Source organism: Ambystoma mexicanum, chromosome 6q (assembly GCF_040938575.1).
Source record: "Ambystoma mexicanum isolate Mex_15411 chromosome 6q, UKY_AmexF1_1, whole genome shotgun sequence".
Taxonomy (NCBI): domain Eukaryota; kingdom Metazoa; phylum Chordata; class Amphibia; order Caudata; family Ambystomatidae; genus Ambystoma; species Ambystoma mexicanum.
In genome coordinates, this window is record NC_090937.1 from 1,093,890,252 (window position 1) to 1,093,962,340 (window position 72,089).

At 47.4% G+C, this 72,089-nt stretch overlaps 1 long non-coding RNA gene across 1 annotated transcript; it reads left to right on the forward strand.

The window, feature by feature from the left end:
* Positions 1 to 26,350: 26,350 nt before the first annotated feature.
* Positions 26,351 to 58,523, forward strand: LOC138515589 (uncharacterized). The gene is made up of 3 exons (XR_011282090.1): positions 26,351 to 26,419; positions 26,756 to 26,805; positions 57,931 to 58,523. It is a non-coding gene; the product is annotated as an uncharacterized lncRNA (long non-coding RNA).
* The last annotated feature ends 13,566 nt before the right edge of the window (positions 58,524 to 72,089 follow it).

A 72,089-nucleotide genomic window follows, 5' to 3' on the forward strand; every position in this document is an offset into this window, starting at 1 on the left:
AATTATATATATCTATGAAGGACAGTACTTATCATTTTCAGGTGGGCATCTATAACAAAACTCCTGTGCCTGACAGCATTCTTGAATTGAAATTTGGCTGTGGAGCGCTTCTATGTGAGAGACGTTCTCCTTTAAATGGTTCGTTCAGTATGGAACTGGCGCCGGAGGAGGCGATGTTGTTAATGAGGAGCCGACCAGGCCTCAGCCGGCACGTCACCATAGGTGTGACGCCGGATGTTTCTTCACAGAAGGCGGACATGCGGAGCAGCAGCTGTCAGTGCAGGAGTGCTGGAGCACATTGTGAGAGGAAAAGATGGCAGAACTGTGCCGGAATGGAGTCGGCAGCTTTCACGTTTAACTTCGATTGTTCCGCCGGAGGAAGATAAGAGAAATGAATCGTAGAACATAGAAATAATGCCTTTTATGTTTTAATTTGGGACGGAGCAGCAAGGTTAGGCGGCCATTTTGTTTGGCGCTAAACCGCACACCCCATCTACTCCACTTTAATGCAGTGAATGTTAGTACATTAAAGGATCCAAACAAATGCTCTGCAGTAGAAGGCTACCAGGGCAGCAGGTTGTTAATCATATCATTTTCCACATTACATCACAGCCCCCAGCTTTGCTGAGCGGTCCCTCCATGAAGCTGGGGGCTAGTCAGGGCTGAAGAAGGCGTGTGGCGTACTGCTATCCATGGCACTCCTCACAACTGCGTCCCGAACAATACCAAAATGATATTGTATATGGGCGCCACTTCTTTGCTTTTGCAAAAGTGGAGGAGTACCAGGAGAATGGGCATCTAAAATCAATTATTCCGAAAGTGGTGGTTGCTAGGTTGGTTTTCCACCCTTCCTAGCAATTGGCACACATATTTCAAAAGTAGTACATTCATTCTGACTTTGGAACAATGCACCACCTTCAGAATAGGTGTTAAGTACCGAAAATGTCGATAACGCTTTCTGCGACATTTTCAGTACTTAACATCTTCTTCAGAATCAGGCCCTAAAATGACTATGATTCTGCCAAACGAGCCCTTACGGATCACTTCATGCCCTAATTAAAGCCAGATTATGAGGTGTTTATATTTTGCACAACAATTCAAGAATAGTCTGAGACAATGGATGCATCTCGCACGCGTCTGTGCAAGCTGGCATTATCATGTGAATTTGAAGATGATGAGAAGGAGATTAGATGTCAAGTCATCAATGGGATGTATTCTGGAAAATGGAGGTGAATCGTACTCACTGAGAAGGAAATACCCCTACACCGCATACTAGAATATGGGCACCAACGTGAACCTGCCCACGTGAGAGATGCGCACATGGAGAACACCCTACAGAAACTAAAGATTGACCCATCTACAACAGTAGAGGAAGAGTCTCTGATGACAGACCACATAGATGCCAAGATAGACCTCCAAAGAGCCATCAGACGTGGCGATAATATACACCAGACCCCAAGGAATGTGGATGTTGTGCTGGCCCACGACACTGCAGAAAAGACTGCCCGGCATAAGGTACGACATGGAGCGCATGTGGACAACCAGATCACTAAGCAAAAGTGTGTTGGTCCTCAACACCAATGGCACCAAGACGCTGCAGACTGCCGAGAGTTGGACAGAAAAAGAAAAAGGCAAAAACCCAACAAGTAGATGTGGACAACGACTCCACTATGGACCAATCAGGGGAAGAAGATGAACCAACGGCAGCAAACATACAGCCCAGAGCAATCACAACAAGAAGGAGTAAAATACACATGATCTCAGCTTTGAATGAAGAGGGGGGGGGTGAGAGAAGAACAGAAATGACCCAGATGCACAATGGAGATTACAGGAACAGCAACAGTTGTTACAGTCAACACAGGAGCATCAGTAAACATCATGCCACAATCGAGATATGCAAATATGAGGCCTAAACCGGTGCTGAAGAAAACATAGACCGTACTGTATCCATACAGGTGTGAAAACCCCTACCAGTGCTAGGACGCTTCAGGACAGAACTGAAAAGAGGTGACACTGTCATACAATCAAAAATATAGGTTGTACACACCGCTTTAGAGTGTATACTATGTGGGGAACTAGCTGAAGACATGGGACCTGTGCAATTTATATGCAACATCACCAACAAATGAAATACAAGAACCTCTCTCCAAATACCCTAACCAACTAAGAGGACTAGGGTGCCTAATATGAAGCTCAATAAAGCTCCTCATCGACACCAAAGTGCACCCGAAAGCGGTGAGAAACTGAACAACACTGTTTCACATGCGTAAACTTGTGAATGAGCTCAATGACCTTAAAAAAGCAAAATAATTGAAAAAGCAACAGATTCCACCCCATGGGTTTCACCAATGGTGGTAACGCACAAACCAAAACAACCAGGGAAGGTAAGAATCTTCACTGACATGCGCCTCCCCAATGCAGCACTTATACAAGAGAGGCATTTTATCCCCACAATAGACAAGATCATCACAGACCTCACAGGGTCAAGAATATTCTCAAAACTAGACCTTAACGCAGGGTACCACCAATTGAAATGACATTAAGAATTGAGATATATCACCACCTTCTCGTCACATCTAAGAATGAGGAGGTAGAAACACCTCAACTTCAGCATCTCCCCAGCAGCCAAAGTGTTTCAACATGCAATACAAACAGTGCTGCAGGAACTCTCCGGAGTATTGAATCATCAGTGATTGACATCCTGATCTATGCGAAAACCTAGGCCGAACGCATGCCACAACTAGCAGCTATGCTCCAGAGGCTAGATACGGCCGGCCTCACACTACACAAAGATAAGTATGAATTCCAACAAGGAAGAGCTCACATTTTCTTTACTTCATATTTAATAGCACGGGTGTAGCGGGGGACCCCATTCAAGTTGCAGATATCAAGAAAGCGTCATCCCCCATGACACCCACGGAAGCCAGGAGTTTCCTGGGCATGGCAACCCATTGCAGTCGATTTATTCACAACCTGGAAACACTCTCCAAACCCCTCCAGGAACTCACGAAAAACATCGCAAAGTGGGTATGGGACGACCGATGCCAAGAGGCTTTTCAGAACATTAAAGACTCACTATCGGTTGAGACAACGATTGCATATTATGACATGCCCATGCATACTGAACTATATGTGGACACCAGGCCAGTAAGCCTAGGGGCCATCCTGATACAAAATCCTTTGGCAGGTGAAGTGAGGCCCATTGCCTATGCATCCATGGCACATATGCAAACTGAACAGAGGTACTCCCAAATAGAAACAGAAGCAATTGCAGTGCTGTGGGGGTGCTGGCATGTCCACATGTATCTAGACTGAAGGAAGCTCACAGTTTTCACGGATCACAAATGGTTCATACCCATACTGACAGGGTAGGCACCTCATCCACCAGTGAGAATTGTGAAATGGCTGTTATACGTATACAAATATGAATTTAACCTAAAATATCAAGTCAGAGCAGCCATTCCAGCAGAGTTCCTCTAAGGCAACCCCGCCCAGCAACTACGGCAGAAGTAAAAGAGGCCAAAAGCACAGAGGAACACAAGAATGCAATACTGTCCTGTAACTGGAATCGGTTTCTGAGGAACCTACAGAACCGCACGAAAGCAGCCCAAGACTTTTTGACAGGCGCCTTCACTGTTCAACACCTCATTGCGACTTTGGAGGCAGCCATGCCCTTTATAAAGGCATGGCTGCCTCCAAAACCGTGTCTGGGTCCGGCTTCCCTGAATGGAGAAATACCGGGCCATTCCGAGTATGGAGGGCCCAGTATTTCCTCCTTCAGGGAACCCGGGCCCGGTCCTTCCCCATTCCCATTCGAGCCCCCATAGGACTCAATGAGAATGGGTGCGGGAGCTAACAACGGGCCGATTACGACCGGCCCGTTGTTAGCTCCCTGGTCCCCTCGCGGGACCCGCTATGGACATCTGGTAAAGTGAGGGAACCTCATAATATTGCGGAATGGGTTTAACGGCGCCGGCACCATTAGCAGCGCCGTTAAACCCATTCCGCAATAGTTGTAATGAGGCCCAAACTATCTATCTCAGAATAAGGCCTGCTCCTCTGAGGTGACAGGAAAGTTATTACAGAAAAATTGCAAGACAGAGTAGTCGCCCTCGCACGCGACGGCCACCAGGGAAACATCCGCACCAAGTCTCAGATAAGGAGCAGAGTGTGGTTCCCTCACATTGACCGGAAGGTCGAAAAACTGATTGTAACATGTCTCCCATGTCAAGTAGCAGGAACACGCACACATCCAGAGCCGATATACTCTGCCCCAAGAGGGAAATCCCAGTGGAAAGCCATTAGGCTAGACTCTTACACAGTACAGTAAGGAGTCTTTTTGTTAGTTGCATTTGACAATCATTCTAGATATCAGAGGTGGCAGTAGTATCATCCACTGCCACGAGACAGTCATACCAGCTCTCGAAAAGATGTTCAAAACCCACGGACTCCCACTATCAGTCAAGAGTGACAATGGCTCACCATTCTATGGGAGAGAGTTTCATCAATACTTGGAAGAGTTTCAAGTCCATCACCGCCGTTTCCCAACTCGGTGGCACAAAGCCAATGGAGATGATGAGCGTTTCATGCATACAATAAATAATGTTCTCAGGATCGTGAAACCACAAGCTCTCCTGCGGAAAGTAGAACTTTATAGGTTGCTACGAAACTACTGAGTGACTCCACATGCATTGACAGGCGTATCTCAACCAAGAAGATCAAAGACTAGGAGGTCCCGGCATGACGGTCCGAACCCTGATAACAGCACAAAGAGGAGCTGAAATGATAGCAAGGAACACGTCTTGGGTCACACCACTACCAAAGAAGTGTGGACAGAAAGCCAAAGGAGTCACAAGCATGTCCCTGATAGATCACCAGACTTTTACATGTCGCAATGCAGGGAGGGAGACGTGGAAGAAAGCCTCTCAGAAGAAAGAGCGGCGATGGTCACAGAATTGGAAGAAGTGCCACACCTTGAAGACCACGGGCCAGTAAAAACGACCACCAGAAGCCATGAAAAATACTCACTGAGGGAAGACCCAGCACCAACGGGGAGACTAAAAGACTGTGGGCTTCATTATATGGTAGGCGGTAACCATGGCAATATTAGTGCCATGGTTGCCTCCGGTATTTTACTGTGTCCGCCTTGGTGGATGGCGGAATTACCACCCTACTCCAAGGTGAGCAGGGGCGGTAATTCCCCATTCACCAAGGCCCTTCCCCATTCCCATTTTTGCCCCCATAGGGCATAATGGGAATGGGGAAGGCGCTAATTACAGTACCGCAATTTGCGGTACCGTAATTAGCACCAAGGTCCCTTTGCGGCACCCTACTTTAACGGCTGGTAAAACCAGCTGTTAAGGTCGGGTCCCGCAAAGGGAACTCGTAGTAAGGCAGTAAGGGTTTACCGGTACCGATGCCCTTACCGGTATCAGTAAACCCTTACTGCCTACCGTGTAATGAGGCCCTGTGTGTGCTAATATAGACAATTGTGTATAGTTGGACTTTGATTTGTTTGGAAAAAAAGAGGGATGCTGTGTCATCGCACCCAGCACACATCACCACACACAGGTAGTGCTGTGGAAATAAAATAAATACAGCATCACCTGGGGGTTCTGGGTCACTGGCCATGCGTCACAGGCCTCTAACACTGAAGCTGTCTCTGTCGCTCCCCTTGTCCCGTGCTGCGCTCATAACCCGCACGCTATATGTGCCAAGCCCTCTGAGTCCCAGAAAGCAATGGGACATGGCCTCGGAACATAATAGTGGCCTGGCCTCATCTTATTGCATTTATGAAGAGGATGGGCCTCCTCCGCCTGCATGGCTGACATCTCCACCCACCCCACACACATCGAGGCATACTCTGGCACTGGGGTTTCTGCGCTCCACTGGGGGATGCAGGAGAGGTTGGCATGGGATGGACATGCAGCTCTCCAGTTGCCGCCCTCCAGTATGACATTGGCACCACTGTACATCTGAGGATGCGAACCCAATAGGTCAACGTTAGAACAGGGGTCTACCATTAGCAAGGTGCTGGGCCAAGCCACCTATTGGGCATACATCATTCTTTGCATGAATGTGTGCTGACAGTGTGAGGAGAGAGGGGACATGGCATAGAGTTTCTGAGCCCTCAGCGAGGACTTCCCTTCTATAACTTGTAACTCGTTCTGCTCTCCGGGTAAGTCAGCTGGTGCATTCCCTCCTGAGATATGAGTTGATCTCATGGTTGCAACCTTAAGACTCCATCAATACCATCCCTTCAGCGGTTGGTGCCTGGGGCTGTTTGTGATAAAAGTTCCATACGACTCGAGGGGTAGAAGATGATAGATAGGGGACTTCTCCTCCAGTGTACTGCACTCTCCTAAAGTGAATATTACATGGCGTTCTAAAGCTTTAGGAATACGTATTGGCCCGAATGTTTAATATAATATAATTATGATCAATATGCTCTTTCGGGTAAACGACACTCTTGCTAGTCACTATGGCTCTGGGTCAAGTGTTTCATGTAACCTGTGGGATGGGTAGCCCGCAACGTATGCTTATGGTATCGCTGCTAATGTGGTTCTTCAATTGTTTTTAGTGGCTGTATTAGCAGGATCGAGCAGTTAGCCCTCTATGCTTTGGGTGAATTGAAGGCATCACGAGGTAAAACACAGACATCAGATTCACTTTTGTAAATTAAATTGGTTTATTTCTTAAATATCAGGATGGAGTAAGGCCTCACTTGCCCTATGCTGAGGTGGGATTTCCCTACCTAAAGAAACTAAGGATAGTCTGTGTCATCAAGTTCAACTCAAAAGTCTGTCTGTGTCCAAAACCTACACTTGCGCTCACAACTAAAGATATGCACTCTGTAGGGATGTCAGCAACCAAAGCAACAGTGTTCAAAATAAAGTTTGGAACTTCTGCCAGCTCCTCCCTTGCTTTTCAGATTCCTTTTCCCCAAGTTCAAAACAGTTCCACAAAAGGACCCCAAGCTCCCTTCCCCAAGTTCAACAAAGTTCCAAAAGGCCTCAAGGTTCCCTTCCCCCAAGTTCAACACAGTTCACAAAATCTCAGGTTTCCTTTCCCCAAGAAGGCAGCTATCCAACAGTGCTTATCATTTGCTTTTCACTTGCTTCACAAGCTCTAATTACTGACTTGTACATTGTCCATAAATGCTTTCTACTTGTTTTCACTTAGTTCATGAATGAACATCACTTTCTTTTCACTCGTGCAGTATTTTCATATATTTTGCATATATTTTCCTTAGTTCGGTATTCAATAACTCAGTAAGTACTTTGTAGCTTGATCTGTAATTAAATTATTTAATTTGGTCTCCAGACCCATACATTATATGTTTTCACTCGATCGGCATCTTCCTTTGCCCACACCAAGTCCCCGGAGTGCCCCGTCCTGAGTGTTCCCTCTCCATTATTAACCAGTGTATGGCTGCTCTTCCAGGTGCTTTTGCTTTCCTCTCTGGCTTTCGCTCGCTCCCCTCTCTCTCGTCGGAAGCTCTGGAGAGCAGCGCTCACCTCTTCTGAACCATCTAGCTGCTCTCCTGCAGTGCTCAGCATCTGTTTCACCGGTCCCTCTAAAGCCTGCTCGACGTCGGCTTGCTGCGTCCTTCCGCCCAGGTAGGCTTCGCTCCCCAGGCGGGTCTTGCTCCGACGGAGGGTCTCTCCTTTCCCGCCTCAGATTTCTCCTTATATGCACCTGTAGCCTCTTAATTGGCTGCAGGTGCAAGTCCTTTGCCTGACCATGATTACGTTTGTCAATGGGACATGCCTGATCATTATAGTGGTGTTTCACAGTCCTCTTCCTCGTCCCAGTGCCAAAGTGGTGCGCAGAGATGGAACTGTGCATTACCCCTAGTGGCCTCTTCCTCATCCCCGTCTTAAAGGATTATGAATGTGGGACAGTTAGTGTGTGTGAGACTGTGTGGAAGACTGTTATTAACCTGCAAAGGTAGGGGGAGGGTAAGATGTGTTTGACAAGGGAAAGTGGGATACCATGCCTCAATTTAAGGCATCTTTCCTCCACTCCCAGAGGTTCCTCCACCCAGGTGATCCTCCCTCACATATCCATCCCAGGGTCGGGATCCAAAAGCGATGGCCCTTCCCAGGCCTTTTGTGAGGAAGACCCAAGGGGAGTAGATGTGAGGATGCCCTCAGTTTCCTCACAGTATGAACAAAAAAAGGGAATGTTTATTCAACTGCAATATGTTTTTCTATGAACTCATGATTAATATCTGAAGTAATAAAATAGTTGATTTATCAAAAATTATGCACAATACAGTTGCTTACTTTATCATTTTATTCAGATTGGGCAATTGTGTACAGTTAGAAGGACATGTTAGTAGCCACGTTGCTGCATAGGTGCTGGTACTTAATAACACAACACTAAGATTTGGTTTTCGAAATATTTAGCTCGGACAGGATTCCTGGTCCACTTTTTTCTACCTGTATGCAATTGATATTTTAGAAATACCTTTAATTTTGCTTAATAGCAAGCAATTAAAATAGTCCATTGCATAGATTGTACCTGATTGTGACAAATGTTCTTTGTACTTTGATAATATAATATGTAAATGCAGTCATAAAAAATGATAATATGAATAGATAGAAATAGAAACATGTTGAATCCCGATTTTTAGGAAAATGGCAAATTTACAGAATTACATTTTGTATTGTGCTTATTATACAAATATTATATACACATATTTCTAAATGAGAAGTGTTAACAAAACACATGTAAAACGAAGTAAAGGCACTTATGTATTGTGATATTATTGTAAGCATTCTAAGCATTTCCTAACAATTCTGCTGTTGTCTGGGCATCACTCCTAGTCCTCGATGGAGGAGTTAGAGGTGTTGTCATTCACCTCCCTCTGACTAGTTCATGGGGTGTGAGGTGATGGTCAGAGCCTGGTTGATTGCTCATAGAATGCAAGGGGTAGGCAATGCAGGAATCCTTTTTTCAACGTTAGTTTCAACTTAGCTATCCTCTCTTTGAGCAGACCGTTGAGTCTCTCACATCTCTCACAAAGTCGTTGTGCTTGCGGGTGATAAGCAGAAGAAAACGTATGTTTTATATTGACCAATAAACTAATTTGCTCGAATATCTCATTCACAAAATGGGGGACATTATCTGATCTCAACACCTCACATATTCCCTATCTAGGAAATACTTCTCGGACTAAAAACTTTGCAGTGAAGAGTGGTGTCTGGGTGTGTGCATGGACCGGCCTCAATACACCTAGAAAAGGGGCACACGACCACTATCATATACCTATATCCACTACAAACCTGCAGCATATCAACATAGTCCATATGTAAATGCTGAAATGGATCATTTGGTCGTGGAATAACTTCTCTCACTGTTCGCAGCATGTGCCCAGCAGTAAACTGTTGACATACGATGCAATTTACTACATAAAAAGCGACGTGTTCTAACAGGTTTTGTATGAACCAATCTTCTGCAATAGGTGTTGCGAGGCTTTCCCTAGTGAAGTGTGCACGGGAGTGTAGCTGTTCTAACACCACGCTTAATAAGGCTACAGGCATCACCGGTTTACCAGTGCTGTCTTGTCGCCACAATGCCTCGGTTGGGGGTAAAGAACACCCCCTCCGTTTCCACAGGTCCTTCTAATCCTGTGGGGCTTTACCTTGAATTTACATCAATTGCGTCATTTGATAAATTATTAAATCATTCATTTACAAACATCATTACCACCGTTCTTTCATTCACATCAGGCGTATCAAAACTCATGATGTCAGTTCAATAGGCAACTCTTGTTGCCTCCTTGTCTGCGGCTTGGTTTCCACGTGAAATAAAATCTGTTCTCTTAGTGTGGGCTGCGCACTTCACTATTGCGATAGCTACTGGGAGTTGTAGTGCTTTAATAAGCCTGTCCAATAAGGCAGCATGCTGCACTAGAGTGTCACCCGCTCGGAGATAGCCCCTCCTTTTCCAATGTGCTAGCCCTGCGTGTACTGTCGACGTCACATAGGCGAAGACACTATACACTGTTACTTCCTGGTCTGCGTGTTTCTCGAGCGTGACAATCAGCGCCACTAATTCTTGAGCCTGTGCTTAAAAGTGAGACGGTAGTCTTGCACTTATCATTACTTTGAATTCCCCGTTTGCTCTGTGCCTTATCACAGCGGCCCCTGAATGTCTTTGCCCATCAGTTTGATCGATCCTTGAAGAACCATCAATAAGGAGAATCTCCCCAGCTACTAAAGCGTTCTTTTTCACCCTCGCAATTTCATCATAAAATTCTTCATAATTCGAGCAATCATGAGCTTGCTCACCCTATGCCAGTCGCTCAGCTATAAACATGGCAGGGTTCACTGTCTTACATCTGACTAATTTAATCACTGAATTTGATATTACCACCTCCTAGGCAGAGGCTCTTTGAGATTTCTGTGTGCCTTAAGTTTCTCCAAAACAGCGAAAAATTAATGTTCAGCACATAATGTCATGGAACACCCCCATCACTATGCTGGCAGACTTCTCGATAGCGAACACGGCGGCTGCCAACGATTGTTTGCAAGGGAAGTGACCCCTCATTACTGTATCTAAAATTCCACTGCAATATGCTAAAGGCTTGTGCCCTAACGTAGTTCTCTGCATAAGCATTGCTGTCATAACCGTTCCATTTGTGTGTGAAAATGAAAAGAATTCCTCAGAATAATTGAGAATCCACAAAACTGGAGCTGTGCAAATTGTCCTTTTTAACTCATCAAACCCTTCCTCCATTTCCTCATTCCATACAATCTTTTCCTGATTTACCTCTGCTTTTTCAGTGGCTGTAACAAGGGTCTCGTATATAAACTATAATCAAATACCCATGCTCTTACATTATTGCACAGTCCCAGAAACTGTTGTTTGTGCTTTATCATGTGTGGTTTTGAGGTTTTAAAAATTGCCTCAGCTCTTTCAGGCGTAACTTCCTTTCCTTCAGGAAAAATTAACTGTCCTATGTATAACACTTTTGTCTGACAATATAGTAGTTTCTCTTTACCCACTTTGTATCCTTTCTCTGCTAGGATAATCATTAACTGAACTGAGTCCCGTCTACACTCTTCCTCTGAGGCACTACAGACCAAAATATCATCCACCTATTGCAATACAACACTCGGCAAATCAATATTGCTTAAGTCCATCTGCAGGATTCTATTGAAAATCAACTGAGACTCCCAATACCCTTGGGGCAACCTTATAATTTTCAATTTAGTCTGTCTACAGGTAAATGACATCAGATCCTGAGAATCTTTATGCAACGGTATTGAGAAAAATGCATTTTTCAAGTCAATCACTGTGAAACATTGTGCATCTGGGGGAATACTACACATAACCTTCACCGGGTTAGGAACTAGAGGAAACCCGGCCTCTACTATCTGGTTAATGGGACGCATATCCTGAATCAAATGCCACAACCCCCCCTTATATTTTTTAATAGGATACACAGCGGTATTGCATGGTGACTCTGACGTCTCTAGAATGCCCTGCTCCATCATGGCGGTTATTGTCTTAAAAATACCCTTGTCTGCCTCTCGAGACATGGGAGACTGTCTTGCTCGAGGTAAGATTGCTCCTGGCTTCAACTTAATCTTAACTTCTCCAACCCTCTTTAACAGTCCTACTTCATAGGGGCCCGTAGTCCATAAAGAAACTGCCACTTTTGCCATGTCTTCGTCAAAAAATGTGGGACGATGCCGCCCTATCATCATTCTCTATGGAACCTCACGTTTTACTGCCCTAATCGAACAGGCAATGCTCATCTCAAATATTACCTGGTCATCTCTAAATATGTCCTCATCTGTGACGTCAGTCAATCTATAACCTTCCCCAATAGCGGTCACTGTGCTCCATGATCTGCCATTATCATCAAATCCTACAAGAATGGCCAACTCACCTCGTACTACAGCTGCTTGCAATTCTAAGGGAAAAACCTGTCCCCCCTCGTCGGCCATGGGATTCTCTGGCCTAAAGAGAAATTCATCAGGTATTCTCATAGTCTTAACCACTAAACCAGACAACCATGTTAAGAAAATGTATACCCCATAATGAAATACTTCTGGTTCTAACGGCACCCCTCGTATAGCTATTTGCCCTGTAAATGCCTTAATGAATTCATTTACATTCAAATAATGTATTCCTGGTGTAGAACACACTATACCTTCATCAGTGAAAGAGATTGTCATATTTAGTTTTGCCATTAAATCTCGACCAAGTATATTAACTGGTGTCTGCCGTGAATACAACAATGGGACAGACATATCACATTCTCCTATGGAGATTGGCAATTAATCAATAAAAGGAACTCAACTTGTAGCTCCTGAGAATCCTTGAGCATCCATGGCATTACCCAACATTAAAAAGCTTCCCTCTCGCATACATGAGCGAGTCGCTCCAGTGTCTACTAAAAAATAAAAGGACTTGCCACCTATCGTAACACCAACCCTTGATTCCTCTTGAGAATTAGGCATCACAGACAGTACTGAACACATCAAATCACCCAGTGAGCTGTCCTTTTGCGGGTACATGCTTATCCCTGTGCCCGTGAAAGGATTCCCACCTTCCAAGGTGACACCCTCTATTCTAGGAGTTAATAGCTGTCCTGTTTTTGTGCTCTGTTGTATCTGCATGGGTGCATGTTGTGACTACCCTTGTGGCGGATTTAATGGTGCTTGATGTGCTTGCAAAGCCTGTTGTGTTCGTGGTGCTTGTGCTTGATACGTTGTCTGATCATGGGCAAACCCGTCCCTACTTTGTGAGCCATAAGTAGGTGGATAAGCAGTCCCCCTTTTGAGAACTGGCCATTCTGTACATACCCTTGGCTTCCAAATGTTCGTGCAATGTGACCTGTCATTCCACATGTCCAACATGCATGAGGGCGTCTTCTAATTTGTCCTCCATGCATGCCCTGATTATCATTCTGCATAGTTTGAAACCCACCTTGGTTATTCAGGAGATTTCCCTGATTATTCTGGAAGCCTCCTCTTCCGCAGAAGTTTCCCCTACCTCGTGGTATAAATCCATTCCCTCCTTGATCGAACTGCCGTTGGTTATTCACCTGTGGCATACCTGTTACAGGTTGTATTCCTGGCCCTTCTCCACTAGTTAACATCGCCCCTTCTATAGCATACTTCGATAGCTTCTTCTGTACTAACTTAGCTTCCTCAATTTTCCTAGCATTGTCCCTCTTTTGATTCTTCTCCTGCAACAATCGGCAATGGTCAGCTGTATTTCTGGCAATGGTTTTGCCTCCATACCCACCAGCCTCTTGAGCTGTCTCTGTACTTTTTCTGTTAACCCCAGACATAATATATGATAGAATACAGGTATAGATTTGTAGAGGAGGTCCCAGACATGGCCTGCACCCCATCCCCTCATTCCAAGGTACCAGGAGTGTACTCGCAGAGGTATGTGACGTATGAGGAGCAAATGAACCAACAAAGAGCTGCACTGGGACTCTGCCCAGTATACATCAGAAGATCCATACCTGTTGAAGCGCCCATAACCAGACAACCCTGGGCAGCATGGTACTCTATCAGACAGCCGTACCAGCCGCTGAGACGAAATGAAGAGTACCTACAGATGGTCCATGAAGAGACCCAAAGAGCCTTAATGGAAGGCCAGTGGAAATGACAGAAGAGCCTGAATAGACTCGCGAATGAACAAAAATGGCTATCGAAGATAGCACACCAGTGCGAGCAGTTGTGAAAATATATGTAATGGACGCAGGAAAGAGACGATGTTAAAATGTGAGGAAACGTTGCTACGAGACAAAATGAAAGCTACCAACCAGTTAAATGTGTGTAAATAGGCTTGGAACGCAAGAAGCTAAAGATATCGATACTGCTTGCAATGCTTAGTAGACGATTAAAGCGGCAAGCGCCAACCATATATCTACCAAAATAAGGCACATTATGCAAGTGCGACTCCATTTTGTAAAAGCAGAAATGTACCTTGGTTGCCAGGGGCCTGACAGGCCGAGTTTCTGAACCCAGCCAGAGTCAAGAGAAGGAGCGGAATCGAAACTCAACGAAGAGCGGCTCATGCCGGGGAAATCGAGGTCAACCAGGGAAAGGGAGGAGAGCGTCAGCTAACAAGACTCAAACTTCAGAGAATACCAGCCTGCCCCATGAAGGTCAAGATAAGGGGGGCCCATGCAGGTGGCGAGGCCGAAACAGAATTAAATACACTAAAAGCTGGAAACTGAAGCAGATTCATGGTGAACAGAAATGTGACCAGCCAGGCGCGAAGAGGTACCACCACCTGATGTCATCCAGGACCCGAGGAGGCCATAACCTTTCCTGATAAGAGGCTATAGTTTCGAGGCCAAACCCAGCCAACTAATTGACACATAGCCCTAAGATACTGATTGATGGAAGGGAGGCAGGGTGAAACTTGGGACACCGGCACATGGGTGTCCATGCTGCATGCTGCTAATTAAAATGGGGATTTATGCCTAGGGTGGTAACCTGCCCAATCACAATGAACCAAGCTATCTGGAGTCCTATAGATAGTAGAACCAATAGGATATTGTACTTGTAGTGACGTCAATCACGTGTGATGTAGTGGAAAGGGCGTAGATACCCACCCGATAAGAATTATCCAATCTGCATGCTCTATTATCATATACAGATATAGCACCTATACTTAGGTTACCTTTCCTAACCAATTATATTCCATGTCGAGTTTTGTAGAATTAGACGTCAATGATGACGAATATTGACTATAAGAATTGCTGTTCAACTGAAGTTTGAGGAAGTCGGAGCGAGACAGGTGATCGCAATGCAGCTGATTTCCATTTGTTTCTCTGTTTGATGTACTTGTCATTAAACAGACTTCCCTTTGCCAAACTACTGAGTCCTCATTATTGAGTCTTGTTGGAGTAAGTGAATCCTGCACCCCCAGTCCTCACATGGTGCAGCTATCTTGTCTTACAAGTACTAGAGGGAGCGCAATGATCGATGGGCCTCCTCTGTACAGATTTTCCCCACGTCTCCTGCTTTTCCAAACTCCATTGCTCTTGAAAATTCTGAATGTAAATATGCGGATCCTCCCCTTCCTGCAACTTTTGTGCCATTATAGCTCCTATATCCGACGTATCAGGATATTGTACCCTAAGCCCTTTCCAGACTGCCGGACAACAATTATTAAATAGTGCTCCGTCATGAGCTGTGTTCTGTGCAGTGACACCTGTGTATCCTGCCCTTGACCAAATGTTATCAGCCCTCTCCCCAAGTATAGCTGCTAGAAGACCCTTAATGTCCCCTATAGCTAGTGTGTTTCCTCCTGTCATTTCTTTCTAATTCATAGATCCATTTTCAGCACCCGACGTCAGACTCAGGAGTTTACACCTTAAGTGATCCTTATCCATCTGGGGCCATGGAATATACCGTGGTCTGGCCCCTCCTTTTTCTAACAACGGGAACTGCGAGATCCCAAAATCACACTCATCCCCCATCGTCTGCCTGTCCATAGTAGGGACAATGGTTCCACACCGTCTCCTTCCTGGAAGTGACCCTAATCTGCTTACATAGGGTGGCGCACTTCTTCGTCTTTGCATTCTTTCATCTCTTAATATCTGCTCTTCCTCTTCTCTCCTCTCTTCTAGCCTGTCTCGCTCTTCGATTGCTCTCTGCCTATTGTCATATTTTCTCTGCTCTTCTGCTCTCTCTGGCTTTTTAAACTGTTCATCTTGATACAGTTGTTCCCGTCTTTGTCTACTCTTTCTTTTGGCCTCACCTTCATTCAATCGCTTTGTCTTTTTTATCTTGTTCATCTTGATCTTCCTTTTGCCTTACTTCCTCAATGCTCTTCCAATCAAGTTTGAGCAATATCTGACTGTCCATCCATTCGTTCTGTATGAGCACTACCTCATCAGCTTTGTCTTTCTCTCCTTTCCATCTCTTTATTTCTCTTTCTATGTCTAAAGACATACCTGGTTGGTCACTTCTCTCCTTGTCTCGTGGGACTTTAGAGATTACATCCCTTTCTTGGGTCTTTTCTGGACTCTCGTCGCTGCTATACGCAGGCATTTTATATATCAGATTGCTATACCCTGTTGCTGCCTTAAGCTCTCTTTAATAATAATAATAATAATAATAATAATAATAATAATAATAATAATAATAATAATAATTATTATTTCGCATTTATATAGCGCTACAAACCCTCAGGTATCTGAGCGCTGCTTATTGTTACCCACGTTGTGTGGTGCTCATTTATCGACCTCGGAAGGATGAAAGGCTGAGTTTGGCCCTGCCAGGATTCGAACCTGCGTTAGCAGACTGTGCACGGATGTCAAAGCGAGCGCTCTACTCGCTGTGCCACTTGACCGGATATACTCCTTCATCTTTCAGACTATCACCATTTGATTCTGCCGCGATAGGGGGAGCAGAAGGCTCAACACCCCACTCTTTACACTGGTTAAGCATCCAGTCCTCAGGAGGCAGGTCTTCCCTTTCCTCCTGGTACATCTTCCAGAGCTCTAAGGTCGCTAACCTCTTTTCTAATGTTTTCCCTGTGTATGCTGCATGCAAATATGTCGTCATGTGTTGCAGCACTGCTTTGGAAAGTGATTCCCCTTGTCGCCATGGCATGAACATTTTGTCTGCTGTGCCCTTAACCCATTCTGCGCTATATTGCTTGAGCTTCGGTGTGTGTTTTGGTAACTGTCGATGTGTAAGCGGAGTAATATCCTCCATTATGACTTAGTCACACTTGACTTTGTTTGTTTGTTTGTTTGTTGACTTGTCGGTACTTACTATTATTTCTACACAGACAAATGTTTCTTAGAAAAATAATACAATATGAGCGTGCACCAATCATCGCAGCTCAAAACCTCTATGTTTCACTTTCACTTTACTTCAATCTACCTATTCAGTGAACACCATCAGTTAATTAAATAAATAAATAATCAAATTTCAGCCTTTCACCACAATTTATTGCTTTTTTGTCCTTCAATATTTCATAATTTCTTTACCACATACAACATATATATATATATATATATATATATATATATATATATATATATATATATATATATATATATATATATATATATATATATATAAATATATATATATATATATACAAACAAACAGACTCAGATAGACTGGCCGGCCTCAACATAAATCTCAGCCTACGCTGCTCGTAGCTACTCTGCCCTTAAATAACTCCGATTGGAGTGTGAATTGTTCTCTTTAACGATCCTTGATTGTTCGTAGCCTAGATATGTCCACTTGGACTTTAGAACAACTCCTTTTTGATGCCTCTTGGCAAGGGTTACGGCCCTATCATATGGATCGCTCCTCGTCCATATACCTTAAACTATGATGCTCATCATCCTTAACTTAAACTACAACGCTCTTCATCCTTAAACAAAAATACCCCAACCAACCCTCTGTTATTCTTTCCCCATTATCTCTTTCTCCAATCAGTGCTCCTCCATTGTTTACCATCTCTCTCAATCTAGTCACCATTTGCGTTTTCAGCTCCTGACCCTCGGTATCATCTCCTCCTCAACCAGCCGCTTCAGCCTTCGGTACGCTGAGCTTCCTGTAGAAATCGGGAGGGGATTCAGTTGAAACTGAGAGACCCGTCCCACCTGTACTTGCAAGGTTTTTTACTACTAGTGACCGCTATCCACAGGGAGCTTTAAGTTCCCCAGCTAAATGGCGGAGGACATCCGATATTTCCATGACTCTAAAGCTCACTAGCTCGATGTGTCTTTAACCATCATCTCTCTGCTACCAGGTGAATCCGTGTATCCAACACAAGGCCCTTTAAGACTGGGTATCAATACTCTGAGATAGATGGAGATGCAGAATATACTCAAACATCAAAAATCAGACCAACTCAGGAAGTTGGCAAAGTAAAACTTTTTTATTTTCAATTGTCTAAAACAGGGAGTACAACGAACATCAACAAAACCGCTCGATCTTCTCATTCTGCGAGTTTCATAAAAAACACAGTTTATATTAGAAAAACTCATCGTCATTGACGTCAATCTATGTGGCAAACTACAAAAACCTACTTAGGAAAGTGATAGGCTTAGAAGGAAGATCTAAGTGTACGTTCTATACTTCTCGGGGAAAGTGATTGGGTTTCTAACATCAGGTGGGCAATTAAGCCCTCCTCTAGTGTAAGTTACTACGAGCGTCATCAAATACACGACGTCCCATTGGTTATACAAACTATAAGGCTCTGTATTACGTGGCCCTTTATAATTGGTCGGCACTCTCGTACCCCTCTGTAATATTCCACACACGCTAGCAGCACGCAGGCTGGCACCGAGGTGCTGGAGGGCTGGTCTTCACCATAGCTTCCCACCTAATTAGCCTGACATCTATCATCACTCTTGCCGTCTGCCAGTCAATTAGCCTTTGAAAACTGGCCTTGCAAATGTTTTCCATGCCTGGGAATAAAATGGAGTATAGGCACATCCTGTCTCTTTGGTTTTGATGAAGCTCAACCGAGTGTCTATTTTCATCCGACCATGTGACTGAAGACCATGTCTCAGAGCCTTTTGCTGTATAAAACTTTATTAAATGAAAACCGTCTGACGTCTACAATGTTCTTGCATCTTACCTCAAACAGGCGTTTGTTCTTTTCACACATTTTGTAGCATCTGCATGAACATCCAGGCTCACAGTGACCTCGACTTCCTGTTGCTTGGCTAGGCAAGCATTTCTTGGATTCACCGTCGTTCATTAGCTGTTTTCATACTGCACCTCACTGAAAAAGCCTTTGTGTTCACGGGGCCAAGAATCTGCTAAAAGTGCGTTGTGGAATATCTGTAGTCCATTTATTCCTATACATATACATTGGCCCATCGCTGCAATCTATTCACTACGTAGCCAGCCTCAAGAATACTTTGTCTGCTTGCATTACTGTGCCTGTACACGTGTAAAAAGACTTAATATCTTCTTCATTATTTCTGTAGCATGAGCATCTTCATCTCGAGCCTGAAATGTTGCTCCTCTGTAATACCTTCCTTTTTGCTTCTATAGAATGACTATACTTGTCAGCTTCTTCTGGGTGCATCAGCTCCATTCTGTATGACATCACCAGTCTTTTTCCTCGCTCGCTTTTCCCACTTCCTCTGGGATTTTATTCAAATGGCCATCATTTCTATATGGTTTTCTCAATGGGAACCTTGCTTCCATGATTCTTTGCGGCATAGATATTTTCACTGGCACTGCACTTGGGTCCCAAAAAATAGGCAGCATGGGGGCGGAGCTTTGGGTGGGGGAACTTGGCTCCACCGCTACAAGGCCCAATGTAATCAGTGCTTTTATCAGTCAAGGCATATATGATGCTATGTCTGATGTCATCAGTGATGCCACTAGTGATGCCATCAGTGATGTAATCTCTGATGTCATCATTGTGGTCATACGCTGCACAACAGGGGGCGAGTAGCTAAAGTGGATTTGCCTGAATTGTCTACCGAATCATAAGAGTTTTGTTGTGTTACATTTTCACCTTAACGTCTCTTTAACTAAGGTTGTTTCACTGAAAAAATACATTATATACAGTGTGTGATCAAGCACTGTGTGAGGCGTGAAATGCATTGCAATCTTTGGAGCGGAGCGGAAGCTTCTGGCGCATCTCTATGTTCATATATATATATATATATATATATATATATATATATATATATATATATATATATATATATAAATATATATATATATTACACGGACACGGTAGTGGCCGTGTAGTTATGGTTAAGTTGCTGTTTCCATAGGAAGAGCACTTTGTGGACAGCTTATAACTCCGCTCCCCCTGGACGAATCCACACCAAACTTTGCAAAAGAAGTGTATGGGCCACTGTGCATTTCTTTGGTGATGTTTGGTCCAGGGGTGGAAAAGTTATAGGGGTGTCCCAAAACATCTTTTTTTTCCCATAGACTGAATGGGGGAAAAAGTTTGCGCACGTCTACAGCCCAAACGGCTGGACAGATTTTCACCAAATTTGTGGCAGGAGCTTAGTCCCGAAAGAGTGCTTTTGTAAATTTGGTGCCAATCCGTCCAGTACTTTTCTTTAAAGCGACCGAAAAGTAAGTCTGAAAAAATGAGTGACGCGGACACACTTCCCTGTTCGCTCCGCGGACAAGATACCGATTGGCTAATCCGTAGCGTCCTGTTCGCAGACGTGTGGCGCATTCACTGATTGGGTGTTGAACGGCGTGAAGTGCGTCAGATTCTGTCGCTGCGCCCGCGATCTTTCATTCGTGTTTTGGTGTACGCGGACATCGCTTGGTACCGCATATTAAACAACACAACATTGCACTTGTTAAACTTATGAAATATTGTATCGGAAGGTGAGGGTTAATGAGGATGGGATGGGATGTGGCAGCAGGAAGCCAAAAAGTGGTGTTTTCTTGTCATGTAACGGTAAATAGCGTCGTAGAGTTTGAAATCTGAGGCAGCCACCTGCAGTGTTTGATGGAAACTGCGGGTCTGCAAGTGTATGGGAGTACCACTTCTCATGAATGCTTTGAGACATGTTGTTGAAAAGTCAGAATGTATTTGCATTCTGAGTGAAGGTCACTTGCTTTGCTTTTGTGGTTGCGAGCTCAGTAGGCCCATGCATCTGACTGAACACATAAGGGTCAATTGTTTTCTGACCTTGAGCGAAAGGGAAAATTCAGTAAGAATGCAGGGAGTGCAAGTTTGGGAAAAATACCATTTGATAAGGTTATGTATTCAAAACATTTTTGCAAACACATGTAATATCAGTTGATGAAGATTCTTTGCTGCAAGTGCCTCGATGTCTGAGTTTAACGAAGACAATGGAGACGGTAAATATCGTGTAAGTTTACTTTTGAGGACTCTACACCGGAACGAGTTTAAATTTGTTATTACCAGAACAATAATTATGGCATTAAAACTGTGGTACTATGTTTCTGTGTCGTTGTCATTTTTTTTTCAAGTAATGAAGAGTGCAGATTCTCACCGTTTGTAGGCTATTATAAGGTTCACCCATGTACAACGCTATTATTTCTTTAAAATGTCATGTATGACCACATCGATTTGCGTATCAGTTTCCATGTTTTTTTTGTCTTTTTTGCAATTGTTTGGTAAAGGTTGGGTATTGATACGTATTTTCTGTTACGTTTTCCGAACAGCTACATTCTGCCATACTGTGATTGCCATGGATTCCAGATGCCAAGAGATGGGTTCTTTGGATGTCAGATGCACGTATCGTGACCGGCTGTCTAACTGTGACTGTATTGTGGGACCACCGGCCCGGCCCCATTTGTCCATATGCTGGAGTGGCCATTAGGAGTAACATAACATCTTTTATGGTGGTTTAGTCCAAAGTTCATGCCGACGTCTTGGAAATCACTGTGCGACCGAAGTGGTTGCTTTATCAAAAGCGAATACTTTGTGTATGTGAAAAGATCAATGTGTGGCTCACGATTAACATTTTCGATGATGACCGAACATACAAAGTTACTATTTGAATGCAAATGGGAATAGTCCGATGGTCTCGGACAGTTTATTGGGAAATTAAAGTACTTTACAAATTCAAAAATTGTTAATGTTTTTCTTTAAAAAATAGTTTATTATTTCAAAATGTAACATGCTACGTTGTACGTCGCTGTGTGTTCATTTGCACGTTCTGCGTCATGGCACGTAGGTGCTTATGGGCGCATTCGGCTACGCTGGAGAGGAACGTCATCCAGAAAGGTGTTGAATATCACTAGGGTTAGTTATGTGACCAGATGTGGGAGTGTTTTCGTATTACACAAGTGTCGGAATGTAGTTAAAAAACGTCGCCGTATACGTTTATTGACTGAGGGGTAGGCTGCAGCCATGGGGACTGGGCAGAATGTCGGGGTCATGGTATAAGGTCATGATCCGCACAATGTGGCTACTGGTCATGACCAGAAGGAAGAAAAGATAGGATTACAGTGGCCATGTCCACCTGGGACTGGCTTTGTGATAAAGTTGTTCGACATTACGATGCATTTGAAAGGGAGGAAAAAAGTGCTGCTGGTAAGATGTTAACAGCGTTTCCTTTTTGCTATTTGCAGGGTGCCATGGAAAGCAAAGAGGGGCCATGTATGGAACAACCGCCTTCCCTTTCTATGGTGGCCATCTTGATAAAGAAATCCTCTTTTTCAGTAGCACACGTTACTGCTTTGCAAATCTAGATTGTTAATGACAAATGTTATTGCGGCTATGTACTTTACTGAAAAATATAAAGTAGATGGAGTGTATGCCATTTTAAAAAATATATATATTTTTTAACTGTGAAAGGTGGTTCTTAAAGGAACATTTACTTTGTTTACAGATGTTTTTTTTTGGGAAGGACAGGTAAGAAGGAAATTTGCGGACGGAAATGAGCAAAGAGGCACCAAACAGTAATATTTGGGGGGTAGGTGGATGGGGGAAAATGTTGTGCGTGAGTTATTTGTAAGGTAGGGGCAGTGTTTCTCATGCTCCTTCATTACAGGAGTGGTGTTGTTTCTTAGGTAGGAGGGATGGCCTTAGCTCATGTTGTTCTCAGATAACTAGTACTTTTGCTAAAATGATGTACTGTGTCCTAAATTGTTAATGGTTGCCTACGAATAAGTGTTCGAGGTGTGCACGTGAAATGTTGAAGGTGGAAGTTCCTACATCAGTAAAAAATGTATTTCCACACTCTCCACGAGGCATACATCTTATTGTTAAGTGTGTACGGATTCTCGGACACGTCACTGTGCTGTGCGCCAGCATATGGTCATGTGGCATTCTCTGCAAGGTGTGCAATGAAGTCAGATGTTACTTTACATTATGGTTATGTGCTACTACTACAAACCGATCAACTTTAACAAAAAACAAAAAACGTTGTTAAAGGAATGTTATGATTAAGTTGCACTACTAAAAACTATGCAATTCAGTAAAAAAACTTTGTTAAAGGGACGTTATGGTTAAGTTGGGCTACTAAAAACTATGAAATTCACTAAAAAAAACTTTGTTAACGGGACGTTATAGTTCGAAGTAAAACTGAAAAACCCTTGAAATTCGCCAGTTATGGTAAGCTAAGCAACCATAACTCGCGCCACCACCGTGCACTGGGAACACTAACACCCAGGACATCAAAGATGACATCACAAATATCATTGATGACATCACTGATGACATCACATGTGCATTTACTTTTCATAAAGGGGTTGTGAATGTAATGTTGGGAAAAAAGTATCAGGGATTATCGTGAGATGTGTCATAAACTACATACTCCATTATGCAATGTAGTGTTGTAAAGAACATTCCATTGCAGTATTCTTTCTAGTACATGAATCTACTCATACAGAAATGTACGTATTGCCTGTAGTATACACCACAGAGGTGCTATATTTGTACTTTTCCAAAGTTATATAAAGAAACTTTGAATGCTTCTATATCAGACTTTTCCGTACTGTGAAACCTGTACTAAGTAGCTAATAATCCATCACTTACTACATATTTCTACTACTACACACAAAACATGAATAGACTACAATGCATACACATTTGGGCCTTACCTATGGAGAGTAAAGTAAGGAAACAAGAGGCAGTATCATTAGCAACTGTGTATAATCTACATGATTGCATTCACACCAAAAAATGATTGCTGTGTTTCAGGGCTGCTTCTTCCCCTATATATGTACATCATAAGATGCAATTAAATTGAAAGGAAAGTAGTGTAAGAACATGTGAGAATACCAATATCTAGAAATGTAATACCTTTTGAAAGTTACGTTTCTGACTGTCAGTAAATAAAACCACCTGGTCTAGATATGGCAGTGAACAAAAAAGAAGGGGCTAGACATGTGATGTCATCAGTGATGTCATCAATGATATTTGTGATGTCATCTTTGATGTCCTGGGTGTTAGTGTTACCAGTGCACAGTGGTGGCGCGAGTTAGGGTTGCTTAGTTTAACATAACTGGCGAATTTCAAGGGTTTTTCGGTTTTACTTTAAACCATAACGTCCCGTTAACAAAGTTTTTGTGTGAATTTCATAGGTTTTTAGTAGCCCAACTTAACCATAACGTCCATTTAAAAAAGTTTTTTTTACTGAATATATATATAGTACAGGAAGGTAGTGGCACACTCTGGTTCCCTGCACAATTCACCAGCTCAGCCAACTGTTGTTCTCCTCCTACCAGTTTCAGTGCTCATCGCACATCATCAGGGAGGCAGTCTTTGCTTACAGCTCACAGCCAGTGAATGGAACCAACTCACACCCAGACCCACAGCGGGGGAGGGAGGAAGTAGTCCACAGTGTGGCACTCCAAAACAGGACATGTGTCGCACTGGTGCAGCACCCTATTGGACTGCAGCTTCCACCCTCCTGAGATCCATGAATATTGACAGTACAGGAAAGAAGGGCCGCACTCTGGTTCCCTGCACAATTCACCTACTGAGCCACTGGCGTTCTCCTCCTACCGGTTTCCAATGGACAAATGTTTGTAAGGAAATAATTAATTAATTGTAATACTAAGCTTGTAATTTATGGAATGAAATGCATTTGTGACAAATATTATATAGGCAACCCCATTCAGAAACTGAAAGAATGTATCACTGACCATTTGAGAAGCACTCCAAAGGAAGACCTTCAATGACCTCTCAGTATACACTGAAATAAAAGCATAGAAAAGTTACCCTGGTTGATTTGAAATTCCTTGGCTTCCTATGAATAAAGCAACTGCATAGCACTTGTAATATAGAACTGAAACTAAGGGTTTTTCAAATGGTATCTTTCTTAGTGCTATACAGAACATAGAAGATAGAGGCAAAGTATATCTGATGGGGCACGAAAGTTTGGGTAACTTTCAGTTGTTTAAAAAACTATTTTAATCATTAACAAAAAAACACATTCACAAAGATAAACAATTCTTAAAACATTCCGTAAAAGAAATTTGGTACTGTGATTGTAACGCAAAGATGGTGGTCATTTACACTTATCAGTACACGTTGCCATATATTTGGCTAGGGTAGAGTCACAAATATCAATTTTGAAACCACATTCACAACTGGTTCATCATAACTTTCCTTTGACCAGAGGATTGCGCACCATCTTCTACTATTTGGTGCATACATTTTAATCACTGTATTGGTGTTAAACAGGGAAAAAGTCTCAACATGCTTCAGTTCTTATTGGATTCAATCCAGAACCTTCGTCAGGATGTTTATTCAAGCGTCCAGTCTTGCTGGGATTGTAGCACAAGAATATCAATGAATTTCAATGAATTTCAGCAGCGTGGCATCTTGCCCCTATCAGACAAAGACAAAACACGAAAACTGGAATGCGTTTCTGATTCTCTTTTAGCCAGTTGTGACTCCTAAAGTGAGTCAACGCCAATAAGGGTATCATTAATTACCTGTATCGGGGTTATAGAGGGCGACTTTGTTTGGTGTCACAAGTATTGGAGCTTGTGGCTTTCTTCTATTGCCTAAGAAATGACAAGCATATGAAAATTATGCTTTAGTCGCAAACAATCCACAAAGTGGGTGTTAAGCCAGTAACATACACAGCATGGCCATTCATTTCGAATAAATACAGTTCTCACCTCTAGTAGTATAGTCGTGCTGGGGCTGGGTATGTAGTAGGCGGACTATAATTTCAAAGCCCCATGGTTCAGTGGTGTTCTATTCACTATGCGAACCAAAAACGCATAACGCACCGTCTGTAATGAAGGGGGAGCTGCACATTAGTTTGACAACTACTACGTTGCATTTACTACAGGCTTAACACTTAAAAACCAATGTAAATACCTGCTAATTCGTAAAAATGGTCTCCCCATATGTTGGTGCCCTTGTTGTTAAAGTGGAGGCGAACACTCGTGTATTACGTGTCTCAGGAGTTATTTAATAATTTCCACTCAGTATTCTTTTTTTCGTTGTGGTTTTACTTTTGTTGATTATTTTGTTGCATTTGTTTCATCAATTTTAAATCAAAGGTTTGTTGTTCACTTTTTGCATTCAAATTATACATAACTTTCTCTTATCTTTATCTCTACACGTGTTTCTCAAATGGCTCATCAGGAGAGAATCCTGTTTTTCTTGCTTGATATTGCAACACCAAGTTTACCTTTTCCCTCGTTTTTGTGATCTGGTTTGCATTCCTAGTGTGTTTCTTCTGAGGTTTCTTTGCTCCTCCCTCTTGCCTCTCCTGTGTGGGTGTGCATGGTTGAGGTATTTGGATTTGGCGTCTTTTTTTGCCCTGAATTTATTTTGTCTGGCTGTAGAGGATTTTGCTGTGTGCTTCTCTTGTACCTTCACAGTTCTTCTAAAAAAGGTACAGTCAAGATTGTCTGTTAATGTACTGTTTCATTTTGATCTTTTTCATTATCACTGATAGAGTCAAGATCTTTTACATGAATGATCATTTGGACCCTACCTTTTCAGACATAAAGAGGCTGCAGATTGAAAAGTGAGTTGTCATATATAAAATCTGGTAGCTATTTATACAAATAACATTAAGATGTGGAACCAAATTTAGCGAAGACCATTTCAGGTACTTTTCTGTTTATCTAATTAAAGCTTTAAATGTGTAACTTAAAATATTGTTGCATTAAACTGTTAAATCAATGAGAAAAATTGTCAGTATGGTAAAATGATATTTTTTGTTGATGACATAGTGCTCTATCACACAATAATACCATCACGTCCAGTATGCGCACCTGAAGGACACCATTATCTTGTCTCCCGCACACAAGAAGCTATGAGCATACTGGGTAAACCAAGTCTATACCTTCTTCCCTTACAGGAAAACATGGGTATATGGGAGAAAGGATGTTTCATTATTGATCCATTAAGGTAAGAACAAGTAATGTTGTTTAGTTAGTATGTTAAGTAATGATATAATTACCTTTTGATAATATCAGTCTTAACCTATACTAATTTTGGATATGAATATTGTTTTGCTTATTTGATAAATTATCATGGGAAATTAAAAGTTTCTTTCTGACTTCATTGTATACAGCCGAAAGGCAGATTTCTATGGGTTCTATGTGATCCCATCGACTGCAGTTAGTATGTGGTCTTCTAGTTCGACTCTTGAATGTCAACCCTTTTCATTTTTTTTTTTAAATGGGAGTTCCTCTCATACCCTGCATTACCTGCCCCTACCCCTCTATGCCTCCCATACTATCCCTGCCTACACACACACACACCCACACACCCACACACGCACACACATGCACACACACAATGACAAAAAAGTCAACATTCAAGAGTCAAAGTAGAATACCAGAAAGTAACTGTGGTTGTTGTAATCACTGTAAACGATTTCTATATATATTAAGGCCAGTTACATTAAATTAATGGAACAAGGACAGTAAGACAAGTCCCTGACAGGCCGATTCATGGAATTAATGTGCGCTGAAAATTCCTGCTCAAGCGTGCGAAACCGTGCGAATTGCAGTGCAAGTGCGAAAATCGCAGTGCAAGTGCGAAAATCGCAGCAAAACCCGCGCACATCGATTCATGGAAGTCCGTGCGCGAGTAAAATCTGGGATGTACGCTGCAAATATGCGTGGCGCACGCTGGCGCACATGTCATCTAACAGCGTGCGCTACGGCCACAGCGAAAGCGTACATAGCGTGGCGCACATAACAAAAGTAGGCGTAACACCGGGCTTGACACGCGGAATGGGGAACAACGCTTGAAAATGTGGGCGTCACGGGGGAAGTACAGGAGGCAAGTGCGCGGAACGCCCACACGCTCGCCTACAACACGTATTCATGGAATCGAATAGGGCAAACCAGCGCACGGGCAAAGACGCGCACAGGCCTAAACACGTCCGCCACACAAAGGCAGGCGGTAGCGTCCCTGCGCATGAAAAAAATGTGCGCCAAAATGTGCGCTAACAAAAAGCATGTATATACAGCTCTGATGATTGTCCCATACTGTAGCCCTCTAGGACAAATGACGTGCAAAGGGGTACGCGACAAACACGAACAACCGCTGTGTCAAAAATAGCGTGTGCGTGTATTTTGGGAGTGCGTGGGAAGTTTCACACGCGATTGGCCTTGGGCGAGCGGGGTGTGTGTAAATCTGGGGTTCGCGGGTAGTTTCACGCGCGATAGATCCTGTGCGAGTGGGGTGCGTGTATTCCTGGGGTTCGCATGAAGTTTCACACGCGATTGGCCTGGGTACGTGTAAATCTGGGGTGCGCGGGAAGTTTGACATGCGATTGGCCTTGGGCGAGCGGGGTACGTGTATTTCTGTGGTGAGCGGGAAGTTTCACACGCGATTCCAGCAGGGTACGTGTATTTTTGGGGTTCGCAGAAAGTTTCACACGCAATAGGCCCTGTGCGAGTGGGATACGTGTATTTTGGGGGTGCGCGGGAAGTTTCACACGCGTCAGGCCCTGTGCGAGTGGGGTACGTGTATATCTGGGGTGCAGGGGAGTCCTACACGTGAATTGGCAGTGTGGGTCCTCCCAGGTGTTCCCTCTACACCCTCCATGGCCCCTGCAGGCAGCCATCACCACAGGGGACTACCCTGCACCCCTGGTCATGTCCCGCAGGCAGCCCATCCACCATGGGCATGCCCCCCAGGCAAGCCACATGTCAGCTTGCACTACTGATCACCAACGCATGACCCCCTCCACCCGCACCCCCCAGCAGTGCAGGGCACCTGCCAGCAGGCCCCCACCCATGTCCCCTTGCACCCCACCCCCCAGCAGTGCAGGGCACCTGCCAGCAGGCCCCCACTCATGTCCCCTTGCACCCCCACCCCCCAGCAGTGCAGGGTACCTGCCAGCAGGCCCCCACTCATGTCCCCTTGCAGACCCACCCCCCAGCACTGAGGGGCACCTGCCAGCAGGCCCCCACTCATGTCCCCTTGCAGACCCCCCCAGCACTGAGGGGCACCTGCCAGCAGACCCCCACTCATGTCCCACTCATGTCCCCTTGAACCCCCACCCCCAGCAGTGCAGGGCACCTGCCAGCAGGCCCCCACTCATGTCCCCTTGCACCCCCACCCCCCAGCACTGAGGGACATCTGCCAGCAGGCCCCCACTCATGTGCCCTTGCACCCCCACCCCCAGCAGTGCAGGGCACCTGCCAGCAGGCCCCCACTCATGTCCCCTTGCACCCCCACCCCCCAGCAGTGCAGGGCACCTGCCAGCAGGCCCCCACTCATGTCCCCTTGCACACCCACCCCCCAGCACTGAGGGGCACCTGCCAGCAGGCCCCCACTCATGTCCCACTCATGTCCCCTTGCACCCCCACCCCCCAGCAGTGCAGGGCACCTGCCAGCAGGCCCCCTCTCATGTCCCCTTGCACACCCACCCCCAGCACTGAGGGGCACCTGCCAGCAGGCCCCCACTCATGTCCCAATGCACACCCACCCCCCAGCACTGAGGGGCACCTGCCAGCAGGCCCCCACCCATGTCCCACTCATGTCCCCTTGCACCCCCACCCCCCAGCAGTGCAGGGCACCTGCCAGCAGGCCCCCACTCATGTCCCCTTGCACACGCACCCCCCAGCACTGAGGGGCACCTGCCAGCAGGCCCCCACTCATGTCCCCTTGCACCCCTACCCCCCAGCAGTGCAGGGCACCTGCCAGTAGGCCCCCACTCAAGTCCCCTTGCACACCCACCCCTCAGCACTGAGGGGCACCTGCCAGCAGGCCCCCACTCATGTCCCACTCATGTCCCCTTTCACCCCCACCCCCCAGCAGTGCAGGGCACCTGCCAGCAGGCCCCCACACATGTCCCCTTGTACCCCCAGCAGTGCAGGGCACCTGCCAGCAGGCCCGCACTCATGTCCCCTTGCACACCCACCCCCAGCACTGAGGGGCACCTGCCAGCAGGCCCCCACTCATGTCCCAATGCACACCCACCCCCCAGCACTGAGGGGCACCTGCCAGCAGGCCCCCACTCATGTCCCACTCATGTCCCCTTGCACCCCCACCCCCCAGCAGTGCAGGGCACCTGCCAGCAGGCCCCCACTCATGTCCCCTTGCACCACCACCCCCCAGCAGTACAGGGCACCTGCCAGCAGGCCCCCACTCATGTCCCCTTGCACACCCACCCCCCAGCACTGAGGGGCACCTGCCAGCAGGCCCCCACTCATGTCCCACTCATGTCCCCTTGCACCCCCACCCCCCAGCAGTGTAGGGCACCTGCCAGAGGGCCCCCACTCATGTCCCCTTGCACCCCCACCCCCCAGCACTGAGGGGCACCTGCCAGCAGGCCCCCACTCATGTCCCCTTGCACCTCCACCCCCCAGCAGTGCAGGGCACCTGCCAGCAGGCCCCCACTCATGTCCCCTTGCACCCCCACCCCCCAGCAGTGCAGGGCACCTGCCAGCAGACCCCCCACTCATGTGCCCTTGCACACCCACCCCCCAGCACTGAGGGGCACCTGCCAGCAGGCCCTCACTCATGTCCCCTTGCACCGCCACCCCCCAGTAGTGCAGGGCACCTGCCAGCAGGCCCCCACTCGTGTCCCCTTGCACACCCATCCCCCACCACTGAGGGGCACCTGCCAGCAGGCCCCCACTCATGTCCCACTCATGCCCCCTTGCACACCCATCCCCCAGCACTGAGGGGCACCTGCCAGCAGGCCCCCACTCATGTCCCCTTGCACCCCCAGCAGTGCAGGGCACCTGCCAGCAGGCCCCCACTCATGTCCCCTTGCACCCCCACCCCCACCCCCCACCACTGAGGGGCACCTGCCAGCAGGCCCCCACTCATGTCCCCATGCACACCCACCCCCCAGCACTGAGGGGCACCTGCCAGCAGGCCCCCACTCATGTCCCACTCATGTCCCCTTGCACCCCCACCCCCCAGCAGTGCAGGGCACCTGCCAGTAGGCCCCCACTCATGTCCCCTTGCACACCCACCCCCCAGCACTGAGGGGTACCTGCCAGCAGGCCCCCACTCATGTCCCACTCATGTCCCCTTGCACCTCCACCCCCCAGCAGTGCAGGGCACCTGCCAGCAGGCCCCCACTCATGTCCCCTTGCACCCCCACCCCCCAGCAGTGCGGGGCACCTGCCAGCAGGCCCCCACTCATGTCCCCTTGCACACCCACCCCCAGCACTGAGGGGCACCTGCCAGCAGGCCCCCACTCATGTCCCCTTGCACACCCACCCCCCAGCACTGAGGGGCACCTGCCAGCAGGCCCCCACTCATGTCCCACTCATGTCCCCTTGCACCCCCACCCCCCAGCAGTGCAGGGCACCTGCCAGAGGGCCCCCACTCATGTCCCCTTCCACCCCCACCCCCCAGCACTGAGGGGCACCTGCCAGCAGGCCCCCACTCATGTCCCACTCATGTCCCCTTGCACCCCCACCCCCAGCAGTCAGGGCACCTGCCAGCAGGCCCCCACTCATGTCCCCTTGCACCCCCACCCCCCAGCAGTGCAGGGCACCTGCCAGCAGGCCCCCACTTATGTCCCCTTGCACACCCACCACCCAGCACTGAGGGGCACCTGCCATCAGGCCCTCACTCATGTCCCCTTGCACCGCCACCCCCCAGCACTGAGGGGCAGCTGCGAGCAGGCCCCCACTCATGTCCCACTCATGTCCCCTTGCACCCCCACCCCCCAGCAGTGCAGGGCACCTGCCAGCAGGCCCCCACTCATGTCCCCTTGCACCCCCACCCCCTAGCATTGCAGGGCACCTGCCAGCAGGCCCCCACTCATGTCCCTTTGCACCCCCAACTCCCAGCAGTGAAATGGTGATCTCATGACACAAACCAAAAGTCAACTATGTACATAAACATATGTCCGCCACACGAAGGCAGGCGGTAGCGTCCCTGTGCATTAAATAAATGTGCGCTAACAAAAAGCCCGTATATACAGCTCTGATGAATGTCCCATACTGTGGCCCTCTAGGACAAATGACGTGCAAAGGGGTACGTGACAAACACGGACACCCACTGTGTCAAAAATAGCGTGTATTTCGGGGGTGCACGGGAAGTTTCACACGCGATTGTGCCTGGGCGAGCGGGGTACGTGTACTTCAGGGGCTCGCGGGAAGTTTTACACGCGATTGTGCCTGGGCGAGCGGGGTACGTGTACTTCATGGGCTCACGGGAAGTTTTACACACGATTGGGCCTGGGCGAGTGGGGTACGCATATTACTGGGGTGGGCGGGGAAGTACAGGAGGCAAATGTGTGGAACGCCCACACGCACGCGCCAAATAAGACGCGCTAATCCGGAAACACGTACGTGGACCCGCGCGGCATAAAAGTGCACGCAAACAACAAGCAAGCTCAGACGCCAGGATGACCATACCGTTCCTAGCAGCAGTGGTCGTGGGATACCGCAGGAGCAGGAGGAGGATCGTCAGGCCCAGAATTTTCACACCCAGAACCAGCCTTTTTGGCATGCCTGATGACCAGGTGTATGGGAGGTACAGGTTTCCACCTCACATAATACTCGACCTGGTCAGTGAGTGGTAGGATGACCTCACATCACCCACCCTCTGCTCCCAAGCACTCAGCCCCCTGGAGAAGGACCTCAATGTACTGTACTTTTTGGCCACCGGATCATTTCAGCGGACAAGTGCCATAGTGGAGGGGGGTGTCACAGGCCACGGAGTCACGCTGCCTACACCAGGTCTTGGCCATCATGACTGCACGCCCATCAGTCCGCAGGCACATATACCTGCCCAGAACACCTGCAGAAAGGCAGGCTGCCGTCCAGGATTTCTACAGGGTGTCACAATTCACAAAGTCCTAGGTGCCATTGATTGCACCCATGTGGCTCTACGTCCCCCCAGGGCATCAGAGCACATCTATAGAAACCGCAAGCACTGGCATTCCATCAACGTCCAGGTAGTATGTGATGCCAAGGGAATCATCACCCCAGTATATGCCAACTATCCAGGGTCCACCCACGACAGTTTCATTTACAGAATGTCAACCCTAAACCGGGACCTAGAAGCTGGGCGGCATGGTGATACATGGCTGCTCGGTGTGTATAAATGCCACAGCACATGCATGCATGCCAGATACTGAGTAATGTCACAACCCTACTAATGATACCCATCACCACCTCCCCAGGGGACAGTGCCTACCCTCTGAGCACCCACATGATGACGCCAATTCGGAACCCCACCACGCCTCCCGAGGTAAGATACAACACAGCCCATATTGCAACCTGGGGCATAGTGGAGCGCACATTTGGAGTGCTCAAGTCACGCTTTCGCTCCCTTGACCGTTCTGGTGGGCAGCTGTTATATGCTCCCCCAGTAGTGTGCAGGATCATAGTGGCAGCATGTGTCCTGCACAATGTTGCAACACGCCGGGGCCTGCCGGTGGACATGGTGGTGCCCCCACATCCCCAACCACATGCACGCCCGCTGCGCATGGGAGGGGAAAGGGCACGGGGTGAGGCAGCCCGAACGCAGCTGGTGGCTAATTACTTCACTTAGAATCACACCCCTGTGGAGTGCACACAGCCCTGCCACATACCAGCTGACAATCGATGATGACACAAGGGACAGTGAACTGTCACAACCATACCAGCCTGAGATTGGTCACCTGGAAGTGTCAAAATGTGTGCATCCCTACCTACAGAAACACCACCAATGCTGTGTCATCAAAAGACACATATGCTGCTAAATGCATTACCCCCTTGCAAAATACAACATGAGAACAGTGCCATGTCACCCAACCCCTCCCCAGCACCACCACCCAACACACCATGGCATGTCATGCTATGCGAGAGCAAACAAAGCAATCCCGAAAACCTGACACAAGTGTCACAAAGTACAGTGTCCCTAATGGAAACTGGCCACACACAATATGTTCCCAGTAATGTTGAACTAACAACACACATGACCAAATACTTTCCAACAATACAATGCAGCTACACAAGCTCAAACATAACTAAAACTTGACAGTACTAAGTTAAAGTAGTCGTAGTCTTACAACCTGAATATGCCACCACATCGCCCCCTTCCAACTGTAGTCTTGCAGGCTTCAAAACCTGTCTGTGTACTGCATACAACATGAACGCCATCTCCAAACTAGACGGCCTTGTGAAGACATGAGGAATGAACCTGCAAATTCAGAGGGAGACATGGAAGCAGAAGCATACATAATTCCAACATGCAGTGTACAATACAACAACAATATACACAAGGAATGCCTACACAGTATTGACTACAGACTGCCCACAGAGCTCATGGGAGCCCCACATCACTGTGCCCATCACTGTCACTTGGTCACACCCTTTGCAAGCCCATGGAAACGGGAAGCAGGAGGGGTGTTTGTCTCACGAACCCAAGCATCAAACCCAAACTCAGGACAAGCCTGCATGTGCCCAGCCGGAATACAGTGGATGCCCACGGGAGCCACACAAGTCAACACACTGTTAAAAAATAATAAAAAATAAAAAATAAAAAATAAAAAATAAAAAATAAAAAAATAAAAAATAAAAAATAAAAAATAAAAAATGGACATGTGGGGTCCGGGGGGGGGTCACCCAGGAGGTCCGAGGACAGGGTGCGCACCAACAGCCGCCTGTGTGGATGTTGGGAAAAAAAAACACCTCAATGGGCTCATGGCCTGCACGGCTATGCCAATGTGGGAGAACTGCTGCTGTCGCTCTCATTACCCTCTGCTGCTGCCACAGGAGGTGGTGGTGCTATGGGAGGCAGCCCACGCAAAGCCCTGGTATGGTTCTCCATGGCAGCAAGTATGCGGGTGTGGAAGGTCTCGTTCTGGAGGATTATAGTGCGGAGATCCCCATGCAGCACCTGACGTGATGCCCGGATCTCCTCCTGAGTTGCCGGCATCTCAACTGAGAGCGAACGTGTGAGCCGCTCCAGCTGCTGTTCTGTCCTCAAGTTAGTGGAAGTCTCAAGGTCAACAAGAGTCTCCCTGAGGTGATGGAGTTCTACCCTCAGGGCTTCCCTGTGGCCCTGGGACTTTATTGATATCGATTGGCGTAGAGTCTCCAGTGCCGCCCGTCTCTCCCTGTTGGATGCCAACATGTCCTCCCTTTGTGATTGGCAAATGGAGTCTGTTGCCTGCTGTAGTAGCTCCATCTGCCTTTCAGGGGGGACAATGGAAGTGGCCACCCTCTCCATTGCTTGAGCCATCATCTCAACTGATGCTGCCTGTTGGGTTGCCATACCGTAAATGGATTGTTCCCATGCGGTATTGCCTGGTGGCGTACGGCCACCGCGTCGGCGGGCACCACACCTGTTTGGGGCAAGGCGATCTGCGCCTTGCTGTGCCGGCACTGCCTGAGGCTGCAGGACTGCATTCCCCCTCTGATCTGCTGGCCCAGGAACAGGATCAGATGTTGTGGAGTGTGACCCTGCACCCGTAACCGCCAAAGGCTGACTAACCAACACTGACATCCCCATAGAGGGTTCTACCCCTGGTGCAGGTGGGTTGGACAGAGCAGAACCCCTTCCAGAAACACTTACCTGCGACGCCACATAGGTCTCATCATCCGAATCAACACCTGAATAGAGGTCTGGGGAGGTGCACCCAGAGACACCCCTGGACAGAATCGTCTGCAGCAACAGTGGGTTCTCACCCACCACCACACCACGTCCCCCACTGGTGGCCGGTTGTGCCTCAGGTTCCTCCTGGGTCTGCACCATCTCCTCAACCTCAACAGCAGTGCGTCATCCCCTGCAAAAAAATGAAAGACAAAAATGGAAACAGGCATTAGCACCATAGCACACAAATAGGCCTGACAAGCTACAGAACCAGTACATGATTTACACATGTCCCACATGACTATAACCCTCCCATGCATGCACTGTCACAGAGTTGGAAGGGGAGGCAAAAGTCTGACACTGATGACACCAAGATGGAAGAGCAACACATTTGCTGCATGCTGGGTATCACTGCCATCACACATTGGCCTGTGAGTGGCATGTCCTATACACATAAATGACACATGCCATCACACAGATGGCATGTACCATAGCCATGGTACATTCCACAAGTACATCCATATGTCAGTGAATGAGTACTGTCACCCATCCATGTGAGATGGACATGAAGAGATGAAAAATGCCACATAGTGTGAAAAGATACGCCATGTGCCACACACTGAAACACATCCAGTGTCCACAAATGCAGTGATTGCAGGGCCATGTACACATCAATGGTTGTGCACTTCAACATGACAGGAAACAACTAGCATGTTCCACATTCAAACAGGCCCAAAAACATCATGTGATCAGGACAATACTCATTCAGCCTGAATGGTCAAATCATTCAACTACCAAGGTGACACATGTGGGCCAATGTGGGGTTCTTCAATGACAGAAGCATGTCACATATGTCACAATAGGGCTGAGGAATGTGTTGCAAAAGTGGGAGAATTGAAACAATCAGCCTGAAAGAACACTGAAAAATGCAAACAATGTTGTTGCCTGATGCCACCTCAAGGGCAATTGCCGTAATGTTGCGCTAAATTACTACTGTGGGCAGAAGGGATAGTGTCACACCCAAATTCAAGGTGCAGAATGTTTTGGATGAAGCACATGGGTGACCCATACTACTCAGTCACACACACCCTCACCTGGCACTCAATCAGAACCCGTCACCCAAACAACATACACATGCATTACACACACATGCATGGCACTCACCGGACAATGTGTCATAATCGGGTAGTTCTCCCACACCTCGGATCTGTTCCTCTGTGACGAAGGTCCCAGCAACAGACTCATGTTCAGTGAGTTTGTTGTCCTCTTGTGGAGACCCACAGCCAGTCACCAGAGTAGCGGCATGACTTGAGGCCAGCTTGTTCTTTGCTCTGCGTTACAGGTCGTTCCACCGCTTGTAGCAATCATCAGCTGAGCGCCTCACAAATCCAAGGGCACTTATGTAGTTGGCGATGGTCTGCCAGTGTGCCTTACGTTGACCAGGTGTGGTCTTGGACCCTGCAGTCACCACCATTTCGTGGCTATGTTGCAACACATAGCTCACAAGTGCATCAAGTTCTGAATCATTGAAGCAAGGTTTCCTTGAGGTACTGGAGTGTGTAGCCATGTCTGGGGTCTCAGCCTGTCATGCCAGAGAACACTTCTTCATCTTTTTAGAAGGTGGAGCAGAGCCAGAGTGGCTAACACTGCTCTGGTCAGTAGGGGCAGAATCACCGGTGGACTGGGTTGTTGGAGTGTGTGAATGCCCATGACCATAGGACTTGGTGCAGGCATTTTCTGAAGTGTGATGTTGGCAAGGGGGAACATCAGTATGATGGACCAGGAACCAAAACTGTCTTGGCTGGGAGAGTCAGAGCTGGGGCGGATGGAGCTGCAGCTGCCCCTGCAGCCTCACCACCCTGCATACTTGGGGCAGCAGATGACATAGCTGCACCAGATCCACGTGGCTTGGTGACAACTTGCACCGCCATACGTGGCTTAGACTTGCTGACCTGGAAGTCAGCCAGGGAGTCATCCTGTGCCAGGTCAGGTGCCACAATGGGCTGGTCCAACAAGGGCTGAGCTGGGATGGTCTCAGCCACGTTTCCCTCAACCATGGGGGGGGGTCATGGGTGTCCCTGATTGGTCCCCCACACATGGGGGTATAGGGGCACCCTGCAAATCCCGGCCACGTCCCCTACCACGCCCACCACGTCCACCTTTTGAAGGTCAGCCACCTTTGCCTCCCTTACCGCTTGGTCGCCTCCCAACCATGGCACTGATGTTGTTGTTCGTATGGGAGGAGCAGTAAACTATTGTCCTGGGCAATTAGGGGTCAAAGAGGTAGGGTACTAGATGGAATTCGTACCCTAGTGCTCTAACAAGGCTGTCTGTAACCCCTGGGGGAAGATGACGGGTCACGCAACACACAGGCAGCCCAAAAACAAAAATAAACGTGCACGCAACCCCTCGTAGACCACGTGCATGGAAAAATGAACCCGCACTACGCTGTGGCACCCAGAAACACAAAAATAAGCGTACGCGTGATACACGCAACCTACAATGACCTCTGAAAGGGTACGCAACACATGGGGCAAGCACAGTTGCTAAGTACGTGCGGAACTCACCGTCTGCCTGGAAAAAGAACATGAAAAATACTGTTGTACACTGTCTGAGGAGACAGGACAAAAGGAGAAGTGAACACTGTTTGAGGAAACAGGCCCAAAAAAAGTAGAAAAATTAAAGCTGTCAAAGGTAACAGGGAGTACGAACTTGAAACGCGGTGAAGTAATCGCGTGTGAAACGACAAGAAGTACAGAATCCACCCACTCGCTCTCCACAAAAAGCACGTACAAGGAAATGGCGTCCTACACGTACCTTTTAAACTGGCCCACACGTACACGTCACTTACGCTTGTACGCGCCCTTTCCTCCAATTACACGCGATGACACTCGGACGTGCAGCTTTTCCACGTGTGCTCTGTCATCACGTGCTATGAGGGAAACACCCGCGCGCGTCATGTCACAGACGCGCTTACATGCTAAGGGCCTTTGGTCCAATGAAATCGCGTACGTGCGCTGACGCGCTTACGCGCTAAGGGCCTTTCCTCGAATTACACGCTGACGTGCAAGATTTTCACGTGCCAAATCACTCCGTATCAAGCTGGCCACGCGTGTACACAGAGAAGACCACGCTCCTGCCCAGAAGGCCAAATTACTGCCCCCCAGAGCCCGGAGCACATTCCCACCTGCCATCTGTTGCTGCCTGATTGCCTGCTGTCCACGTGCCCTGCCATTTGCTGCCTGCACGTCAGCCAGGGGTGCTGTTGCTGTGACCACCCCTGCTGGAACCGAAGACTCCCGACTGGGATTCCATCGCTCCACAGCCCAGCCCCAGGACCCAGTTGCCCACCCACTCCTGCCTCTGGGGTTGCCATGTCCAGCACTACACCATCTGGCGGCACTGGCAACCCCCAGCCAGAGAGGCAGAGGGCCACCAGCTTCACTGCCACCGAAGTTGGTGTCCTGTTGGAGCAAGTCCTGGGGCAGTATGATGCCCTCTTCGGAAGGTCGCGCGCCGACAAGGAAGGACGGACCAGGATCTGGACGGACATCGTGACTGCCATCAACGCAGAGGGGGTGGCAGTCCGCGAATTCCATCATGTCAAGAAGCGCTGGGAGGACTTCAGGTCCAGGACTCTCAACAAGGCCCGGCGCCTCTTGAAGGCAGCGGATGCTAAGGGGCGCTGGGGCCACCTGTCGGGAAGACCAAATGAGGGTCCTGGAACGCGTATGCCCAGCGGCCACGTCCAGGTCCTTGAGAGACACACCCGTCTGGAGTCGAGCGGTAAGTGTACATGCATACTGATTGGAAGCTGTGCGTGTGGTGGTGTGCCAGTAGTGTACAGGTTGCACATGTGGTTTTGTAGGGCCATGTATGGATGTGTATGTACAGGACCGTGAGGCTGACACATGCAAGTCCTTTCATGTGTGAGACACATGGATGGTGTATTTGTGGGTAAGCATGCAGGCCAAATGCAGATGTGTGAGCACACATGTTTGAATGACTGTGTATGTCAGTTGTCAAGGTTGTGGTGTCACACATGGATGTTGGTTCCAGCTGCATGTATCTGCACTGTGTACATGTGCATGTATGTGTATATGACAAGTGTGCAACTGTCATGCAACATGGATGCATGTGAGACTGATATGTAGAAGACTGATTGCCAGATGTGACATGGATGTCGATCTCATCACTGCGACACTTGGTGGAGGTGTACACATGCATGTAAGTGTGGTGGCGTGTGTGCATGTCTAGTGCACTCCCTGTGTCTCATGTGATGTCTGGCTCACCTTTGCCTGCTCATGCTGTTGTATGTGTATGGATGGTGCTGGCTGTTGCGATATGGCTGTGGAATAGCTCATGTGTGTGATTTGAAATGACATGTGTGTTGGGGATTGTGATGCCATGTCTGAAGTTTGACAATGACACTCGTGTGCAACTGTCATGTGTGTATGAGTCCATTGTACAGTGCCCTGATACCTGTGTCCTATCTCTCCCCGTCTGCAGCGTCGACTGATGAAGAGGGCAGAGAGGGTGCTGTGGAGCACAGCGGCAGGGATCGCACCGCCAGCCGGAGACGCAAGGCCCGGCTCCCCTCCCAGGTTGTCATCTCGTCGGGGAGTGAGGAGTCCGGTGCTGCATCCCAGGTCGCAGCTGCCGAGGGGAGGTCCAAGAGGCGGAGGTTGGAGTTGGACTCCTCGGCAGCAGAAGGGGCAGCTGAGACCCCACATGGCCCGACAGAGGAAGATGGCACAGAGTCATCCAGGTTGGTGTGGGGTTTGGTAGAGGAGGAGGCCGTGCAAGGGACAGAGACGGGGTCTGGAGGTGGGGATTCCACTGGTGCTAGTGGTGCAGTGCAGGGGCAGGGACAGGAGGCAGCACAGGTCGCTGCGGAGGTGCCTGTGTGTAATCCTGTCCCCGAACCTGTGACTGCATCATCTTGTACCAGCAGGGATACCTAAGTCCAGACCCGTTTTCAGGCGGGGGATGAGCTTTCGACAACTGGCCTTTCTCTGCCTGCGGACGTGGCTATCTGGGACCGGGTTGAGCCTGTCCTGGGTGGTGTGGCGTTGCGTCAACGGGCCATGCGAGGCGAAATGCAGTCTTTTCATGGGGAGACTGCATGTCGTCTTGAATGGCTCGTTGACCACGTCGACCTACTGGGACAGGTCACCAGGGCCCGATTCCTCCGTTTGCTGGGCCTTGTTCTGACCCCCTCCTCAACTGAACCCCCTATGCGCCAGTCGTACTCCGTGCCATCTTCCCACCCATGTGTCACCTGCGTGCCCTGTGGAGCTGCCTCTGACCCTGCGGCCAGGCTGGTGGAGGACACATCCCTGCCACAGTCGGGAGTCGGACGTCCAGCAGGGGTTGCCACCTCAACAACTGCACCCCAGCCGGAGGAGGATGTGCAGGCAGCAAGAGCCAGGGCACGGGCAGAGGCACAGCAGCAGCAGCAACAAGGTGGGAGCCAGGATGGCTCGGGGGCTTCGTCATCGGAGGGGCAGGCTTCGGCCAGAGGGCAGGAGGACCCAGGACGGGAAGTGTCTTCCGTGTGGCAGCTGTTAGGCCATGCCATAGATGCGGAGCGGCAGCGGGCAGAAGAGGCACGGCTCATGATGGTCAGGGCGGAGGGCCCTGAGGCGGGCTGAGTGCCTTGAGGCAATTCGCAGGGAGTTGGAGGAGAACATGTCGTCGTCCCTGCAAACCCCCGGGGCCATGGAAGAGGACCGCCTCTGGGACATTGAGCAGGAGTTCGATGATGCCCTGGCCCGGGACATCCAAAAGTGAGCCGTCGGACTAGCCCACTGCCCTTGTAAATAGTTAGATAGTGTTAGGTTTCCTTTGGTTTTTTCTTTATTTTGGTTGCGCTTGGACAATGCACCACGTTTCTGTATATAGTTTTTCATTAGGTAGTATTTTTGATAGGTTTCATTTCTTCAGTTGGGATCATGGACCCTGGATTGTTCATCTGTATATAGTTTACTATTGGATTCATCTCTTTTTTTTGGATTTCCCCATGGAGCAATGGTTTTCACTTTTGTTTTTCCCTTGGATTTGCTTTGTTGGACTGTGACTTTGGACACCTTTCCTTTGGATTATGATTTCTTGTTTTTCATTATTTTACGGACATGCAGATTTTCTTTTTTTATTCCCATTGTTGTTTGTTTGATTTTAATTCCATTCATGTTGCGTTTAATACATTTTTTTCCTCATACTTCGATGTGTGGTATTATCTCATTGGTTTCATGCATGTCATGATATGGGTTTTCACATTCACTTGCAACCATTGTGTGTGTGTGACGGACATGTGTTCATTTACATACTTGCCATTGGGGTTGTATCATGTTATTGCCTTTTCTATGTGGGTGGATGCAATACTTGGTTGGGTCTTTGGGTTGGAGAGGCTGGCCATAAGGGCCATGATTGAGGATCGTCATGACCTGGGGGCAGGGGGACATGAGTGGGGGCCTGCTAGCAGGTGCCCCTGACTGCTGGGGGCTGGGGGTGCAAGGGGACATGAGTGGGACATGAGTGGGGGCCTGCTGGCTGGTGCCCTGCACTGCTGGGGGGTGGGGGTGCAAGGGGACATGAGTGGGACATGGGTGGGGGCCTGCTGGCAGGTGCCCTACACTGCTGGGGGGTGGGGATGCAAGGGGACATGAGTGGGGGCCTGCTGGCAGGTGCCCTGCGCTGCTGGGGGGTGGGGGTGCAAGGGGACATGTGTGGGGGCCTGCTGGCAGGTGACCTGCACTGTTGGGGGGTCGGGGTGCAAGGGGACATGAGTGGGACATGAGTGGGGGCCTGCTGGCAGGTGCCCTGCACTGCTGGGGGCTGGTGGTGCAAGGGGACATGAGTGGGACATGAGTGGGGGCCTGCTGACAGGTGCCCTGCACTGCTGGGGGTGGGTGTGCAAGGGGACATGAGTGGGGCATGAGTGGGGACCTGCTGGCAGGTGCCCCTCAGTGCTGGGGGGTGGGGGTGCAAGGGGGCATGAGTGGGACATGAGTGGGGGCCTGCTGGCAGGTGCCCTGCACTGCTGGGGTGTGGGGGTGCAAGGGGACATGAGTGTGGGCCTGCTGGCAGGTGCCCTGCACTGCTGGGGGGTGGGGGTGCAAGGGGACATGAGTGGTGGCCTGCTGGCAGGTGCCCCTCAGTGCCGGGGGGTGGGGGTGCTGGGGGACATGAGTGGGGGCCTGCTGGCAGGTGCCCTGCACTGCTGGGGAGTGGGGATGCAAGGGGACATGAGTGGGGGCCTGCTTGCAGTTGCCATACACTGCTGGGGGGTGGGGGTGCAAGGGGACATGAGTGGGACATGAGTGGGGGCCTTCTGGCAGGTGCCCTGCACTGCTGGGGTTTGGGGGTGCAAGGGGACATGAGTGGGACATGAGTGGGGGCCTGCTGGCAGGTGCCTTGCACTGCTGGGGGGTGGGGGTGCAGGGGGACATGTGTGGGACATGAGTGGGGGCCTGCTGGCAGGTGCCCCTGACTGCTGGGGGGGTGGGGGTGCAGGGGGACATGTGTGGTGGCCTGCTGGCAGGTGCCCCTAACTTCTGGGGGGTGGGGGTGCTGGGGGACATGTGTGGGGGCCTGCTGGCAGGTGCCCCTGACTGCTGGGGGGTGGGGGTGCTGGAGGACATGTGTGGGGGCCTGCCGGCAGGTGCCCCTGACTGCTGGGGGGTGGGGGTGCAGGGGGACATGTGTGGGACATGAGTGGGGGCCTGCTGGAAGGTGCCCCTGTCTGCTGGGGGTTGGGGGTGCAGGGGGACATGTGTGGTGGCCTGCTGGCAAGTGCCCCTGACTGCTGGGGGTGGGGGTGCTGGGGGACATGTGTGGGGGCCTGCTGGCAGGTGCCCCTGACTGCTGGGGGGTGGGGGTGCAGGGGCACATGTGTGGGGGCCTGCTGGCAGGTGCCCCTGCACTGCTGGGGGGTGGGGGTGCTGGGAGACATGAGTTGGTGATCATATTACAACGTGACATGTGGCTTGGCTGGGGGGCATGCCCATGGTGGATGTGCTGCCTGCGGATCATGACCAGAGGTGTGGGGTAGTCCCCTGTGGTGTGGGCTGCCTGCAGGGGCCCTGGAGGGGGTAGAGGGGACACCTGGGAGGACCCACACTGCCAATTCATGTGTAGGACTCCCCGCGCACCCCCGAAATACGCGTTCCCCGCTCTGACAGCAAAATCACATGTGAAACTTCATGCGCAGCCCGGTAATACACGTACCCTACTCCAATCGCGTGTGAAACTTCCAGCGCACCCCTGAAATGCACGTACCCAGGCCAATCGCGTGTGAAACTTCCCACGCACCCCTGAAATACACGTACTCAGGCCAATCGCGTGTGAAACTTCCCGTGCACCCCTGAAATACACGTACCCAGGCCAATCGCGTGTGAAACTTCCCGCGCACCCCTGAAATACACGTACCCAGGCCAATTGCGTGTGAAACTTCCTGCACACCCCTGAAATACACGTACCCAGGCCAATCGCGTGTGAAACTTCCCACGCACCCCTGAAATACAAATACCCAGCCCAATCGCGTGTGAAACTTCCCGCGCACCCCTGAAATACACGTACCAAGCCCAATCGCGTGTGAAACTTCCCGCGCACCCCTGAAATACACGTACCCAGGCCCAATGGCGTGTGAAACCTCCCGCGCACCCCTGAAATACACGTACACAAGCCAATTGCGTGTGAAACTTCCCGCGCACTCCTGAAATACACGTACCCAGGCAATTCACGTGTGAAACTTCCCACGCACCCCTGAAATACACGTACCCAGCCCAATCGCATGTGAAACTTCCCACGCACCCCCGTAATACACGTACCCCACTCGCACAGGCCCTTTCACGTGTGAAAGTTCCCGCGAACCCCGTAATACACGTACCCTGCTGAAATCGCGTGTGAAACTTCCCGCGCACCCCTGACATACACGTTCACAGGCCAATCGCGTGTGAAACTTCCCACGCATCCCTGAAATACACGTACCCAGGCCATTCGCGTGTGAAACTTCCCGTGCACCCCTGAAATACACGTACCGAGCCCAATCACATGTGAAACTTCCCGCGCACCCCCGTAATACACGTACCCTGCTGAAATCGCATGTGAAACTTCCCGCGAACCCCAGTAATACACGTACCCCACTCGCACAGGCCCTTTCGCGTGTGAAACTTCACGCGCACCCTAGTAATACACGTTCCCCGCTTAGCGTTTGCTGTTTGGCAGCCCTGTAAACTGGTCCAGGGTTAGCGCAGCCCTTTGCACTGGATTGGGAATTTTGATGGCTTTTCCTTGCGCGAGGGCGTTCTTGGGGGCGTAACTGGCGCTGCTGCAGGGTCGCTGCGCCACTCTGTGCCACGGCTGGTTTTGGAGGCTAAAATCCATGAATACGCTGTGCGCGGAAATCCATTTTAGCACATGCGGCTGGTGCAGACATTCGCACACGCACACTGTGCTCCAGCCGCGTGCGCCACTTTTGTGCGAAATTCTATGAATTACCCTGTATATCTCTGCAAGATTGACACAGGTATCTTGCTTTATATTTTGCTGAACCTAATAAGAAAGGATAGATTTTAATATTGAAAGATATAAGAACATTTATATAAAAGTCTGCGACATGATAGTCTTTCTCCGTTTATTCCAGAATTTTAGTAACACATCTTATTTGTTTTCATCCTGCAAAAACACAGCTGAACAATTTCCAGTATAAAAAATAACATTTAACCAATTAAGAAATAGAACTTTGTAGAACTATGTAAGATGCCAGGAAAGGCATACACGTAGGATAATGAATATAGGAATACTTATTACATTGTTATGTACTTGTGATTAACGTAGATATTTATATGTCCATATTAGAACGTCTCTCAGGTTTTTCTGGAAGGTATTTGTTTCTAGTGCTTTTGGATGAAAAATCTAATAATATATAATGAAATCATCTGTTCTGTCTTTGCAGTAACCCCCTAGTTGGACTTGCTAATATGTGCTACGGTTATAGTTATTTGACCTAGTAGTTATATGTCTACATTTCTCAATATAGTGTGAACTGATTTATTTTTTTCATCCTTGAAAAAGAGTCCTCTGTTGGCTGCTACAACAATCGAACCATGAACAAATGCATGTGTCACATGGAGGCAAATTCAAGTGGTTTGTCATTTAATGTTGCGGTTGTCATCAAAATAAACTGTTTATCCTAAAAACGATTAAGGCACCTCAATAGTTCTGGTACAGAAATTACGCTCTGTATGTTATGTTGACTTACAAAGATATATTTATCTAAATTCTGTTTCTCATTGAAGTAATAGTTCTTTCATCACTATTTTTACTTAGTCAACATTTTCTTGTACCCACTGCAAATGAAACCTCTTGCTTGGAATATTTATGCCAATATGTCTGCTTAAGAAATGTAATCCTTCTAATGATTCATTTAAGCCTCCTTGCATGTAAATATGATAAGGGTCTAATAGACTATCTGTGTTAGTGTGTTTTCATGTATGCATCAACTTGGCACTTTCCCCACAATGTTCTTTATTGTGTTGCCTGAAAATGCAATCACTCCTTCAGAGACTGTGGATGTGATGTTTGTGATCATGCATATGATTTAATGTGAGGGTAAAGAAGCTTCCTAGTATTCCTCTTATTGCTTTAATTTTTGACAGCATCAAGCAAACAAATTGCTGTTTGTAACAAACGCTTTTTACATATTCAAGTAGGATGACATATCCCATAAGTCTTTCAGCCATGGAGTCCCATTACAACCTGGATAGTTGCTCTACAAAAGAAAAATGTTCACACGGAATATCCTCTTTTCTCGCTCATTTCACTTTCAGTTAAGTATTTTGTACTGTTTTTGCGTTGATAATGATTCTAGTTGTATAACTTTGAAGATTTGAACACCGTGTGTTTGATGTGCGAAAGTTCACAGTACAAGCTCAGCTGGTTTGACTGCAGCCAGTCCTGTATTTCTATTATGTGCCTTTGGAATGCTCATGCTTTTTAAATGTAACTCAGTTGCTCATTAGGAGGGCAGGGAAACCCTCTGTTTTGCATCCTTCCATAAAAAAATCAGCAATTTTATTAGTGGCAGCAGGATTCTGACAGCCGCTTGAGGGGGCAGCGGAATTCTCCTTCGTGGAGGAATACTAGAAGGCATCAAATGTGCCTGATCGTCATGCTCCTTTCGTCTGAGGACCTTCCATCTTTTAATAACAGGAATATAGTTTCCTCATTTTCGGGGTACACCTTAGAGTTATTAGTTTATTTGTTTATTATTAGTCTCAGGAGGATGCTCAAGGGACACATGCTCGCCCTGGAAACAAGACAACGCAGAGCAACACAGGTTCGTTCCCCGGGTCCGTGCTTAGAAACCTCTGGGTATTAACTGGATTATTATAATTATAATTATAACTGAAGACCATAACGAGTGCAGTGACTAAGGTTCATGCACCCCTGCTCTGCCCCCTCCTCGCTAGTGAGGGATCGCACTCAAAAGCATGATGATGAAGGGTGCTCGTCCAGAGGCCCCACCAAAAAGAAGAAACTCCCAGGATGCCCCAGGGATGAACTCAGTATTGTTTCATTAGAGTCCTCTCACGCAGAGACAAGAAAAGGTATTCATCCCAAATGTTTATCTGACCAACAAGGCATGGGGGTCATGCCAAGGTTGGCGGTAGGGGTTGAACGGGGCCGGTTGAGCTGCCTGCCCTGTTAAACCCCTACCGCCGCATTACGAGGTTTGCTCGCGGGACCCGCAAAGGATGCCTGGTAAAACCAGGTGCCCTTAGCGTGTCCCGCTAGCAGACCAGGGAGCTAACAACGGGCCCGTTATTAACGGGCCCGTTGTTAGCTCCCTCCCCATTCCCATTGAGCCCTATGGGGGCTCGAATGGGAATGGGGATGTACCGGGTCCGGGTTCCTCGAATGAGGAATTACCGGGTCCTCCAAGGTTGGTAGGGCCCGGTAATTCCTCATTTAAGGAACCCGGACCTGGGACCAGGCAAGGGGGTAACCATGCAGCAAAGTGCGGCATGGTTACCTCCAAGGTCGTAATGACCCCCATGGTCTCACCAATCAAGGGATCTTGCATGCAGCATGCTCTGATGTTACCTATAGATTTGGAAGGTTTTCTTCGCAGTGATGACAGCTCAGAGGAGGTTGAATTAATGAATGTTGACCCTACTGAAAAGACACTGAGATACTGGGTCGTAGTGGCACACAAGAACCAGCTGGTCTCTTCATGTTTTATCTGGCTTTCATATTACACCCTAACAGTAAGGAAAAGAGTCCTACGCCTCGTGTAGCTCAGTCTGTTTGCACAGTTGCTGAGGCTAAAATTGATAAGATCTTCTGTGGAATGTAGTGTGGCTAAGCCATATAAAGAGCCACTTGAAGCCATGCTAGAGCTCTCATGACTCGGGGAGTTCCAAGGGAGAACAGAGTGGGAGGCGACGGTTGGAGAAGGCAGCGGAAAGACGTGGGAGCAGGTGGGGCTCCTTAAACTTATTCTATATCTGTATACTTGTGCAAATAAATATAATTAAGCCTATCTTGTGTCTCCTGTTCCTGAGACACTGCAAAGTTGGTGATGAGTGCTGAGAACCCGCGCTGAGCCCCACAGCCTGCTCCGTTCACCCCAACATGATGAGGAGCAAACCAGGTGAGCCGCTTCCTGGTGGGCCATATACCATTGATGCCATAGTCGCCGCCAGTGCATGCAGCATGTCTTTATATATATTCAAGGCTTTATGCAAATTCACTCCTGTCTGGCAGCCAAGGGCCGCTGAGCCACAATCTTCCATCTCTAATTTCCTTTTTAGAGGAAAGGACAGCAAAGCGTTGGTAGGTTCCCTGTGGGCAGCCTGAATAAAACTGTATTACTCGGTGAAGACACGCAGCACAACCAAGAAATCACAAGTGTCCTGAAGCATGCACCTTCAAATCAGTGCATTCTTTTTGTCCCAGTTATTCATGTGGGGCAACTTCATACATGAACTTCTCTACCACAGGACAATTACTTTTGTACGGCAATATTCTATCTGCACTGCTACAATGTAATTCCATATGAATCACATATTTGTGAGTTAAAAGTTAAAAGGATACAGAATAACACTGATATTATTTTGTCTTCACTCTCATTTTGAGTTGGGGTCTGTGAGTCAGGAGAACTTTCGAAGACCTACCAGATCTACTTAATAGTGAATCTGAGAATCTGATTGAATATGAAAAGCAGTTAAGAAGATGGGCAAACACTATGAAAAAATGTTGAGCACCATATTTGAGCACTGTAAATTTGGAAAGAGAGTACAAGAAGAAGGTTAAAGTGTAGAACAGTATATCACAGCCCTGAGGAAGTTGGCGAGGACCTGCAATTTCAATAGACAGCTGGATGAACGCCTCGAGGATCAATTTATGTTGGAATGTAGCAGTTAAAAGGTCAGAGAAAAACTGTGGGTGGAGGTTGACCCTCTGTTAGAGACTGTTTTGAGAATTGCTAAAGAAGTGGAACACACCGAAAAATGTTTAAAGGTCCTTGAGGATAGAGTAAGAGAGACAAATATTAAGGCAGAAATAGTACTTCAACCGGTAGTAGTACCCAAGACTCTGGATACAATTGCAATTATTAGTGAAGCCTCCTCGGTGAGAAGAAAATCAACTGATAGAGACCAAAAGAGGATGGAAAGACGATCACAGAGGCAGGCCAACTTTCAGGGTGATGGGACGGAGTACTCTATTTCACATGTGACAGTGCAACCCACTTGGCTGACAATCCAGAGTGCCAGGTTCGAGGATCATTTGTCGTATTTATAAAGGCAAAGGTCATCTTGTGAGGTGCTGCAGGAGCAAGAAAACGGCCACACATTGGATTGGAAGTGATTGTAGTGAAGAAGAAGGTGATGAATGCATATCACTGATGGTGGATGATTATTAAGAACTTGACAGTTCCAATGCCCCTGTCTTCATCGACGGCTTCACATTAACCATGATGATTGATTCTGGTGCTAAATATACCCTCATGCCACAGCATGAATGGGACAAACTGGGGCGCAAATATCTCAATCAGGTCGATATAAATCCAAGGGTCTTTGGTGGGACACAAATCAAATTAATGGGATGGTTCTGGGCATCTCTGGAATTTCAAAGATAGAAATTCAAGAGGCAAAGCATACGTGTTGTAAAAAGGGGCACCTCTCTATTGAGCTGGGAACATCAGAAGAATCTTCAAATTAAACGGGATCCCAATGTAGATGATGTGGTATTTTCCATTGAGGGTGCAGGAAGCAAAGGTCACCTGGTAGATGAATTATTCCAGAATAAGATAGGTTGTTTACATAAAATACAAATGAAAGAAGATTGTGTGCTGGTGGCCCAGAAACTGTGCACTGTTCCGTTGACAATGAGAGAAGAAGTCAAACAGGAGTTTAAGAAACTACAAGAGCAAGACGTCATAGGGAGCATTGTGGTTGTCTCCCCTAGTTGTGTTGAGAAATAGCTCCGGCAAGCTCAGGATTTGCATGGGCATGAGGGAGTTAAACAAGTGTGTTGTTCCAGAGAGACACCCACTACCAAACATCCAAGAGATAATAACAACTAGTCCTGAAAAATATTTTTCCATGTTAGACCTCACCTCCACATATCATCAGGTGAAGTTGCACAAAGAATTCAGATGCTCAGCCTCACAGCGTTTATTACCCTGGAGGGACTATTTCAATACAAATGCATGTTGTTTGGTCTCATATCGGCAGCCTCTGTTTTTCAAATAATTATGCATCGGTTGTTTGATGGGTATGAGGGCATTTTATGCTTCCAAGATGACATTTTAGTCTATGTCAATGATATGTAAGCTCCAAATGAGAGATTGTAAGCTTTGTTTAAGAACTTGCATGCTGCTGGGATGATATTTAACCCGAAAGAAATGCAAGATCAACAGGTGAGAAATTGAGTATCTGGGTCATGTAATTTCCGCAAAAGGCATACGTCCCAAGAAGCATTTAGCAGAGGCCGTTGAAGGTATGCCAAGCCACATGTGCAGTGAACATGTAGGAACCTTTCTTGGAATGGCTGAGTATTATTCAAAGTTTATGCGTAACTTCGCTAAACACACTCTAGACATGCAAGAATTAATCAGAATGAAGGGAACATTTGTATGGGATGAGATTTGTGGAAGGAAGAATTCAAATTCATTAAATTCATTAAAGGAGCATTGGCAAGTGCAACTGCACTGCAGAATTTCAGGAGAGGCAGAGAAACAATCGACACAAGTGATGCCAGCAATGTTTGCCTGGGGACAGTCATGACGCAGGAGGAAGGAGGAAAGGAATTTTTCATTGCTTTTGTCTCCAGATTTTTGAAAGGTGCTGAGAAAAACTATGCTGCAATCAAGAAAGAGGCTCTGGCAATCAAAGGGGCTGCAGAGAAATTTAGGAGTTTCGTCTGGGGAACTTTGAATTGCACACTGATCATTAGCCACAGAAGGATGTGGGAGCAGGCATGGCTCTTTATACTAATTCTATGTCTTTTTACTTGTGCAAATAAATATAATTAAACCTACCTCGTGTCTCCCATTCCTGAGACACTAAAGGGAAGAATGTGTTCTAAAGGCCCTAGAACTCTCAAATGCTTTGTCACCCCCATGGTTGACCGCAGTGTGAATATGTTTATAGATAAATATGGCAAGGACCCAACCAAAGCTGTGGACATGGTCAGGTTTTCTTGCCGGGATAAACTTGTAGATACCTTTTGACCACACGTAGCCATTTTAGACATGGCAGAGATTGCTGTGATTAAGGCTGAGGTATTGAATGGATGGGCCAAGAAAGAGATTTGTTTTTGGGATAACGCTAAAGGCCTCTTTATCAACAAAATGGCGTTAGGGTCTTATTTTGAAAATAAATCTAAAATTAGGAGCCATGGCAAATAACTCATCTTTAAGTGTTGATCGATTACTCTTTGATGACAAGTATGTCAGAGAAGTAGCCAAATACATCGCCAACCTTTCATCTCTAGACCGTGCCCAAAAAACCATAAAGAAAACCTTTTACCCTGATATGTTTTACCCAAGCCTGAAAGAGGCAATAGAGCTTGTCCGGCCAATTATTTATACCTCAAGGATCCTCTAATGTCTCCAGAAACATAGAATGCTGACCCTGTGCCATTGGCAAACATACCTTTTTTCATCAGTGAGGTCAATTATATAGAGTGTAAATTCTATGAGAAGGACCTCCACATTTATTTTATTTTTATTTATTTTATTTTAGTATTTGTAGAGCGCACTACAGCCCAGAGGCAACGAGGCGCTATAAGAAGATTTAAAGAAGGCTTGCTTGAGGGTTACAATAAGCGGCCCCAGAAGGTATACTTAGGTAGATTCAGTTACATGGTTACAGGCGATATACAGTCCAATTACATAGTTACAGCAGGTATACAGTGAAAGTTACAGTTAGTTACTCATATTCTTTTCTAGGTAGCACGAGGCATAACAGAGAGTGTGCTAGGTGACATAGTGGAGGTGCAGACCTAGACTGACGGGCTCTTTTAGACAAAGAGCTAGGTTTTTAAGGCCTTGCGGAAGGCTGTGTGAGAATCAATTGATCTCATCTGAGCTGGGAGGTTGTTCCATAGGGTCGCCGCCATAGAGGGGAAGCTGGTGCCTCAGGCCCGTACTCTGCGCGTATGCGGGACAGTGATGCGGTTAGCATAGGCTACTCTAGACGGTCTGGTGACTGTTTGTCTGGTAATCCTCTGTGTCAGATAAGTGGGGGGCCTGATCGTGCAGACATTTATGTGTAAGGGCCAAAGTTTTGAAGACCACCCTTTCCTTGATGGGGAGCCTGTGTACCTGCCTCCTGATCCCTGAGATGTGTTCCTTGTGTGAGGTGCCAGTAGCAGCTCTTAAGGCATTATTTTGTGCAATCTGGAGTTTGGTGAGGTTTTTTTGGGAGGTTCCAATGAACAACGCATTACAGTAGTGCAGTCTGGAGCCGATGATGGCTCTGGCAATTGAGATGCAGTTTTGCTGAGATAGGAAGGGCCTGATGGCATTGATGAGTTTGGAGTGATATGCTGTGGAGGAGGCGACGGCATTGACCTGTCTGTCCATGGTGAGGCTGGGTTCTAAATATACACCCAGTGTTTTGATGGTTTGGGAGACTCTGATGGGAATATTATCCAAGGTGAAAAATTGATAGTTAGTGTCAAGTTTGCCCAGAGTAGATAGGGAGCCGACAAGCAGGAGTTCGGTCTTATCACTGTTTAGGCAGAGCCAGTTCTCTGCCATCCATGATTGGATGGTGGCATAGATCCTGTTGAGTGTGTCCAGGTCTGTGGTGTAGTCACCTGACAGGGGGATGAGGACCTGTGTGTCATCTGCATAGTTTGTATATGAGATGCCCAAAGAGTCCAAAATCCTGAAGAGAGGCCTCGTGAAGAGATTGTAGAGTGTGGGGGCTATGCAGGAGCCCTGTGGGATTCCGCATTTGATGGAGCTGGGCGTAGCGTTTGCGGAGCCAGAGAAGACCTTCATTACCCTCTCTTGAAGGAACGAGGAGATCCAATCGCATGCTTTGGTTGAGAAGTGGGCTGAGTTTGTGAGATGGTGGCATAGCGTTTTGTGTTCGATCAGATCGCAGGCCGCAGAAAGGTCAAGGAGCAGGAGGAGAGCTGGTTTGCCCGCATCTCTTAGGTCATCTATTTGATTTTTTAGGTCAAGTAGTGCCGTCTCGGTACCATGTTGAGGGCGGAAGCCCGACTGGCGTAGGCCAAGGAGGTGGTTGTCTTCAATAAACTTTTGAACCTGCAGGTAGGCTGCTTTGTCCAGGATCTTTAACAGAAAAGGGACGGTTGTGATGGGATGGTAGAGAGGTTTGACCCAAGCTTCTTTTAGAGAAGTCGGTGCATGCGATGATTGGAAAGAAGCGTTGATGAAGGCAGTGATGATAGGAGCCAGGGCGGGAGTGCAATCTTTGATAATGTGGAAGGGGCAAGTATCTCCCTTGCAGTTTGAGGGCTTAATGGATTTTATGAGTGCAATGACCTCAGATTCAGTCATGTTAGAGAATTCAAATTTTGGTAATTGACTGGGAACGTCTGGCGATTGGGCTGGAGGAGCTTTAGTGTGATCAAGTAGTGCGGATAGTGCTTTTTGGTGCGCTAGGATTTTGGAGTGTAGAGTATCTAGCTTGTGTAGCATGGCTGCTTGAATTTGGTTGCACCATGTCTCATCTTTGGTAAAGGTGGAGGGTGGTACGGATGGAGATTCCAATTCCCTGAGTATAGCGAAGATTTCCTTGGTATCAGAATTGGCGTTGCTAATACTAGTGTTATAGGAGTCTGCCTTAGCCTGTGTAGTGGCTATTTTGTAGTCTCTGGAAATAGACTTGAATGCAGTTTTGTTTGTCTCGGAGGGGTGCTTTTTCCAAATGGTCAGTAGCGCTCTCTTCTTAGTACGAAGATCCGCAAGTTCTTGTGTGAACCATGTGTTGGAATGTTTCGTTTTTTTAGCTTTTTTTGCGGTGAGAGTGTCACGATGCCTGCTCCCGGGGAGCCGGCTCAGGCCCTGCGTCCCCGAAAGCGGACATCAAGTCCCCGGGGAAGGTCCCAGCAACCCCTTATAGGGGCCCTTTGGACAGTGTCCTGGCGCCTCTGGCGCCAGGCTCATAGAAAACGTCAGTCCTGGCGCCATAGGCGCCAGGCTCATTATGAAAGTGTTTGGGTGCACTTACCTGATGCAGACCATGCTGCAGAACCCCAGCCTTCTTGAGGCCTGAAAGGAACTACTTTACCTGTGGGACTCATTTACCACCCGGGCGTGGTCGGGGAAGGATACATACCTGATTGGAGGAAGGACACATTCTAGGAACTTCTTCCAAGGCTATTTAAACCACACCCGATCAGCCACACGTGCTTCGCGTTGTTCTGCATCTAGCAGCTGGACGCTCACCGTGTCTGCTCCTGCATCTTGACTTCTGCGACACCTGCCAGCATCCTGAATCACCTGCAAAGGAAGGGAACAAGAGAACAGAAGAAGGAAAAGGCCTCACCTGCTAAATCTGCATCCCAGAGACATTTCGCCGACAATCCTGAAAAGGAAGACATTTATTTTTAAAAGCACATCGTATCGATCGCTGCAGCGCCGCATTCTACTCACCTTTACAGGGCGCCTCCATGTTCACCAGCGACCATCCGGATTTGCAGTCGCGCCCCTGCGCCTAGGGAGAAAAAGACAAGAACAAAGGTGAGAGAAAGAAGGGAAAAGGGAAGCTAAAACTCCATGTCAAGACTTACCTGTTGGGTCATTCCCTTTTCATTTCGGGTCCGCGCCGCATCCAGGCATTTTCGGACCCCGGCCCCTAAGGGGAAAAAGACATCAGCGTTAATGAGTGAATGAAAAGACATTACCAAAACACTCATCAAAGACTTACCTGATTTCCACAAGGATTTCACCGCTCACCTCGGGTCGGTGCCTGTTCCCCGGCATTCCGTACCCCGGCCCCTATGGGGAAAAAGACACTAGCATTAGAACATTAATGCATGGACACAAGGGGAACCACTTATAGAAAACTTACCTGGAAGCCAAGCAAGTTTGGTTCTCACCCATCCGAAAATCCAGTGACGTAACTGGATACCAACGCGCCCCTGCATCAGAAGCAGGATGGAGAGCTCGTCCTTCCAGACCCTAAGGTGAGACGCTACGGGGAAGCACAGAAGGGTTTTGAGGAGGGTGAGAGGGGTAAGTGGGAGGCCGATTGCATTACCCCGCAGACAGTTAACCCCATATTCTCACCTACAGAAGGATACTTCTGTGAGTCAGACAAACCAGATCTGGGGCCCGGTCAAGTCCGTCTTCCGAGCCCTGCGCATCATCTTAGACGAGGTCACAGCAGCGCGAACCAGGCCAGCGCCCCCGTGGGAGTCAGGTGAGCGTTACAGAGAGGTGCGATGGCATCTACCGCTGTGGTTATCACTTGGCTGAATGTGTTAGCTAGGATGGTGGGATCGTTCGGGAAGGAGGATTGAAGAGCTGGTGTGAGCAGATGTGGGAGGAGCGAATCCTTTGTTAGTTTTTTAGAGCTCCTTGAAAGCCCTGCCGGCAGAAGGATGGAAGGCCTTGCAGGTTCTGGTGAGGTTTCGACGTGAAAGTTGATGCAGTGGTGGTCAGACCAGGGGATGGGAGATATGTCGTGGAGGAGGATGGGGCAATTATGTTGTGTCACCCAATCTAGTGTGCATCCTTTGATGTGTGTGGGTTTGGTGATAGCTTGGCTGAATCCTAGAGAGGCAAGCGCCTTTTGTAGGGATTGGGCGTTGTGGTCCTGGGTGTCGTTGAGACCTAGGTTCATGTCGCCCAGCAGCACGACTTTGGATGTTTTTTTGAGGTTGTCCGAGATTGAGTGGATAAGGGCTTCCTGGAAGTCATTTGCGCGTCCTGGGGGGGCGATACACTAGATGGAATGCAATGGTAGTGTTGTGGGAGATTGTGAGTTTGATGGGTAGGTAGTCTGCGTTGAGGCCTATTTCTGCCTGTGTTCTTCTAATGTCAAGGGAGTCTTTGGCTATGATGGCCACACCTCCGCCCCTCTGTCCTGTCCTATCTTGTCTGTAGATAGTATAACCATCAGGAATGGCCAGTGAGAGGGCAGGTCCGGAGGTATCTTGTAGCCATGACTCGCAAATAAAGAGTAGGTCAAGCTTGTCCCTCGTGATAAGGTCATGCACATCGAGCGTGTGTGCAGGGATGGAGCGTGCATTGACTAGGGCACAGTTAAGGCTGGTCAGGGAGGGGCTGGTGGGCTGTGAGTTAGAAGTGGCAGCTGGGACAGCCCTATTGTTAACAGCATTAGTGGGCATAGCAGTTGTGGTACCAGGGGGATAAGGGCCAAACATAGCATTAGCATCATCAACAGTGGGCGTAGCAGTTGTGGCAACAATAGCATCATCAACGGTGGGCATGGCAATTGTGGGAATAGGGGCAGCAAGGCACATCCTAGTATCATCAACAGTGGGCATAGCATCAGTATTAGCATCATCAACAGTGGGCATAGCAGTTGTGGGAATAGGGGCAGCAAGGCCCATTGTAGTATCATCAGCAGTGGGCATAGCATCAGTATTAGCATCATCAAAGGTGGGCATAGCAGTTGTGGGAATAGGGGCAGCAAGGCACATTGTAGTATCATCAGCAGTGGGCATAGCATCAGTATTAGCCTCATCAGCAGTGGGCATAGCGATTGTGGCAGTAGGGGCAGCAGGGCCCAACCTAATGACTGCAGCCGAGGTGGGTAGCAAGCGACTTAGAGTACATTTGTGTGAGAGTGCAGTGATTGACCTAAGGGCCTTTGTCTGTGTAGGCATGCTGAAGATCTGAGCATGCACATGTGAACGTGGATGAATCTCGTACCAGTGCACGCATTCCATGAAGCGAGGCTGGGCTGGTGGCTGTAAGGGGAGGGCATCATATGCAGCACGGAGCGGTAGCCTAACACTGCATTACGTCACATGACAATTCAATGGTCAGTGCTCCTTCATACTTTTTCAAACCAAATTTTGGGGGTTCTTTCTATCAAACAAGGTCAAGATCACTAGGGATAATTGGGGTTTTGAAACTGTGCAAGGATTCCGCATAGAATTCACCTCCCATCCAGTATGGCCAAAATACCCAACAGTATCCAATTCCAGGATCAGAGATAAATGTAATTTTACACAAAAACGACTCTATGCCGTCCCTCAGGCTTTCTCAGCAATCATTTTATTGTACAGAAAAAAGACAAATGGTTCACATACATCCCACATCCACTTGCCCGAATGAAACATAAGAACCATAAAAAGTGAGCTGTGTTTTGTTGTGACTCTTTCCATCCAACATCTTGCCAGGATATTAGGTCTCCTGTTGTCTCGATTCAAGCAATGTTTCTGGTTCATCTTTGTTTCACGGGTCTACAGAGATTAGACATAAGCAACATATGCCAGGACAGGACATTTTCATATGAAATTCTCCTAAACCATGATGAAAAGGAGGAAATCCATTGGCGGAAGATCTTCATAGAAGCATGAAATGGAAGTGCCATCATTGGTCCTTCCCACAGTCTATGCTTAGAATGCTTATCATCAGATATACAGGTTGCATGCGCATAATGCATTGGCTCCAAATGGATTCGCCTCATTGGGATGCTGCATAATACTATTCCTCCTTGTTTCATGATAAATAATGAATTCCAACCCCCACTATGTCTTTTATTGTTTGACTAATTTGGAGGAATAGGTCTAGAAGCGATGCCTTCTGCATATTAGACCATTCGATCTCCTCCTTGAAGAGAACAAGCCTAATCTCATGACGTGTGTTACATCCCCAGACCAGCACCCTCACATCTATGTAAGTGTTCAATTCCATTTCACCGCCTTATTTGCATCTACTGTACAGTGTGTTCCAAATGTTACATAGTGTTGAATAATATTTAATTTGGATTTTCTACAAATGTTTTGAATTATTAAAAGCTGGTGCCCTAATGTCTTGTTTTTTTTGCATCCTTACAGATACAATGACTTCTCGTCAACACCAAGAAGCCAGATCATCCAGTGTAAAGACTACCCATGTCAGGTCACCGTTGCAGCATACCACAAACCGCAGCACAGCAAGTAGGAAGTCAAGGCATTTCACAAAGAGAGTGTAAGGAAGCAACTCATCTCCTTCCAGAGAAAAGAACTCCACTGAATTGACTCTCTTTATCCATTGAGCTGATTAGGCAGGAAACCGAGAGTTACCCCTACAGATATCACTTACCTGTGTCCGACTGACTCCAACTCCCACTCCTCCTACATCTCCAGACCAGAACCCTCACATTTGTGTATATGATCAATTCCAAGTCGTCTTCCCTCTTATGTACATCTTCTGAACAATGCTATGAACCTGTTCCTGCCATGTAATTCCAACTTGCCCCACCCTCTGGGCCAAGCGATATAATGTTGTCATAGATGGTATTGCAAAATGCTTTGTAAACTACCTTGATTATCGCTATTCACCTGTGCCTTGCATATTCCAGCTTTCTAATGTACCTATGCATACATAGTGTGCATGGTCTGCTCCTCCTCTAGGCCAGATGGTCCTATCGAAAATGCCCAAGCAAATTAAAATACACCCTGTGATCTTTCCATGAACAAAGCTACATTTTTCCATTGCCATTTCTCCATTAGCCCCCCTTCCCCCACCAAGATGATGGGGTGGGACACTTCAGGACATGCTTTTTGGGAGTCGGCACCTGAAAGGGCACAGCACAAGGATCCGACATTCATACTGGGAAAACGATTGCACCACAAAATCTTGGTTCGGTCTCACCTACAAGGGAGGGGGGCAATACATCAATCCCATCTCAAATCAACAGCCCCCCAAAGAAATATAGTGCCTCATTACCAACATGTTGGGAAGTTAGCATCACTGTTTCCCTCTTCCCTTTCACTGGGTCCATCTTTAAGTAAGAAATACCAAATTGCCTGTGGCTCGATGATAGAGGTGAGAATAGAGACCACACCTTGTCTATGTTCATCTCTTTAGTCTCACACTAGGCACAAACTTATCCCACTGGTGGAACGCTAGACCCAACTGTAGAGTGCTTCACTTAGCTAAGCGCCTTACTGACCAATCTCGACAATGACTTTGTTAAGTCGTCTTGCTACAGCTGTTTCTACCTCACAAGATAGCACACATTGTGGAGAGACACTGAAGACAACGCTTCAGTGCCCTTCAAAAGGTGTTCATACCAGGCAATGCACACGTGTACCAATAATAGGGAATAAGACCAGTAGATAAATTGCAAGGATAACAATGTTTATATGATAAAAGAATGCCAGCAAAGAACTCTGCTGCCCGAGAGCGCTCTGCCAAAACTTACATGGTGAGCACATTATAAATGACAAACGCATCATCGATGACGATTTACACCCAAGACAAATGTAGGGTTGCTGGGAGACCTATAGTTTGGCCCACTCTATATGGGACACTAGGCCCTAATTGACTGCTGGGTCCCAGTCCATCTTGTTGCACATGGGTCAGCTGGGCTCATCTCCGCGGTGAAGGTTAGTTCATGCAGGTGTTCCATTTCTAACTAATCTAAGCTGAACAACAGGAATCAACAATTTATGTACAAGGGCAAACACCTGAGCATCACATGATAGGGGTTTTTATAAGGACAGAGAATAATATATGGATATGCTGACCCCCACGTTCTGGACTTTACTCATACTGCCGTTCCCACACCCAAGGGTCTCCCCAGTGGGCTTGATCTACTGCCTACTCTCCCTAGTGCCTCATGGTACAAACAGACGTGTTGCTATCTGAGAGAATATATTGCTGCCTAGGATTAAGTATATGGTGCGTGTTCGGGAATGGTCCAAGCGAGGGGCTTAGATGTTTATCACCATGAAAGGAACTGGGGGGTCAGAGCTGGTGGACTCTGGCCTTGTGGGTGGGCGTAAAGAGGGCACGGACAGTTCAGTGGATATGGATGGGTATTTGTGCTGGGACCTGTTTCTGTCTCACGCTCTGATGCGGAGCACATTGTTTGAGAAACGATACTAGGTAATTGCAACATTAAAAGGACAGTGAATGGATGGACTGTCATGGGAACAAGGTTCATGCAGAGCTGGCTTGGTGTGTGGATGGCTTAGTCCTTCTGGGAGAGAGGCCGGGATGGGAATGCTGCATCCTCACTGAGTAGTGGTTTTCGGGCCCAGCAAGGATGGCTCCTGGCTTAATACAAAATAGAATACTAATGCTAAGGCATGAGTGATGTCATTTGCCTACTTTGCTATGTTATAGGGTTCTTACCCTTAAAGTCGAGGCGGGGCTTCTCCCCCTTGGCCTCAATGACATTTATTCTCATGGGTGGTGGCTAGGGCGGTGGGATAGGTCCATCTCCTTCCCAACATTCCCCCTTTTGTTACTCCTAAATTAATTAATACCCTCCCCCCAACATTTCTATGTTCATTAGCCCTTCTTTCTGCTTCTTCCCAGGCCAGGCTACCCTTTATAGGCATCCATGCTCTACACACACTTCTGAAACTCTCCCCCTTGCGGGCATATCCTTCAGGAGTGCAGGTCATATATATACATCCCCCTTCCCCATCCAAGTCTACCCATGCTTCTTTGTAATTTTCAATATCTGGGGGCTGTGAGATAGTTGTATGATAATAATTGTCCAACTCATCTCCAGTATGGTATATTGCTACCATATGATATTTGGTTTTGTTGCTCTCTCCAGTTTGTGTTTGTGCTTCCTGTGTGTCATGAGGCACCTTATTACTATTTCTATTTCCAATAGTCACCATCATCATTGCACTATTAGGTACTGCCTTTGCACAGCATCGAAGACCCATCTAGCACACACAGACAATCAGCAAAATAAACATGATGATAGGGATTGGCATCTTCACAGCTGTCCCAAGCCATGAGGGTACCCAGCCAAATGCCATGTTGATCCAGTCATCTTCCTGCACACCTGCTTCCTTTTTCATTTTGGTACCCAGTTCGTGCACTGCTGCTGTCACGTGCGATAGTGTCCCATTATCAACATCTGCAGAAGGTCCGAAAGTGCAACATGAACTCCTGATCTTTTTGCAAACCCCACCCTCCATAGCTTTTAGGAGGTCGAGGAAGTACCGGTTCTGTATCATCATGAGTCAGAGTGCTCTTAGTTCTACCTTGATGACGTTAAATCCTTCTTCCGTGACATTCACCAACTGAATCAACTCCCACCTGACGATTTGGAGCCATTTTGCATTTGCTCTTGTTTGAATGCTGGGCACAAGGGAAGCGAAATATGTATCTGATCAGTTGAAAAGTTTGTATTTATTTGGAATCTGTGCAAGCAGGTCAGATGATTCTTGGGACAGGTAGCTTGAGAAGTGTTTTCTCCAGAACAGATGATCATGCTGCTCATCTTCTGACAGTATTCGAAAGATGGGGGTGATGCTGTAGGTAGTTGCTCAGTGTTTCTGCGTGCTGTTTGTCCATCTGCAGTCACATCTCCCCCCTTTAGGTGCTCGTCGGGTATGACCAGCAGTGCAGAATGCAGAGTTGCGAGAGTGCAGTAGCTCCTCCAGGATGGTGGGAGGTGCAAGTATGCTTTCTTGCCACAAACCCAGTAATAGTCCATTAGTCATGCAGTTCCTTTTCTGGAATAATGATCGTTCTGTTGCACTGTTTGTTTGAGCCCATTGAGACTTTTCCCTCACCATAGAAACACAGTTCATAATTTTCTTCTTGCTGTACCGTGATCGGTTTCTCAAGAGTTTTGTGATATGCTCTGTCCACATGTGTTGACATGTTTTGTCCACAAAGTCCAATTTTTCATCATAAAGGCCACTGAGCCCCTCTGCTTTGCTCATGAAGGTCGCCTCTTGCTCAACAAATAGTGAACACGTCACGTCATTCTCATGTGTTTGTGGGACAGTGGCAGCTGTTTGGCATTTATTTTGAGTTGCAGGGTTTTCTGACGTCTGAAAGGTGAATCCAATAACATAGTCCCTTCACTTTTACAGCGAGGGGGGTGCAATAGATCACTTCATATTGGCCATGGATTCTAGGAGAGTTCACTTGCGGATGAAGCTCTGAACATACACCAGTTCTCCTGGCATAATGGTTGTGTAATATTGTTTCCTACTGGGACCCCAGTGGTCGTCTCACCTTCTGTAGTGAATAGGGGTGCAATTTCATTATGCATCGTATAGCTCTGGTGAGTTGTGTTAGATACTCTTTGAACTCTTCTCTGAGTATCGTTGCTGCTCGATGGGCATCAGCGGCTCTTTGTACTGGTTACAGTGGTGTTTGCATATGTCTACCAGTTACTATTTTATGAGGGGACAAGTGGTGGTCTTTACTAGGATATGTGCGCAGTTGAAACAGTGCCAGGGGCTGGCAGTACACCCAATTCTTTTTTAGTGAGGTACACAGTTTGGATAATCTTCCCTTGAGGAGGCTGTTTGATTTTGCTACCACCCCATTTTCTTGTGGTTGGTAAATAAAACACATTTTGTGTTTTATTCCTAGCATTAATGTGATTTCCATGGAGAGCTCATTGAAAAAATGGGTTCCTTTGTCTGATCTAATGACCTCACACAATCCCCAGTGGAGGAACACTTCTCTTACTAGAAACTTGGCAGTGCACTTTCCATCTGGGTAGGCACAGGATCCTGCTTCCACCCATCTAGAAAAGGGACACATTACCACAATTAGTATCTGTCTCCATTGCATCTTTCTCCCATGTCTGCTTAATCTATATGCAGTTCCCTAAACAGCCCCACAGGTCGGGCTGGGGGCCACAGAGTGTTCTTAAGGCCTTCCCTGTGCTGAATACCTGACATGTGTGCACTGGACCACCATTTTGTTGAGGTATTCTTGGACATTTAGAATGAACCAATCTTCTTGGAGATCGGCAGCTATGTGTTATTTCGAACTGTGTGCAGGAAAATGTAGTTGTTCAAATGCTACATACAGCAGCTTGATGGGCATGACAGCCTTTCCTGTAATGTTCTGTCTCCATAACAAATCTGTGGGGGATTGGGTGCACCCTCGTTTTAGCCCCAATTCTTGCTCTGCTGCTGGGGCTCATTGTAAATCTATAATTTGTGAAATGGGTAATGCATTGTAACCATCCTCCTTGGGTACTTCTATTTTATTCACTAAAATACATTCTGCGCTCATCGGTACTGGGAGGCACACTGTTTCTTTTGCTGCCACATCTGTGGCAGCGTTTCCGAAGGATATTTTGTCTGTGTTTTGTGTGTGTGCTTGGCATTTCACTATCGCTACTACAGAGGGTTCTGCAAGGGCATCAATACATTTATTTAATAGTGCTACATGCTGTACGAGACCCATCAGCCCTTCTAAATCCCCTCCTCCTCCATCTTGAAAGTCCAGCGTGCACCGTTGTGGTTACGTATGCTGCATCAGAATATTTGGTTACCGAGCACCCTTTTGCTGCATGGAGTGCTTCAATCAGTGCTATGAGGTCTGCTGCTTGTGCAGAATAGTGCATGGGCAAGCATTTTCTGATCAGTGTCTCATATTCTCCTTCTTCCATTCTCACTAATGCTGCCTCTACATGTTTTTCCCCTGTTTCTTGGTCGATGGACGCTGACCTATCAAGAAAGAACACTTCTCTCTTTTCTAGGGCACATTCTCTCTTGCATCTCCTTCTCCCTCATATGTTGCACAGTCATGTTCTTGCATGTCTTGCACTGAACATGGTTCTGTAATGAACATGGCTAGGTTTATTGTCTTACATTAGCTTGCATATATTTGGACTGGACAGTATCACTTCGCACGCTGATGCTCTTTGTGTGGTGAGCGTTGAATTTGATCTTTCTAGTATTGCAAACAAGGAGTGTTCATTGTAGAGCATGACAGAGCACCCCATGACAATTTTCGAACGTTTCTCAATAGCAAAAGCCACTGTTGCAAGAGTCTGTTCGCTTTGCAAATTGACCTTGCATTACTGAATTGATCGTGCCACTGTAATAGGCAAGTGGTTTGTGACCCATTGAACATTTCTGCGTTAATACTGCTGTCATAAGGGTGCCATTCGTATGGGAAAAGAGATAAAACTCCTGGTCATAATCAGGTGTTGCTAGGACTAGAGCTGTGGAGATCAACTCCTTCAACTCATTAAATGCAGTGTGTATTTCTGCTGTCCAGATGATATGTCTTTTTTCCCTCTGTGCCTCTTTTAGTTCCTGCAAAAGGGGTCTGGTGTACGCTGCATAATCTAAAATCTATGCTCTACAGTAGTTGCAGAGTCCTAGAACCATCTGCATGTCTTTTACTGTGTTCAGTTTGGCAGCGGTATGCACTGTGGCCACCTTGTCAGGAATAATCCTTTTGCCATCTTTTGAGATCAATTGGCCCAAGTACAAAACCTCTGCCAAATAGTATTGCAGTTTCTTGTCTACCTTGTACCCTTTTTGTGCGAGGAGCTGGAGGAGGGCTATGGAGTCTCTTCAACAACTTTCCCCTCGCTGCATACCAATAGATCATCTACATATTGAATAATGGTACTCTGAACTTGAATATTACCAATATCTTCATGCAATATTCTGTTAAATATGCTCGGGCTCTCACAGTAACCCTGAGGCAAACAGGGGTGTTCATACCTTCTCCCTCCCAGGGTAAAAGCTGTAAGATACTGTGATGCTGGGTCTATGGGCACCGAGAAGAATGCGTTTTTCAGGTCCACTCTAGTGAAGTGCGTGGCTTGCTTTGGGGTGCTGCACAAAATGGAAGCCGGATTGCGGACAAGAGGAAATTCTTTTTGGACATTATCATTGAGGGGGCAGAGGTCCTGAATCATACGCCAACCCCCCATTGCTTTCTTAATGGGGTACACTGTGGTATTGCATGGTTAGGTGGACGGGACAATCATACCTTGCTCTAGGAGTGCTTGCAGTGTTTCTTGGATCCCTTCCCCAGCCTATCTAGACAGGGGGTATTGCTTTACTCTCGGTAGTATTGCTCCTGGCTTGAGTGTTATCATTACAGGAGTTACTTCCTCAACAACCCTACATCATGGGGGTTAGCGGTCCACAGGTGGGACGGGACCTGCTGCATGTATGTTTCACAAAAAGATGGTGGTCTGCTGACTATAGCCATGAGGGGACTAGGTACTTTCCTGTACTGTCACCATAATATCGCAAGGAATACTGATTTCTAACACAATCTCCCCATCATTGTTGTCACCAGCGAACAGCTCTTCATCAGTTAATTCACGCAATGGTATATTTGGGTCAATCCACAACACTGTGCGTCACTCACAGCTGTGAAGGTCAGTTCCAATGACAACAATTCTTTTAGCAGACACTTGCACTCCTTCCAGATCCAAAGACAAGATAGTACCAGCTACTATTTCTGGGGTTGCCACAGGCAAAAGACAAAATCAGAGGGCACCCTCCATTCCTTCCTGGTGAGTTCTGGTACTCCTTTAGCCAACACTCTAAACCCATATATAAACATATCGGGATTCACTGGTACCCCTCTCACTCTGATTTCATTAGCCACTGTGTTTATTAACAACATTGCCCTGAGGGGGCACATTCCTGGTGTGGAACAAACAATCCCTTTCACTGAATGATATGGTCATATTTAATTTGCTGAGTAGATCTCTTCCCAGTAGGTTGACAGAGGAACTTTCGTAATACAACACGGGTGCTTGTACTACCTTCACTCCTATCTTAACATCCAAATCTTCTGTGTAAGGAACTGTGACTACAGCCCCAGAGACTCCCTGTGTATTGAGAGTTTGGCCAGATTAAGGAAAATCACTTTCGCAAATGCATGATCTCTCCACCCCCGAGTCCACCATGAAGATGAACTGTTTGATTCCGATCTCTGCCCCCACCAGTGGTTCCTCTTCTGGATGCAAGGTAGTGGATAGTACTGGACATGCAAGTGATCTTTGTGGGCTCTCCTAGTCGGGGTATGTTTCTGTCCCCGGACAAGAAAAATGTTTCTGTCAAGAACGCACACTCCTTGATAAGGTGCAGGTGCGCCGTTTGGGGCAGTGGTGAATGGGTTAGTGTTTCTTATCATTTGTTGGGCGGGGCGGCTCTGAGGTGCTTGCATCATGTGTGGTGGGTGACAGAACGTACTATAACCAGGCATCGGTGGGGGTGACTGTGTGTACGGCAAAGGTGTTTCATATGTTCCCTGTATTTGTCCCTTCAGGCTTCCCGGGTGGGGGTTTCCGTACTGTGATTGGTGATAATAAGGTTGATTATATTGGTAGTTCCATCCCTGTCTACTGCGGCATTCTCGTAAAAAGTGCCCCCATCTCCCGCAGGACCAACATTGCCCTTGGCTCCCTCCTCTTCAACCCGATCCTCCAAATCCTCCTCCCCTCTGTCCTCGAGACCCACCTCGACCTCTTGCGGGCCTTCCTTGCCATTGGGATCCTGTGTATTATTTTCTCCTCCCACTGCTCCTGCCAGTTGTCTGTCCATACTGCTGCCTTTCTTGCTTGTGTGGCAACAGAGACAACGCCCTCCTCTCCCAACTGATCTCGGGGTGGTGCCGCTGCTACAGCTGTGACCTTCACCAGTTTTGTCTGTACAAGTTTTGCTTCTTCAGCTAACCTCCTCTGAATAGTTTATTTTTCCCTTTCTTTGATCCTCCTACAATGATGTACTATGATGCTTTGAATTTCGGGCCAACCCATGGCTTCTATTCCTGCTATCTTGTCAAGGGCCTTCAGTACTTTCTTTGGCAGACCTCTTTTTATAATGAAATAGAATAGGGAGCAAGATTAATCCCACGTGGTTTCCGTCTCTGCGCACCACATCTCTTTAACCCAGAGAATGAACTGCACAGCATCTTCCTCATCCCCCATGGTGCATTGCCTTATGGAGCATAAGTCGGGGGTATCAGGCAAGGTCCTTCGCAGTGCATCCTATACTTGTGCTTGGACATTATTGAATGATGCCCCGTCATGGGTGTCGTTACTTATAATCACACCCGGGTAGCCTGCTTTTACCCACACTGATTCTGCTTGATCACCCACTGCAGACACCAGAAGGATTTTGATATCTCCTATGGCTAAGGGCAACCCTGCTGTGTTTTTCTCAATTGCATAGATCATATCCCCGCGCCCACCATGAGTGGAGGGAGGGACGTAAGGAGGTTGTTTTTATCCATTTGCGTCCACGGGACATAATGGGGCGACCCAGCTCCCTTGTGAATGAGGGGCATTTGTAGTTTTGATTTCACCCTCCCTCTACTTGGTCAAAATCACTGCAGTACTTCTTGTCCCTTACCGACCCCACATTCTCATACCCCAAACTATCCATTTCTCCTTCCCGCTCTACCATAACGGCCCGTATGGGGCCACTGTCAATCCTGAAGAGAAAATCTCCTGATTTCCATTCATCTTCCGGTGGGGCAGAGTAGCACTTGGGGGTCATGGCCCACTCTCTGGCCCTCTAGCTAATTCACATGCTGCCCGCAATCGAGCCTATTCCGCTCGGGTGGACGCTAATGCCACCTCAATATCCCTGGTACTTATAGCAGAGTGGGTGGGGGTGGTGGTCGATGGTCACAGGGAGGAGGTGGGGCTGTGCTTGGCCTTGCTTGTGCACTTCCTCCTGACACATAAATTGGGTTTGAGTACCCTTCTGCCAGCTGTATGAGCAATGGGTACATTTTCATTGGTTCCTCGTCCCCTTTCCAGATTTCCCCCGTAGTACTCCCTGTCACTGTTAGCTGTGTGGTAGGCGTTTCTTCAAACATCCTCCACAATTCTAAAATCTCCCTTCTATTTTGTAGCTGGTTCCCCTTATATTTGGCCATCAGGTAGGTGGACAGGTGGTCTAACGTCCCTTTATCAAATTATCTGTCTTCTGGCCAAGTGTGAGATAATCCTTCCCCTTTGATTCTGTTATCCACTGTCCGTGGTACTTTTGGATACAGTCACTGTACAGGGGAAGGTGTCTACAAATATGGGATAGGGGTGTGTCTATCCACATAGCTGGCGCCTTTCGTCTAATAGGTCAGTCCTGATAAATAGTTGTGTGGACTGATTCCTTCCTTGTACTCCTGCGGTCTGATCTGGTTCATACCCCTAGTGTCTATTATCTTCACTCAATAGAATAAAGATCACATAAATATGAGTCTTGTACATCAAATCATCAACCAGACATAGACATACATGACCATAAAACAATTTTGACCATGAAACAAGGATACATAAAACACAACATATACTTAACAACCCCTACTTATCTCCCTTAGAGCACTTACATCCCTCGCCCATTTACTCCTCACTCACATCCCCCTGACCCCTTCTGGGCCTCCTCCCTGCATGTTAATAAAAGAAAACACTAAAAATAACAACCTAAAATAAAGAGTTAAAATAAAGAAACACTACTTGTTCCCGAGCCCACTAACTATAATGGGCTCCTTCTTTTATCTCCTTATTTATTCTCCGCACTGGGGTAGTTCCTGTATCTACTCTTTATACTCTCTTTACTGAATAATAAATGGCCATGTATAAAAAGAAAGCATTTTACTTCACCTAACCACTCCCTTCACTCGGTATGCAGTAATAAAATTGCGGCAAAAATGTCACCTTTACAGACAATTGCGGGAAAAATGCTGTGTTTTGACCCGGTAAAGGTGAACCCCAATATACCATTTAAGAGGAGTGGGGGTGTCCCCCGCTCACCTTAAATGGTATAATGGGTCTGAGGGTTGCGGGGGTGTCCCCCGCATCCTTTACATGGATTGCGGCGGCAAAACCACTGCCTTTTTTTAAGCGACTTTTTGTGTAAACGGCTATTTTTGCTGTGATTTTAACACTGATTGGAACCCTTCGCTCACAATCACCTATTGCATGCTCCCTTCAATCATACTGCTCTAAATATCCCTCAATACCACCGCAGTGTTTGTTTCTCCTTGCAATTTATACTCACGTGCCTGTGTTCTTCCAAAATCCTCTGTTCGCAGTTAATCCAGAACACATCTGGGCCTCTCCCTGGGGCTGCACCCAGCTCCAATGAGCCGTGGGGTATTCGCAAAGCCAGGACACACAAGGACCGCTTCTTCTGTGTATATGTTTTTTCAGGGGACTGGTCAGCTCTAGGTGGACATGGCCTTGCCGGAGAGGCCCTGGATCTCTCTGCAGGTACGGGGGGATAAGGAAATCACGATTAGGGGTCACCAAATGAAGGCACCGACCTTATACACATGTCCCAATAATAATAATAATAATGAAAGATCCGTTAGGTAAGAAGACCAGGAGATAGGTTGCAAGAATAACAAAGTTTATATAATAAAAGAAGGGCAGCAAAGAACTCTGCTGCCCGAGAGCGCTCTGCTAAAACTTACACGGTGAGCACATTATGACAAACGCATCATCGATGACGATTTACACAAAGACACATGCATTGTTGCTGGTTGATGGGAGACCTATAGATTGGCCCGCTCTATATGGGATACCAGGTCCTAATTGGCTGCTGGGTCCCAGTCCATCTTGTTGCACGTGGGTCAGCTGGGCTCATCTCCGCAGTGAATGTCAGTTCATGCAGGCGTTACATTTCTAACTGATCTAAGCTATACATCAGGAACCAACAATTTATGTACAAGGGCAAACACCTGAGCATCACATGAAAGGGGGTTTTATAAGGACAGAGAATAATATATGGAAATGCTGACCCCCACATTCTGTACTTTACACATACGGCCATTGCCTCACCCAAGGGTCTCCCCTGGGGGCTTGATCTACTGCCTAGTCTCCCTGGTGCCTCATGGTACGAACAGACATGTGTTGCTATCTGAATATATTGCTGCCTAGGATTAAGTCTATGTTGGGTATTCTGGAATGGTCCAAGAGAGGGGGTTAGATGTTTATCACCATGAAAGGAACTGGGGTGTCAGGTCTGGTGGACTCTGGCCTGGCAGGGTGGGGGTAGAGAGGGCATGTACAGTTCAGTGGAGATGGATGGGCATTTGTGCTGGGGCCTGTTTCTGTCTCACGCTCTCCGCAGAGCACATTGTTCGAGAAACGATACTAGGTAATTGCAACATTAAAAGGACAGTAAACGGATGGACTTTTGTTGGGAACAAGGCTCGTGCATAGCTGGCTTGGTGTGTGGATGGCTTGGCCCTTCTGGGAGAGAGGCCGGGAATGTGAATGCTGCATCCTCGCCGAGTAGTGGTTTTCTGGCCTAGTAAAAGATGGTGCCTGGGCTTACTACAAAATGGAATCCTAATGCTAAAGCATGGGTGATGTTATTCGCCTACTTCGCTATGTTACAGGGCTCTTACCCTTAAAGTGGAGGGGGGCTTCTCCCCCCTTGGCTTCAATGACATTTATTCTCATGGGCGGCGGCTAAGGGGGTGGGATAGGACCATCTCCTTCCCAACACCAGCCACCAATAAGCTTGATAATATGGATTAGATGACCAACCAGAAAGAACCTGGCATTTCAGACATGTTGAACAATGGTCAATATCCCTCCTTTCAGCTTCCCTGTGAATCCCCCCATGGTCCATTAGGTAGAATGGACCAGCCAAGTGCTGAGTTAAATAACCACCAGCTCACATGCCGTTAGATTCCAATAAACTGGGAGCACATTGTCCCAAAACATCTAACAAGGGGTACTACTGCACTCATAGCTTCAGTAATTCACAAACATGCTTTCCAATAAAATATGAACACGATGATCAATTGTAGCACCCATTTCAAAGTGATTCGGAAAATGCAGTGAATTACTATCAATCATAGACCTGTATCTTTCTACCCTTTTCCCCTTTCGATGGTGTTTATTATTCGGAAATAGCCTTGGTTAGTTTTAGGCTCCATTTTCTGTAGGTTCGGGTATATAAGGAGAGCTGAAATCAGCAATAGAAAGGCGCTACATTGGTTGACTATCGATGACAGGATACCGTTTAAATCCATGACCCTAGTCCACAGGTGCCTCAATGGGAAAGCACCGGAACATCTGAAGGAAAGGATCATTTTACACGTCCCAAGGTGCCCTCTCCGATCCGAGGCACTAGGCCAGATTTCAGTCCTACCTCACAGACAAACAAACAGGGCTGGGGAGAGCCTTCCTGGTGCTCTCTGCACAAAAATTGAAAAAACTGCCCCTATCGCTCAGATTTGAGCCGAACTATGCAATTTTTAGAAGAAATCTGAAAACATTACTTTTTAAATAAGGATTATGAGCCCAAGGTAGTCCCGTCTTTTATTTTGTCTTGATGTACATATGTCTGTGCCTCGATGCCTTTGGGCTTTCGGCGCAATATAAATCTATAAATAAATAAATAAAATAAGAGAGATTGGCCTTCATTGCAGAAGATGTCTTTGGATTGGTTGTGCTACTTAGACCCTGTATTCTTACAGGATGGTGAAATGCTGCTACTTTACCTGAAGGACACGGATCCGATATTAATGCATTCATTTAGTAATTGTGCTTTGAACCTTCCTGCAAATTGTTCCATCTCTTCCCTTTGAAGTATTCCATATTCATCCAATCGTTTCTGTCATGTGACTCTTACTATGGTTCGCCCATGCTCGTTTAGGGTTTGCAAACCCTTCGCTGCTTTAAATTCACCTTCTGCCACAAGGTGCCCTGCAAACCTGCTGCATGCCGGTTGCGACAGTCAGTCAGCCCATAATGCTCTTCCTTCATTCTCTTAGTTTGCACTAATGATCCTTTCACCCCTTTCTGCAATCAGTGGAGTAACTTTGCTGAAAATGTTGGGGTGGGGGGATGTGACATCTGAAGAAAAGGTGCCCCTGCCAAATGAATGGGGACAAAATGGGGTGCCATGAAAGTTGGGGGGGGACAAACGCCCCTGTCCCCCCTATAATTATGCCCATGTGTGCAATCCCTGGTGCCAAGGCTACTTGCACCTTTTCACATCAGGAGAGTCAATATGCTGTTGACTTGCCTTACAAAAAAAAAAAAGAGAAACTAGGTGCGATTAGAAATACAAACCAAACAGAAAGGCCAGAAAGAGGCAGGAAACATGAATCATCGCCATCCGGAATCTTATCAAGCGGAAGCAGGAGTCTGGCTTTATTTACCGTGGGCCACCTTGAGATATGAGCAATCGAAACCAACGTGCAGATGTGTCTTCCTATCGCAAGTGAGGCAGGTCTCAGTTAACATCATGTGTACATTATCGCTGTTAGGTTTGAAAGGATGCTC